Here is a 71,125-nt window from a genome sequence, read left to right as displayed (position 1 = left end):
CCCTCCAGGGATGGGGCAGCCACAGCTTCTCTGGGCAACCTGGGCCAGGGGCTCACCACCCTCACAGCAAACAATTTCTGCCTCACATCTCATCTCAGTCTCCCCTCTGTCAGTGTAAACCCCTTCCCCCTCGTCCCATGGCTCCCCTCCCTGATCCAGAGTCCCTCCCCAGCTTTCCTGGAGCCCCTTGAGGGACTGGAAGGGGCTCCAAGGTCTCCCCGGAGCCTTCTCTTCTTCAGGCTGAACCCCCCCAACTCTCTCAACCTGTCCCCACAGCAGAGGGGCTCCAGCCCTCCCAGCATCTCCGGGGCCTCCTCTGGCCCCACTCCAACAGCTCCGTGTCTCTCCTGTGCTGAGGCCCCAGCGCTGGAGGCAGCGCTGCACTGCATCCTGTGCCACATGAAATACCCTGTGGAATCCCTCCACACCTCCACCTGACATTGCAGAGGGCCATCTGTCATTGCCACCAGTCTCCCAGTGGTCCCAAGCCCCATCCATAAGCCACATCTAGAGCATCTCAGATGCTCCTTGGAAACAACCAAACATTTCCTAAGCATTTAAGAAACAAAATTCTGCCCTACAGTCCCTGCTTAGTTTGGTAAAATAATATCGCAGAAGAAAATTTTGCAGAAACCTGCTTTGCAGGCTTGGAGACCTGTCGAGTCATGACAGTAGCTCAGAAGAGGGTTGTTTTTGTTGTTTCTTTAGCAGAAGCAACAATGGTCCTTATTCTCGGGGAAGTTCAGCTTGTGGGACAGGCAGAAGCAGCTCTCCATTTGGGAAAAGTCTGGCCAGAGACATCACAAAAGGATTTTTCACCAGCTGTCAAAAGAACTTGCATTTCCTTTCATGTTTCTGCAGCAGCTGGACACTTGAAAGCCTGATGTTGTCCATGGGTGTGACCGCTGCAGAAACATGGCACAAAGGGCTGAGGACTTGGGATGAAGCCTCCCCTCCATCATCCCAGCAGGTAGGACCCTGGGATCTGCTGTCTCAGGAATCCCACACCAGCAAAATTGCTCCGGCACACCAGGGTTGCTCCTGCTTCATGTCACGCAACCGTCAAAGGCTCCTTCAAAATCCAGCCCACCCTGTTGTCTTTTATTCCGACCGAGCGCATGTTACGCCGTTTCTCGTAAGGCAAACAGAGGGGTGTCATGACAACTGTCTGCTAAGGCGCTCTCCAACGCTGGAGCACAAAGAGCACAGAAGGGAATTCAATTAAAAGATGCAGGAGGTGGCATTTCTAACGCAAGGAGAAAGAAGCATCATAATTTTTAAAAGGCCATTACATTGGTGGAGGGTAAACTGGATCGAGTGACCAGGAGAGTCCTACAGGGATGTATTTGACAGCAATGTCAATTTTGTAGCATATCAGTGGTTTCTACGCTTGCCGATAAAAGGCAGTGAAGCGCTTAGGCTCCAAATCAACCAAAGGAAAACAGACTGTCCTACAGATGCAAGTTATTAAAGAGAAAGGTTGGGAGAGCAGCAGAAACAGCAGATGGTATTTGCAAAGAAGGAGACAAACTTGCCCGACACAAGGCAGAAAAAGGATGGAGAACACAGAAACAGCAGGAATAGGACATGGCATGGGCTGGTTGGGCTTTGTTTCATCTTTTAACCAGTAAATATGCAGTATCCCACCACGTATCCGCAAAAAGCCCACAACAATTTAAAGCACAAAATGGTTCATACCCAATAAATGAGCAGTTGTCTACTCATCACCTCCCCTCCGAGCAAGGAAGGAGGCGGATGACCCAGCACCACCTCAGCCCCTACAAGTTACCTGAATCCCATCCCAGACTGCCACAACAGAGGAGATTTCAGCCCAATGACAGCTTGAATCCAAGCTCTCCTGTGTGCTTGGTGCACTCATTCTATATATTTATCTATAGACAGATGGGTTGGAAACAGATAGGCAGCTCCACACGTTGCCCTTGGTTCACAAAAAAACACAGAAAAGAAATTCAGCCCAAGTAAGAATTGCACCCTTTATTCTTGTCGTGGTTTTGGCCAAATTGGCCAATGGTCGGCAACAGATGCTCCCCCCCAGCCTCTCGTACATGGAGAGGAGGAAGAGAGATAAAGAGATTTATGAGTTTAGAAGAAACTAAACTACTTTAATGAAATATTAATAATAAAATAAAAAGGAAAATAACAAAATAGATACAGTATATACAAAACCGTATTAAGTTCCCAGGATGATGTCACTGGCAGGCACTGGGAAAGTCCCAGACTGGACTCAGCGATGGGTGGGAACTGGATTCCAGAGCTGGAGTCAGGAACACACGGATCAGATCAAAGGCAGATGAACAGACAGGGTCCTCCTTGGACGTCGGCCATTGAAGAAAGAGAGCCTGACCCTTTGATCCCTCAGCTTTTATACTGAGCATGGGGCAGATGGGATGGAATACCCCTGTTGGTCAGTTTTGGGTCACCAGTCCTGTCCGCTCCTCCCTGCAGGTGGGACCCCTCTACGCTTTTCCGCTTCCGACCTTCCAACAGGGCAAATAACAAAATCAGCTGACCTGGGTTGTTATAGCAATAAACATAAGCAAGAACCTCTCTGCGTACCGTTCCTTGGCAGAAACTGTAAGCGGTGGTCTTATCACTCTGAGAACGAACTGTTTTCAACACAACATGCTATTAATGTCAAAGGGTTAGAAGAGGCCTAGTTAAGATGTAAAATTACTGAACAGAAAGCTGGTTCTGTTTTACCTCAAACCAGGACAATTCCTCGTCGTATGAACACCAATAATAAGTGCTAAGGGTACCACCCAGCCAAATCCAAAAGGAGGAGGAGGAGGACTTCTCATACACTCACAAGAACAATTTCCCAGTGCATGGTCCTCACAGCAGCAGACACCTCTTCCACTTCAATTAGGACCACCCTAATGACATTCCCAGTGGATGCCACTGGAACCTGCTTCTCCTTCTCTGCTTTGTTCACATGCCACTTCCAGCTCCTTGGAAAGCTGGAAAGCAAAGCCATGCTATTAACCAGCTATTCACCAGGATAGAATAGCAGCCAAGCAAAACATGAACAGAAATAGGAAGGTTTAAAATGTTTTTTTTTTCAAATCCTTCTGCATTTTACTGGATTTCCATGCATATCTAAGCTGTTGGCAAAACCCCACTTTATATCTCAGCAGCTAAAATACACCCTCCTGAATCCAGTTCACTCCATCTCATTAATCATTTGACCAACGTTTCTTTCTGATCACATTGCAGTTGATTAGCAGATGATGACCTGGCCCATGAGACTGAGCTTCATGGTCTCCCAGGACCGTGAAGCCCATCTGACTACATGCAGGTGTGCCCAACACATCTCCAGATGGACTAATTACTTTTGGGCTCCTTTGAAAGTCAGTGGAGATCCAGTCAATCTAGTTCCTCCTTTGGTTCCAGCTCACACTAAAATAGATATTTCAAGCAAGCCAGAGGTCTCATGCCCTAAAAGTTCTTGTTTCTGTCCTTCAACACGTAGAGGGAGCCCAGGGTGATTTGCTGGACTGGGGACACCAAATCTGAAGATGTCCAACGTGAAGTAAGAGCCACTCCACACTACCCAACATGACAGTGGTATGCATCAAAATTCACGTAGCTTTTTAGAGGCTCTTGGTCAGACCAGTGGTTTTCACAGCCTCAACCTACAAAGGGGCAAGCGTTTCATCATCCATGGCAAACCAAGGTGCTTGTTCCCTGACCCAAAGCCAGGCTGCAACTCATAGCTGGTGTCCACACGCTTAAAACCGTTCCCCCACAAAACAAATGGGCAAATTAGGTCTGGTCCTTGGCCTGTGTCACACCCGAACTTTGCCAGAACATTGTTTGGGACTGTTCCTTCCCACAGCCCAAACCCACGGCAGGTGCATGCAAGCCATGAAGTTGTCTGGGCCATCATCTGACTGAGCTTGGGGCTGTTAAATATAGTATTGGCTGCCAGGTTCCTAAACTGGGGCCACCTCTGACTAGTCGTGAGAAAAGGATGAGCCAAGGCTTTATGGCCAGGCTGTGGATGAGACAGGAAGGTGGCCACAGAGAAGCCACTCAGTCTTCTCAGAGGACACGTTCCTGTGCAACCTGCGCTAGGTGACCCTGCTCTGGCAGGGGGCTGGACTAGATGATCTCCAGAGGTCCCTTCCAACCCTACAATTCTGTGATTCTGTGATGCTGTGATTCCCATTTGCGCCACGCCAGGTTCCAAAATTTCCATATGTCTGGCGCTTCCACCCACGCCCAACGAGCCAGGAGGGAAAACAGTGGCTTGTTCTAAATCTCTTTGGTAACCACTTGCATGGCCGCTCAGACCTTCGGGCTGTAGGCTTTCCTGGCGCCTCCAGCCTCAAAAGCACCCTTTCCTACTTGGTGCCACGCCAGCCACCAAAATGTCCATATGTTTGGAGATTACTCCCACACCCAACGAGCCAGGAGGGAAAAATGTGGCTTAATCTAAACCTCTTTGGGAACCGCTTGCATAGCCCCACAGACCTCGTGCTGTGGGCTTTCCTGGCGTCTCCAGCCTCAAAACCAACCTTTCTCACTTGGTGCCGCGACAGCCTCCAAAATTTCTATATGTCTGGAGATTTCTCCCATGCCCAAAGAGCCAGTAGGGAAAACTGTGGCTTCTTATAAAGCTCTTTGGGAACCACTTGCATGGACCCTCAGACCTTGGGGCTGTAGGCTTTCCTGCTGCCTTCAGCCTCAAAACCACCCTATCCCACTTCGTTCCGCGCCAGCCTCCAAGATTTCCGTATGTCTGTCCATTGTTCCCACGCCCAAAAAGCCAGGAGGGAAAAGAGTACCTTGCTCTAAAGCTATTTGGGAACAGTTTGCATGGCCCCACAGACCTTGGGGCTGCGGGGTTTCCTGCTGCTTTCAGCCTCGAAACCACATTTTCCCTCTTGGACCCGCGTCAACCTCCAAAAATTCCATGTCTTGCGATTGCTTCCACGCCCAAGGAGTCAGGAGGGAAAACTGTGGCTTGTTCTAAAGGTCTTTGTGAACCGCTTGCGGGGCCCCACAGACCTTTGGGCTGCGGGATTTCCTACTGCTTTCAGCCTGAAAACCACCCTTTCCCAACTGGCCCCTCGACAACCTCCAAAATTTCCATATGTCCGGAGATTGCTCCAACGCCCAATGAGCCAGGAGGGAAAACTGTGGCTTGTTCTAAAGCTCTTTGGGAACCGTTTCCATGGCCCCACAGACCTTGGGGCTGCGGACTTTCCTGATGCCTTCAAGCTCAAAACCACCCTTTCACACTTGGTGCCACGCCAGCCTCCAAAATTTCCATGTGTCTGGAGATTGCTCCCACGCCCAAACAGCCAGGAGGGAAAAATGTAGTGTTTTGTAATGCTCTTTGGGAACCTCTTGCATGGCCCCACAGCCCTTGGGGCTGCAGGTTTTCCTGCTGCCTTCAGCCTCAAAACCACCCTTTCCCACTTGGTGCTGCGCCAGCCTCCAAAATTTCCATGTCTAGAGATTCCTCCCACGCCCAAAGAGCCATAAGGGAAAAAAGATGCTTCTTCTAAATCTCTTTGGGAACTGCTTCCCTGGCCCCACAGACCTTGGGGCTGCAGGCTTTCCTGGCGCCTCCAGGCTAAAAACGACCTTTCCCACTTGGCACCGCCTCAGCCTACAAAATTTCCATATGTCTGGAGATTGCTCCCACGCCCAAAGATCCAGGAGGGAAAATCTGGCTTTTTCTAAAGCTCTCTGGGAACCGCTTGCATGGCCCCACAGACGTTGCGGCTGCGAGCTTTCCTGGCGCCTTCAGCCTCAAAAGCACCCTTTCACACTTCGTGACACGCCAGCCTCCAAAATTTACATATGTCTGGACATTGCTCCCACGCCCAAAGAGCCAGGAGGGAAAACTGCGGATTATTCTAAACCTCTTTGCAAACTGCTTGCATAGCCCCACAGACCTGGGGCTTTGGTCTTTCCTGGTGCCTCCAGCCTAAAAAATCAACCTTTCCCACATGGTGCAGCGCCAGCTTCCAATATTTCCATGTGTCTGATGATCTCTCCAACGCCCAAAAGAGCCAGGAGGGAAAACTGTGGTTTCTTCTCATGCTCTTTGGGAACCTCTTGCGTGGCCCTAGAGACATTGGGGCTGCAGGCTTTCCTACTGCCTTCAGCCTCAAAATCACCCTTGGCTACTTTGCGCAGCCACAGACTCCAAAGTTTCCGTATGTCTGGCGATTGCTCCCACCTCCAAGGATCCAGGAGGGAAAACTGTGGCTTGTTCTAAAGCTCTTTGGGAACCGCTTGCATGGCCCCACAGACCGTGGGGCTGCAGGTTTTCCTGGCACCGTCAGCCTTAAAAACACCCTTTCACACAAGGTTCCTCGCCAGCCTCCAAAATTTCCATATGTCTGGCGATTGATGCCACGCCCAAAGAGCCAGGAGGGAAAATTTTGCCTTGTTCTAAAGCTCTTTGGGAACTGCTTGAATGGCCCCACAGACCTTGGGGCTTTGGGCGTTCCTGGCACCTTCATCTCAAAACCACCCTTTCCCACTTGGTGCCGTGCCAGCCTCCAAAATTTCCATATGTCTGGACATTGCTCCCACGCCCAAAGAGCTAGAGGGGAAAAATGCAGCTTATTCTAAACCTCTTTGCGAACCGCTTCCATAGCCCCACAGACCTTGGGCTGTGGGATTTCCCGGTGCCTTCAGCCGCAAAACCACACTTTCCCACTTGGCGCCGCGGCAGTCTCCAAAATTTCCATATGTCTGGACATTGCTCCCACGCCCAAAGAGCCAGGAGGGAAAACTGCGGCTTATTCTAGAGCTCCTTGAGAACTTCTTGCATGGCCCCATAGACCTAGGTGCTGCAGGTTTTCCTGGTGCCGTCAGACTAAAAAACACCCTTTCACACTTGGTGCCACGTCAGCCTCCAAAATTTCCATATGTCTGTACATTGCTCCCACGCCCAAAGAGCGAGAAGGGAAAACTGTGGCTTCTTCAAAAGCTCTATGGGAACTAATTGCATGGCCCCACAGACCTTTGGGCTGTAGGCTTTCCGACTGCTTTCATCCTCAAAACCACCCTTTCCCACTTGGCACCGCGCCAGCCTCCAAAATTTCCATATGTCTGGAATGTGATCCCACGCTCAAAGAGCCAGGAGGGAAAACTGTGGCTTTTTCTAAAGATCTTTGGGAACTGCTTGCATGGCCCCAGAGCCCTTGGGACTGCGGAATTTCCTGGCACCTTCAGGATCAAAACCACCCTTTCCCACTTGCCACCGCGCCAGCCTCCAAAATTTCCATATGTCTGGAGATTGCTCCCACACCCAAAGAGCCAGCAGGGTAAATTGGGGCTTATTCTAAAGTGCTTTAGGAACCGTTTGCACGGCCCCACAGACCTTGGGGCTGTGGGTTTTCCTACTGCTTTCAGACTCAAAACCACCCTTTACCAACTGGCCCTGTGACAGCCTCCGAAATTTCCATGTGTCTGGAGATTGCTCCAATGCCCAAAGAGCCAGGAGGGAAAACTCTGGCTTGTTCTAAACCTCTTTGCGAACCGCTTGCATAGCCGCACAGACCTTGGGGCTGCGGGCTTACCTTGCGCCTTCAGCCTCAAAACCACCCTTTCCCACTTGGTGCTGCGCCAGTGTCCAAAAATTCCGTATGTCTGCAGATTGGTCCCACGCCCAATGAGCCAGGACGGGAAACTGTGGCTTCTTCTAAAGCTCTTTGGGAATCGCTTACATAGCCCCACACACCTGGCGCTGCAGGCTTTCCCGGTTCCTTCAGCGTCAAAACCACACTTTCCCACTTGGCGCCGCGCCAGCCTCCAAAATTTACATATTTCCGGACATGGCTCCCAAGCCCAAAGAGCCAGGAGGGAAAACTGCAGCTTATTCTAAAGCTCCTTGGGAACTGCTTGCATGGCACCACAGACCTAGGTGCTGCACGTTTTCCTGGCAACGTCAGACTTAAAAACACCCTTTCACACTTGGTGCCACCAGCCTCCAAAATTATCATATGTCTGGAGATTGCTGCCACGACCAACGAGCCAGGAGGGAAAACTGTGGCTTCTTCTAAAGCTCTATGGGAACTAATTGCATGGCCCTACAGACCTTGGGGCTGTAGGCTTTCCTGCTGCTTTCATCCTCAAAACCACCCTTTCCCACTTGGTGCCGCGCCAGCCTCCAAAATTTCCATATGTCTGGAACCTGATCCCACGCTCAAAGAGCCAGGAGGGAAAACTGTGGCTTTTTCTAAAGATCTTTCGGAACTGTTTGCATGGCTCCACAGACCTTGGGACTGCGGACTTTCCTGGCGCCTTCAGGCTCAAAACCACGCTTTCCCACTTGGTGCCGCGCCAGTCTCCAAAATTTCCAGATGTCGGGAGACTGATGCCACGCCCAAAGAGCCAGGAGGGAAAACTGTGTCTCCTTCTAAAGCTGTTTGGGAACCGCTTGCATGTCCCCACAGACCTTGGGGCTCCAGGCTTTCCTGCTGCTTTCAGCCTCAAAACCACCCTTTCCCACTTCGCGCCGCGCCATCCTCCAAAGTTTCCATGTCTCTGGAGATTACTCCCACGCCCAAAGAGCCAGGAGGGAAAACTGTGGCTTATTCAAAACCGCTTTCGGAACCGCTTGCATAGCCCCACAGACCGGGCGCTGCGGGCTTTCCCGATGCCTTCAGCATTAAAACAACCCTTTCCCACCTGGTGCCGTGGCAGCCTCCAAAATTACCATAGGTCTGGCGATTGCTGCCACGCCCAAACAGCCAGGATGGAAAACTGTGGCTTGTCCTAAAGCTGATTGCGAACCGCTTTCATAGGCCCACAGACCTTGGGGCTGCGGCCTTTTCTGCAGCCTTCTGCATCAAAAGCACCCTTTCCCACTTGGCACCGAACCAGACTCCAAAATTTCCATGTGTCTGCAGATTACTCCCACGCCCAAAGAGCCAGGAGGGAAAACTGTGGCTTGCTCTAATGCTCTTTGTGAACCGCTTGCGTGGCCCCACAGACCATGGGGCTGCGGGCTTTTCTGCTGCCTTCAGCCTCAGAACCACACGTTCCCCTTTGCGCCACACCAGCTTCCAAACTTTGCATATGTCTGGCGCTTTCTCCCACGCCCATCGAGCCAGGAGGGAAAACAGTGGCTTGTTCTAAAGCTCTTTGGGAACCACTTGCATGGCCGCTCACAGCTTGGAGCTGTAGGCTTTCCTGGCGCCTTCAGCCTCAAAACCACCCTTTCCCACTTGGTGCCGCGCCAGCTTCCAATATTTCCATATGTCGGGGGATCTCTCCCACGCCCAAAGAGCCAGGAGGGAAAACTGTGGCTTTTTCTAAAGATCTTTGGGAACAGCTTGCATGGCCCCACAGCCCTTGGGACTGCGGACTTTCCTGGTGCCTTCAGGCTGAAAACCACCCTTTCCCACTTGGTGTCGTGCCAGCCTCCAAAATTTCCATATATCTGGACATTGCTCCCACGCCCAAAGAGCCAGAGGGGAAAAATGCGGCTTATTCTAAACCTCTTTGCGAAATGCTTCCATAGCCCCACAGACCTTGGGCTGTGGGATTTCCCGGTGCCTTCAGCCTAAAAAACCACTCTTTCCCACTTGGCGCCGCGCCAGCCTCCAATATTTCCATATGTCTGGAGATTGCTGTCACGCTCAAGAATCCAGGAGGGAAAACTGCGGCTCCTTCTAAAGCTCTTTGGGAACTGCTTGCATGGCCTCACAAACCTTGGGGCTGCAGGTTTTCCTGGCACCGTCAGCCTCAAAACCACCCTTTCCCACTTGGCACTGCTTGAACCTCCAAAATTTCCATATGTCTGGCGCTTTCTCCCACGCCCAAGGAGCCAGGAGGGAAAACTATGCCTTGTTCTAAAGCTCTTTGGGAACCTCTTGCATAGTCCCATAGATCTGGCGCTGCGGGCTTTCCCGGTGCCTTCACCCTCAAAACTACCCTTTCCCACATGGCGCCATGCCAGCCTTCAAAATTTCCATATGTCTGGAAATTGCTCCCATGCCCAAAGATTCAGAGGGGAAAACTGCGGCGTATTCTAAACCTCTTTGGGAACCGCTTTCGTAGGCCCACAGACATGGGTCTGTGGGCTTTCCTGGTGCCTTCAGCCTCAAAACCACCCTTTCCCACTTGGTGCTGCGCCAGCCTCCAAAATTTCCATGTCTAGAGATTCCTCCCACGCCCAAAGAGCCATAAGGGAAAAAAGATGCTTCTTCTAAATCTCTTTGGGAACTGCTTCCCTGGCCCCACAGACCTTGGGGCTGCAGGCTTTCCTGGCGCCTCCAGGCTAAAAACGACCTTTCCCACTTGGCACCGCCTCAGCCTACAAAATTTCCATATGTCTGGAGATTGCTCCCACGCCCAAAGATCCAGGAGGGAAAATCTGGCTTTTTCTAAAGCTCTCTGGGAACCGCTTGCATGGCCCCACAGACGTTGCGGCTGCGAGCTTTCCTGGCGCCTTCAGCCTCAAAAGCACCCTTTCACACTTCGTGACACGCCAGCCTCCAAAATTTACATATGTCTGGACATTGCTCCCACGCCCAAAGAGCCAGGAGGGAAAACTGCGGATTATTCTAAACCTCTTTGCAAACTGCTTGCATAGCCCCACAGACCTGGGGCTTTGGTCTTTCCTGGTGCCTCCAGCCTAAAAAATCAACCTTTCCCACATGGTGCAGCACCAGCTTCCAATATTTCCATGTGTCTGATGATCTCTCCAACGCCCAAAAGAGCCAGGAGGGAAAACTGTGGTTTCTTCTCATGCTCTTTGGGAACCTCTTGCGTGGCCCTAGAGACATTGGGGCTGCAGGCTTTCCTACTGCCTTCAGCCTCAAAATCACCCTTGGCTACTTTGCGCAGCCACAGACTCCAAAGTTTCCGTATGTCTGGCAATTGCTCCCACCTCCAAGGATCCAGGAGGGAAAACTGTGGCTTGTTCTAAAGCTCTTTGGGAACCGCTTGCATGGCCCCACAGACCGTGGGGCTGCAGGTTTTCCTGGCACCGTCAGCCTTAAAAACACCCTTTCACACAAGGTTCCTCGCCAGCCTCCAAAATTTCCATATGTCTGGCGATTGATGCCACGCCCAAAGAGCCAGGAGGGAAAATTTTGCCTTGTTCTAAAGCTCTTTGGGAACTGCTTGAATGGCCCCACAGACCTTGGGGCTTTGGGCGTTCCTGGCACCTTCATCTCAAAACCACCCTTTCCCACTTGGTGCCGTGCCAGCCTCCAAAATTTCCATATGTCTGGACATTGCTCCCACGCCCAAAGAGCTAGAGGGGAAAAATGCAGCTTATTCTAAACCTCTTTGCGAACCGCTTCCATAGCCCCACAGACCTTGGGCTGTGGGATTTCCCGGTGCCTTCAGCCGCAAAACCACACTTTCCCACTTGGCGCCGCGGCAGTCTCCAAAATTTCCATATGTCTGGACATTGCTCCCACGCCCAAAGAGCCAGGAGGGAAAACTGCGGCTTATTCTAGAGCTCCTTGAGAACTTCTTGCATGGCCCCATAGACCTAGGTGCTGCAGGTTTTCCTGGTGCCGTCAGACTAAAAAACACCCTTTCACACTTGGTGCCACGTCAGCCTCCAAAATTTCCATATGTCTGTACATTGCTCCCACGCCCAAAGAGCGAGAAGGGAAAACTGTGGCTTCTTCAAAAGCTCTATGGGAACTAATTGCATGGCCCCACAGACCTTTGGGCTGTAGGCTTTCCGACTGCTTTCATCCTCAAAACCACCCTTTCCCACTTGGCACCGCGCCAGCCTCCAAAATTTCCATATGTCTGGAATGTGATCCCACGCTCAAAGAGCCAGGAGGGAAAACTGTGGCTTTTTCTAAAGATCTTTGGGAACTGCTTGCATGGCCCCAGAGCCCTTGGGACTGCGGAATTTCCTGGCACCTTCAGGATCAAAACCACCCTTTCCCACTTGCCACCGCGCCAGCCTCCAAAATTTCCATATGTCTGGAGATTGCTCCCACACCCAAAGAGCCAGCAGGGTAAATTGGGGCTTATTCTAAAGTGCTTTAGGAACCGTTTGCACGGCCCCACAGACCTTGGGGCTGTGGGTTTTCCTACTGCTTTCAGACTCAAAACCACCCTTTACCAACTGGCCCTGTGACAGCCTCCGAAATTTCCATGTGTCTGGAGATTGCTCCAATGCCCAAAGAGCCAGGAGGGAAAACTCTGGCTTGTTCTAAACCTCTTTGCGAACCGCTTGCATAGCCGCACAGACCTTGGGGCTGCGGGCTTACCTTGCGCCTTCAGCCTCAAAACCACCCTTTCCCACTTGGTGCTGCGCCAGTGTCCAAAAATTCCGTATGTCTGCAGATTGGTCCCACGCCCAATGAGCCAGGACGGGAAACTGTGGCTTCTTCTAAAGCTCTTTGGGAATCGCTTACATAGCCCCACACACCTGGCGCTGCAGGCTTTCCCGGTTCCTTCAGCGTCAAAACCACACTTTCCCACTTGGCGCCGCGCCAGCCTCCAAAATTTACATATTTCCGGACATGGCTCCCAAGCCCAAAGAGCCAGGAGGGAAAACTGCAGCTTATTCTAAAGCTCCTTGGGAACTGCTTGCATGGCACCACAGACCTAGGTGCTGCACGTTTTCCTGGCAACGTCAGACTTAAAAACACCCTTTCACACTTGGTGCCACCAGCCTCCAAAATTATCATATGTCTGGAGATTGCTGCCACGACCAACGAGCCAGGAGGGAAAACTGTGGCTTCTTCTAAAGCTCTATGGGAACTAATTGCATGGCCCTACAGACCTTGGGGCTGTAGGCTTTCCTGCTGCTTTCATCCTCAAAACCACCCTTTCCCACTTGGTGCCGCGCCAGCCTCCAAAATTTCCATATGTCTGGAACCTGATCCCACGCTCAAAGAGCCAGGAGGGAAAACTGTGGCTTTTTCTAAAGATCTTTCGGAACTGTTTGCATGGCTCCACAGACCTTGGGACTGCGGACTTTCCTGGCGCCTTCAGGCTCAAAACCACGCTTTCCCACTTGGTGCCGCGCCAGTCTCCAAAATTTCCAGATGTCGGGAGACTGATGCCACGCCCAAAGAGCCAGGAGGGAAAACTGTGTCTCCTTCTAAAGCTGTTTGGGAACCGCTTGCATGTCCCCACAGACCTTGGGGCTCCAGGCTTTCCTGCTGCTTTCAGCCTCAAAACCACCCTTTCCCACTTCGCGCCGCGCCATCCTCCAAAGTTTCCATGTCTCTGGAGATTACTCCCACGCCCAAAGAGCCAGGAGGGAAAACTGTGGCTTATTCAAAACCGCTTTCGGAACCGCTTGCATAGCCCCACAGACCGGGCGCTGCGGGCTTTCCCGATGCCTTCAGCATTAAAACAACCCTTTCCCACCTGGTGCCGTGGCAGCCTCCAAAATTACCATAGGTCTGGCGATTGCTGCCACGCCCAAACAGCCAGGATGGAAAACTGTGGCTTGTCCTAAAGCTGATTGCGAACCGCTTTCATAGGCCCACAGACCTTGGGGCTGCGGCCTTTTCTGCAGCCTTCTGCATCAAAAGCACCCTTTCCCACTTGGCACCGAACCAGACTCCAAAATTTCCATGTGTCTGCAGATTACTCCCACGCCCAAAGAGCCAGGAGGGAAAACTGTGGCTTGCTCTAATGCTCTTTGTGAACCGCTTGCGTGGCCCCACAGACCATGGGGCTGCGGGCTTTTCTGCTGCCTTCAGCCTCAGAACCACACGTTCCCCTTTGCGCCACACCAGCTTCCAAACTTTGCATATGTCTGGCGCTTTCTCCCACGCCCATCGAGCCAGGAGGGAAAACAGTGGCTTGTTCTAAAGCTCTTTGGGAACCACTTGCATGGCCGCTCACAGCTTGGAGCTGTAGGCTTTCCTGGCGCCTTCAGCCTCAAAACCACCCTTTCCCACTTGGTGCCGCGCCAGCTTCCAATATTTCCATATGTCGGGGGATCTCTCCCACGCCCAAAGAGCCAGGAGGGAAAACTGTGGCTTTTTCTAAAGATCTTTGGGAACAGCTTGCATGGCCCCACAGCCCTTGGGACTGCGGACTTTCCTGGTGCCTTCAGGCTGAAAACCACCCTTTCCCACTTGGTGTCGTGCCAGCCTCCAAAATTTCCATATATCTGGACATTGCTCCCACGCCCAAAGAGCCAGAGGGGAAAAATGCGGCTTATTCTAAACCTCTTTGCGAAATGCTTCCATAGCCCCACAGACCTTGGGCTGTGGGATTTCCCGGTGCCTTCAGCCTAAAAAACCACTCTTTCCCACTTGGCGCCGCGCCAGCCTCCAATATTTCCATATGTCTGGAGATTGCTGTCACGCTCAAGAATCCAGGAGGGAAAACTGCGGCTCCTTCTAAAGCTCTTTGGGAACTGCTTGCATGGCCTCACAAACCTTGGGGCTGCAGGTTTTCCTGGCACCGTCAGCCTCAAAACCACCCTTTCCCACTTGGCACTGCTTGAACCTCCAAAATTTCCATATGTCTGGCGCTTTCTCCCACGCCCAAGGAGCCAGGAGGGAAAACTATGCCTTGTTCTAAAGCTCTTTGGGAACCTCTTGCATAGTCCCATAGATCTGGCGCTGCGGGCTTTCCCAGTGCCTTCACCCTCAAAACTACCCTTTCCCACATGGCGCCATGCCAGCCTTCAAAATTTCCATATGTCTGGAAATTGCTCCCATGCCCAAAGATTCAGAGGGGAAAACTGCGGCGTATTCTAAACCTCTTTGGGAACCGCTTTCGTAGGCCCACAGACATGGGTCTGTGGGCTTTCCTGGTGCCTTGAGCCTCAAAACCACCCTTTCCCACTTGGCACCGTGCCAGCCTCCAAAATTTCCATATGTCTGGAGATTGCTCCCACGCCCAATGAGCCAGGAGGGAAAACTGTGGCTTCTTCTAAAGATCCTTGGGAACCGCTTGCATGGCCCCACAGACCTTGAGGCTGCGGGCTTTCCTGCTGCCTTCAGCCTCAAAAGCACCCATGCCTACTTGGCGCAGTCACTGACTCAAAAGTTTCCATGTGTCTCGCTAAAAACGACCTTTCCCACTTGGCACCGCCTCAGCCTACAAAATTTCCATATGTCTGGAGATTGCTCCCACCTCCAAGGATACAGGAGGGAAAACTGTGGCTTGTTCTAAAGCTCTTTGGGAACCACTTGCATGGCCCAATAGACCTTTGGGCTGCAGGCTTTCCTGGCACCGTCAGCCTTAAAACCACCCTTTCCCACTTGGTGCCTCCCCAGCCTCCAAAATTTCCATATGTCTGGAGATTGCTCCCACGCCCAATGAGCCAGGAGGGAAAACTGTGGCTTTTTCTAAAGCTCTTTGGGAACCGCTTGCATGGCCCCACAGACCTTGGGGCTGCGGGCTTTCCTGCTGCCTTCAGCCTCAAAACCACCCTTTCCCACTTGGTGCCGCGCCAGCCTCCAAAATTTCCATATGTCTGGAGATTGCAGCCACACCCAAAGAGCCAGGAGGGAAAACAGTGGCGTATTCAAAACCTCTTTGGGAACCGCATGCATGGACACACAGACCTGGCACTGCGGGCTTTCCCGGTGCCTTCAGCCTCAAAACCACCCTTTCCCACTTGGCGCCGCAACAGCCTCCAAAATTTCCATATGTCTGGAGATTGCTCCCACACCCAAAGAGCCAGCAGGGTAAATTGGGGCTTATTCTAAAGCGCTTTTGGAACCGTTTGCACGGCCCCACAGACCTCGGGGCTGCGGGCTTTCCTGCTGCTTTCAGCCTCAAAACCACCCTTTCCCAACTGGCGCCATGACAGCCTCCAAAATTTCCATATGCCGGGAGATTGCTCCAAAGCCTAAAGAGCCAGGATGGAAAATTGTGGCTTCTTCTAAAGCTCTTTGGGAACCTCTTGCATGGCCCCACAGCCCTTGGGGCTGCTGGCTTTCCCGCTGCCTTCAGCCTCAAAAGCACCCATGCCTACTTGGCGCCGCGCCAGCCTCCAAAATTTCCATATGTCTTGAGCCTGATCCCACGCTCAAAGAGCCGCGAGGGAAAACTGTGGCTTTTTCTAAAGGTCTTTCGGAACTGCTTGCATGGCCCCACAGACCTTGGGGCTGCGGGCTTTCCTGGCACCTTCAGCCTCAAAACCACCCTTTCCCACTTGGCGCCGCAACAGGCTCCATAATTTCCATATGTCTGGAGATTGCTCCCACGCCCAAAGTTCCAGGAGGGAAAACTGTGGCTTGGTCTAAATCTCTTTGGGAACCTCTTCCATGGCCCCACAGACCTTGGGGCTGCGGGCTTTCCTGCTGCCTTCAGCCTCAAAACCACCCTTTCCCACTTGGTGCCGCGCCAGCCTCCAAAATTTCCATATGTCTGGAGATTGCAGCCACACCCAAAGAGCCAGGAGGGAAAACAGTGGCGTATTCAAAACCTCTTTGGAAACCGCTTGCATAGCCCCACAGACCTGGCACTGCGGGCTTTCCCAGTGCCTTCAGCCTCAAAACCACCCTTTCCCACTTGGCGCCTCAACAGCCTCCAAAATTTCCATATGTCTGGAGATTGCTCCCACACCCAAAGAGCCAGCAGGGTAAATTGGGGCTTATTCTAAAGCGCTTTTGGAACCGTTTGCACGGCCCCACAGACCTTGGGGCTGCGGGCTTTCCTACTGCTTTCAGCCTCAAAACCACCCTTTCCCAACTGGCCCCGTGACAGCCTCCAAAATTTCCATATGTCTGGAGATTGCTCCCACGCCCAATGAGCCAGCAGGGAAAATTGGGGCTTCTTCTAAAGCTCTTTGGGAACCGCTTGCGTAGCCCCACAGACCCTGGGGCTGGGGACTTTCCTTGCGCCTTCAGCCTCAAAACCACCCTTTCCCACTTGGCGCTGCGCCAGCCGCCAAAATTTCCATATGTCTGGAGACTGCTCCCACACCCAAAGAGCCAGGAGGGAAAACTGAGGCTTTTTCTAAAGCTCTTTGGTTGTTGACGCGGAAGGCTCAGACAATAACACTACGACCAATATGATCATGTTAATGCCACTTTATTGCACAGATTGCTCTGTTATTATAGACGTTCTGATTCTGCATCACGCGCCGAGTATTTGCTGATTGGTTGCACGAGCTGTACATGCAGTAAGCAACATATTATAATTGGCTTAACACATCTGTCCACGCGAACAATCACCCCTCCTATTTCCTGGGAGAAGTTCGGCATTTCGCACGCTGAGTTCAGCACACTTTCTCATATCTTGTTTGTCTCAGCATTTCTAATGTTGCTACAATGTTTTCACAGAACCTTCAAACTCATAAGGCCTGCATAGTTTTTAGCAATTCTTTAGTACTTGGAGTGTTCACAGGATGACCCCTTTGTACTAAAAATCCTCCCACAGATCCCCCTTTTTGTTTTTGAACAATCCAAGCACCTGAAAACATTTTTTCTGTAGGCACTTCTAAAGATCTTCGTAGACAATAAAACAAACATGGTAAAATGATCAGCAGTATCATTACAACAATCAAAATTACAAGGCCCTGTTTCAACAAATCTTGTACCCTGCCAGCCAGTCCCCAAGAATTAAACAATTGCTCCAACCACGAATGACCCTGAGTGAGCTTATGCATATTGTGCTGTAACTGGGCTAAGTGGTCATGAATGGAGAGTGAGTGATCAGACAAATTCATACAACACATCCCTTCAAAATCCTCACAACCATGGCCTTGTGCTAACAACAAAAAATCAATGGCAGCACAATTCTGCAGCACAGCATGTCGTATACTATCAGCATCTGTTAATAAAGCAGAAATCATCTCAGAAGTCAGGTTAAACTGTTTTATACTCCAACAGGCTAACTTTTCTAGATCCGTTAAAGCCTTGTCTGCAGCCACACCTGGAGCTAAAAAGCCTGCAAAAATTTTTGACGGGCGATCCCAAAACTCGATGTGGTCACTGCACTCAGGGGTAAAATCAGTAATCGTTTGTCGCGATCGCCGTGACTGGTTCCTAAGACTAATAAAACTAATCCTGTCAGGAGCAAACAAGGTAAGTCTGCCTAAATAACACAGTCCTCCTACTGAACAACTAGGGATGCCTCCCCAGGCTCGGTCTCCACATATCAAAAAATATCCAGGTGGAAGTAGCTTAGAAAAAGATGCATTATTCCAAATCCCTCCAAACAACAGTCCTAGGTCAGCACCTCCATTTTGACAATAATTACTCTTAATAAATGAAGCAGTGGGAGTAACATTTTGCATACCATTGAAGGCACCTGTCATATTAAATCTATAATCTCTATATAATACTGGATTTTGCCCTCCCAATTCAATGTATCTTAAGCTAAAGTTGCCAATATGCCTGCCAGTATTATTTCCAGCATGATGTCCCACTGCTGGAAGTGACCCCAAAAGATCCAATTCCTGCAAAGGGAGAGGAAATGATCGGTTTAAATGATTAATGAGATTACCTTGAAATAGGGGTCCTACTCCTTCTGGACACCAAGAGTTGTCTGCAAATCCTCGCAACAGGTTACAAGTGACGTTAACCTGCTCTGATTCTAACAGCGAACTATTTGTTAAATTGACTTGGAATACATAGCCTTCAAAATCCTCCAATTGCAGGAATGGAAAACCAATCAAACATGTTCAGAAAGGATCTGATGGAGTGGCCATGGATAAGCAAAAGGCCGAGTTGCCTGTCTGATTTGCCCATGTTACCCATATGTTCTGCCTAGAGGATATGTTTGTAATACCTTCCACTCCCGGTCCCACTAAACCAATAATCATTATCCCAATTATCCAACCCATGTTGCCGTTATGGTTTTCCCTTTTGCTTCCAACCAAATCACCTTGCACACTTTTTCTTTGTTTTCTCCCACTCTTCCAGTTTTACCTTCCAAATGCGGGGTATTAAAACGTCTTTGCTATACTTGACTACTAAAGGATCATAGTTATCCTGATACTTCCAAATTGCTCTAATCCAACAACGTGTTTCCCAAGCTAACCGATGATTATGATTCTCGTCGACGTCATGCCCTGTTAAAATGGCTACACGAACAGCCTGTTGTATTTTTGCATACTGAACTTCCAGGCAAGCCGAACACCAAAACCCTGCTAATCCGGCACATTGATAAAGCTGTTTCTTGCACTCGTTACACTCGCAAAGAACCCACGGTTCACACTCTCTACAAGCTGGACATATGACAGTTGCCAAGCCTGCAAGAGCCAGAGTGGTGAGTTCACGTGGTCATATAACCGTCTCGCGTTCCACTCTCTTGCATTTTAGGTTCCCTCCATGGCTTAATCCAACGTGCTGGTACCCATCTTGGACCTTGATCTGTCAAAACACAAGCATATCCGCGACCAATCATTTTTATCTCCACTGGACCCTTCCATTGCCCTGATTGCAAATCCTTATACTGTACCCATACTGGTGTGGTTGCTTGCAAACCAGACCGTAATGACATGTGATGAATCACTATCGGAGGTGAGTCACGTTCTCCAGTTAACCGCAAATAGTTCAATACATATAAAGTTTTTGCAAGGCGTTCTGCAGGAGAAGAGGTAATTTCTCCCCCTTTTTGTTTTTGCAAAAGCACCTTCAGCATAGTGTGTGCACGCTTGACTATGGCCTGTCCCATGGGAGAATGAGGAATTCCAGTATGTTTACGTATACCCCATAGAGTACAGAATTTAGCAAATCGTTGAGAAACATAGGCAGGTCCGTTACTGGTTTTAATTTCCTGGGGTACCCCCAAAAGTGCTATAGCTGCACACATATGCTTAATAACATGTTTGGCTGTTTCTCCAGTTTGTGCTGTGGCCCAGATGGCGTGCGAATAGATGTCAATGCTTACATGGACATATTTGAGCCGTCCAAATTCAGGAACATGGGTAACATCCATTTGCCATAATTGCAAGGAATGGAACCCACATGGGTTCACGCCTAGGCCAAGCCCAAAACCATTTCCTTGGCAATCCGGACAGGTTTGCACAATGCCACGTGTCTCAGAAATAAGTAAATTAAACTGCCTCGCTAATACTCTAGCCGATTGATGAAAAAATTCATGAGACACTCGAGCTTGTTCAAATAAGTTGGTTTGACGGTTCTCCCAGGTTGCTGCAACCAAATGGTCAGCACAGTTATTACCAATGGCCAGGCCATAATCAGGCTGATGGCTACGTATGTGCACTATAAAATAAGGATACGTTCTCTGATTTAACAAATGTAACAATTGTAACAATAACTAATATAAGACAGAATTTCGAAGAGATCAAAGCATCAATCGTTCCAGTCTCATAACAGTACCGAGAACATACATAGCATCTGAAACAACATTAATCGGTTCATTCTGCCAGTTTTGAAAAGCCCACACCACTGCCCGTAGTTCTAAAGTCTGTAAAGAATCTTGTAAAACACCATTTAGTACTTTGGAGTGCCATTGTCCGTTAAGGCACCAGGTAACCGCCGCCCTTTTTGATTTCTTTCCGGCATCTGTAAATACCGTGAGTCCAGACACCGGAGAATTAGAACGTCGTGGATTCTCTTCAAAAGTTTGATTTCGAATTAATGGCAAAAGTTTCATTGGTGGGTAGGCATTAGTTATCTGTCCGGAAAAATCCGCTAATGCATATTGTAAAACCTCTGAGGAAGAGAGAAGCCAATCCAGATAATTCTGGGTAATTGGAACATATATAACCTCCAGCTCATGTCCAGTTAAGTCAACGATACGAAGTCTGCCTTTTATAATAAGGTTTGCAAACATTTCTATACGAGTGCAGACAGTATTCTTAGGTTGGTAAGATAGAAAAACCCATTCTATTATAGACACCGTACAGTCGACCTGTTGCACTAACAAGCCTACCAAATGTTCTCTGCCAGACCCACAATTTATCACAATCAATTGTAGGGGAACTCCTGTTGTCAAGCGTTGCATGCACCCAGTCATGATTTTTTGAACTATGAAATCTAAAGCCTTTTCTTGAGTTGGTGAGAGTTGCCGACAAACTTCAGCCTGTGTAGAGGTGCCTAGCAATGACATCAGAGGAGCCAGGTCATCATTGGTGATACTGGATACGGATCGCACCCATTGAATATCTCCTATTAATTTCTGTACATCCATTAAAGTTTTAATTTTGGTCGTTAGCTGAATCTTTTGAGGCTTAACAGTACTTTGAGTAATAATCCAACCTAAATAGTGCCATGGTGCGTTCTTTTGTACCTTTTCAGGAGCAATTTTCGGACCCTTTTGCTCTACTGTTTCAGTTAACTCCTTCAAGGTTGCTTCAACATCCAAATTTGGGCCTGCCACTAAAATATAATCCATATAATGACATACAAGCAAAAACGGATTATTTTCCCTAAACGGACGTAAGGCCCAGGCCACAAACATTCACACAAGGTGGGAGAATTCTTCATTCCTTGTGGCAGAACAACCCAATGATACCGCTTAGCTGGTTCTTTCTTATTTGTTGATGGCACGGAAAAGGCAAATTTTTCTGCATCTTCCGGATGCAACGGTAAAGAAACAATCTTTTAAATCTACAATAAACAAATTCCATTCTTTTGGTATCATCGCAGGTGATGGTAAACCTGGCTGTAATGCCCCCATATCCTGCATTACTGCATTAATGGCTCGGAGATCATGTAATAGGCGCCATTTTCCTGATTTTTTTTTGGAATAGTAAAAATAGGGGTATTCCAAGGGCTTGTTGAGGGTACAATATGACCTGCCTCCAACTGTTCCTGTACTAACATTTGAACAATATGCAGCCGATCCTCTTTTAGCGGCCACTGGTCCACCCACACAGGAGTTGTAGTGGTTCAGGTGAGCTTCAATGTTGGCTGCTCAACCATGACCACTCCTGAAAAGGCGATGTCACAAGTCGAGCCCCAAGCTGAGAAAGCACATCTCTACCTATCAAGGCGACAGGTAGCTGCATCACGTATGGCTTGACTGAGACTACGGTTCTACCCATAAATGTAAAAGAAACTAAAGTTTGGCTGATCGTTGTCCTTTGTGGACTCCCTACCCCAACTACACTCATCGCAGCAGGAACAAGGGGCCACGCTGATGGCCAGCTAGAAATAGTCACAATGGTAACATCAGCACCTGTGTCTATCAACCTGTGTCTATCAGGGTAATAGACGATCCTGAAGGATGCATCACAACCACCTTTTCTTCAGGCTTGCCTCGTGCAATATCAATAGCTAACAAGACATCAGGAGACCCTCTTGAGCCAAAACCTCCGGCACCGCTCTGTTTTGGCAGCAACCTGGGGACCATTAATCGAAATAGTGTCAATTGTGCAATTTTTGACCCCTGAGGAATGGTAATCGGGGGGGTCAGCGTATATACCATAATCTTTATAATCCCTGTATAATCAGCATCAATAAGGCTCGGTACAATAAAAATGCCCTGACGGGACACAGAGGAGCGCCCAATTAACAGAGCACTCAGTCCATGGTCCAGCAGTCCTAGTTGATCTGAATCAATTAGAGCGACCGCCGTTGTGACTAAAGTGGTATCTACTGCTGTTGCCAGGTCCATTCCCGCGCTTCCTGCAGTGGCGCAACAGTCCAGACACCCTGTACCGCCTCCTGTACTTGTGTCATAGCGTGAGGAGGACGCATCGTGCTCGGTACCCGGTTTCCCGATCGCGTACACTCCGCAGAGTTATGGGTGGCGCTTCGACAATTCACACACTATCTACCTCCACTCTGACGTGGGGAGCTTACTTGCCCGCTCGCTTGTCCCTTACTTGCGTTTCTGCACTCTTTATGAAAATGACCTGATTTTCCACAATTATAACATTTCTTATCATTATTATTACATTTTCCTTTTGATTGCTGTTGCACCAACGGACGTACTGCCACTCCAACAGCAGCAGCCATAACCGTAGCCTGTTCTTGGGAAAGCACCCGTTCTGCTGTTTCCAGCAGGCAGCTGAGCAGTGGTACTGCCTCGAGGTAGGGTACTAAGAGCTTTCTTGGTTTTATCGTTCGCATTATCAAAAGCAAGTCTAAAAACTTCGCCTTCATGGTCTCATCAAGGTCAGGGTGAGCAGAAATGGCCACATGCAATCTATCAACAAACCCAGAATAAGGCTACGTAGGTCCTTGGCGAACATTTGTAAAAGCAGGAGGGTTTTTTTCCCCTCTAATCCCAACAAAGCCCTGTGAGCTAGCTGTTGACTGAGTTGCAAAACCTTCACAGCAAAATTAGCTTGCCAATCAGTTCAAACGTAAGGTCCTGTCCCCATTAACATCTGTGTCTGTACCCCATACAAAGGATCACCTTGAGGATGTGGGGTGGCACCAGCCTGATCACATAGGTTCTGCCACACACTGAAAAACTGCAACTGCTGAGAAGGGGTGAGCAACATTTGAGAAATCTGCTTTGAATCATGTGGTGTGAGTAAATTTGCAGTAAATAAATGCTCCACCATAGCCCTAGTATAGGGAGAGCCTAGTCCATATTGACTAACAGCCTGTTTCGCCTCCTTTAACAATTTCCAATCAAACGGTTCCCAATCCTTTCCACCCTCCGCACTAGCAAACACCGGAAACGCCATAGGCTCAAGAAACGCGACCTCAATTGCCTCGTCTCTAATTACTCCCCTCCATCGGTTTTTCAATTCTTCCTCCCCTCCTACCGCTCCCCCACCCCCCTCTAATCCCGACGATGGCAGCCACAACAAGGCATGATGAGGCAGTGGCAAAGGAGCAGGGTAAGCTGGAGGAGCTCGTAAACTGGATTGATCGTCTAGATGAGCTTCCAACGCTTCCAACTTTTTTAACAACTCCCAGAATTGATGGTCTGTCAGTCCACCAGGTGGTACTCTAGTGCTGCTGCCGGGTGATGGCAGAGTAGAGGGCGGCAGAGGAGGGTACGGCATTGGCTGATCCCTGGAATCCTCAGGGGGGTCTCCTTCGGTACTTTCGACAACAGTGTCTTTGGGAGGGGGAGGAGGAAATGTAGTTTCTTCCTCTTTTACACTTTCATAAGCAGCTGTCTCAAGAGGGTCTGTAACGGGAGAAGGCTGGCTCGGGGCAGTAACGGCACGACTTGCTACATTCCCCTGTGTTATTCTGCAGCCCCGGGGTTGAGGGATGACAGCTTCTGGCGATCCCCTAAAAGAAAGGCTTGTGGGGGAAACATCCTTAACTCCGGGTGTTAATGCTGCAAAGGCAGAAGCGGCTGCAGCACGTTCTGCCTGCATTCTTTTCAAAGTCTCTGATACTAACCTCCATACAGTGGAGAGTTTCTCCGCCTCCTTGGATCCTTTACTTACTTCATCCCACAACACCGCTCCTATTTTAGCCCACATATCTTGAGCAAAAGCGTCAGCAACAGTGGGAATAAGTCCTTTATCCCGTGCCCATGATAAGAGCACCTTCAAGGTAGGCGTATCATACTTCAATCCTCTCGTAGAGAGTATATGTTGGAGGAGCTTAACTACCGCCTCTTCTTCTTTGGAAAGCGTAGACCCCAACTCCTCCCTGGCCGCTCACTTGGCCAGAGCGAGATTCCCTAACTTGATGCGCTAGCGTCTTCCCGAGTGCCGAGGCAGCACTCACTTATTGACCGGCTTCTTCCACCCCCTCCGTCCGTCGGTTGCTCATCGGCTATTCGCTGATCCCAACACCGATGTGAGGGTCCCTGTTCAGGCGCAAGTTGTCAACACGGAAGGCTCAGACAATAACACTATGACCAACATGATCAGATAAACGCCACTTTATTGCACAGATAGCTCTGTTATTATAGACGTTCTGATTCTGCATCATGCGCCGACAATTTGCTGATTGGTCGCACGAGCTGTACATGCAGTAAGCAACATATTATAATTTCCTTAAAACATCTCTCCACGCGAACAATCACCCCTCCTATATCCTGGGACAAGTTCGGCATTTCGCACGCTGAGTTTAGCACACTTTCTCATATCTTGTTTGTCTCAGCATCTCTAATATCGCAACAATGTCTTCACATAACCTTCAAACTCATAAGGCCTACATAGTTGTTAGCAATTCTTTGGTGCTTGGAGTGTTCACAGGATGACCCCTATGTACTAGAAATCCTCCAATGTTTCAAAACTGCTTGCCTGGACCACAGACCTTGGGGCTGCAGGCTTTGCAGGTGCCTTCAACCTCAAAACCACCCTTGCCCACTTGGCTCTCCGCCAGACTCAAAAATTTCATATGTCTGGAGACTGCTCCCACGCCCAAAGAGACAACAGGGAAAACTGAGGCTTGTCCTAAAGCTCTTGGGGAATCGCTTCCATGGCCAAACAGACCTTGGGGCTGCGGGCTTTCCTGCCGCCTTCAGGCTCAGAACCACCCAATGCCACTTGGTGCCGTGCCAGCCTCCAAAACTTCTATAACTCAGGAGATTTCTCCCACTGCCAACGAGCCAGGAGAGAAAACTGTGGCTTTTTCTAAAGCTCTTTGGGAACCGCTTGCATGGCCCCTCAGACCTTGCGGCTCCAGGCTTTCCTGGCGCCTTCAGGATCAAAACCACCCCTGCCCACTGGCGCCGAGAACTCTTCCAAAATTTCCATATGTCTGGAGGTTGCTCCCACGCCCAAAGAGCCAAGAGGAAAAACTGAGGCTTGTTCTGAATCTCTTTGGGAACCGCTTGCAAGGCCCCACAGACCTTGGGACTGTGTGCTTTCCTTGCGCCTTCAGCATCAAAATCATCATTTCTCATGCCAACCAGGGCCAACCTCCAAATTTCCGTATGTCTGGACATTGCTCCCACGCCCAAAGAGCCAATAGGGAAAACTGTGGCTTGTTCTAAAGCTCTTTGGGAACCGCTTGTACGGGCACACAGACCTTGGGGCTGTGGGCTTTCCTGGTGCCTTCAGCCTCAAAACCACCCTTTCCCGCCTGGCGCAGTGCCAGCCTCCAAAATTTCCAGCTGTCTGGAGATTGCTGCCACAACCAAAGTGCCAGGAGGAAAAACCACGCCTAGTTCTAAACCTCTTTGGGAACTGCTTGCCTGGCCCCTATACATTGGGGCTGCAGGCTATCCTGGGGCCTTCACCCTCAAAGCTACCTTTGCCCACTTGGTGCTGAGTCAGCCTCAAACAATTTCATATGTCTGGATAATAATCCCACAACCACGTAACTGGGAGGGAAAACTCCACCTTGCTCTAAAGCTCTTCGGTAAAAGCCTGTATGGCCCCACAGGCCTTGGGACTGCGCGCTTTACTGGCGCCTTCAGCCGCAAAATCATCCTTTCTCATGTTCGCCAGGGCCGGCCTCCAAATTTCCATATTCCCAGAGATTGCTCCCACGCCCAAAGAGCCAGAAGGGAAAACTGTGGCTTCTTCTCAATCTCTTTGGGAACCACTTGCATGGCCCCACAGACCTTCGGGCTGCGCGCTTTCCTTGCGCCTTCAGCATCAAAACCACCCGTGCCCACTTGGGGCAGCATCAGCCTCCAAAATTTCCATATGTCTGGAGATTGCTCCCACGCCCAAAGAGCCAATAGGGAAAACTGTGGCTTGTTTTAAAGCTCTTTGGGAACCGCTTGCATGGCCCCACAGACCTTGGGGCTGCGCGCTTTCCTGGAGCCGTCAGCCTCAAAACCACCCGTGCCCACTTGGCGCAGCACCAGCCTCCAAGATTTCCATATGTCTGGAGATTGCAGCCACACCCAAAGAGCCAGGAGGGAAAACTGAGGCTTGTTCTAAAGCTCTTTCTGAACTGCTTGCCTGGTCCCCATACCTTGGGTTTGCAGGCTTTCCAGGTGCCTTCAGCCTCAAAACCACCCTTGCCCACCTGTCACCACACACCCTACAAAATTTCCATATGTCTGGCGATTGCTCCCACGCCCAAGGAGCCAGGAGGGAAAACCATGCCTTGTTCTAAACCTCTTTGGGAACTGCTTGCATGGCCCCACAGACCTTAGGGCTTTGGGCTTTCCTGGCACCTTCAGCTCAAAACCACCTTTTCCCACCTGTCACCATACACACTCCAAAATTTCCATATGTCTGGTGATTGGTCGCACACCCAAGGAGCTAGGAGGGAAAACTGTGCCTTGTTCTAAAGCTCTTTGGAAACCGCTTGCATCGCCCCACAGTCCTTGGACTGCAGGCTTTCCTGGCACCTTCAGACTCAAAACCACCATTTCCCACTTGGCACCACACCAGCCTCCATAATCTGTCATATGACTTGAGATTGCTCCAACGCCCAAAAGGTCCAAAAGGGAAAACTGAGGATTGTGCTAAACCTCTTTGAGAACCGATTGGCCGGCCACCATACCTTGGGCTTGCAGGCTTTCCTGGCACCTTCAGACTAAAAACCACCATTTCCCACTTGGCGCTGCGTGACACTCAAAAAATTTCTTATGTCTGCAGATTACTCCCACGCCCAAGGAGCCAGGAGGGGAAACTGTGCCTTGTTCTAAAGCTCTTTGGGAACCGCTTCCATGGCCCCACAGACCATGGGGCTGTGCGCTTTCCTGGCGCCTTCAGCATCAAAATCCTCTTTTCTCATGCCCACCAGGACTGACCTCCAAAATTTCCATATGTCTGGAGATTCCTCCCACGCCCAAAGAGCCAATAGGGAAAACTCCACCTTGCTCTAAAGCTCTTTGGGAACCGCTTGCATGGCCCCACAGACCTTGGGGCTGCGCGCTTTCCTGGCACCTTCAGACTCAAAACCACCCTTGCCCACTTGGCGCAGCATCACACTCCACAATTTCCATATGTCTGGAGATTGCTCCCACACGCAAGGAGCCAGGAGGGGAAACTGTGCCTTGTTCTAAAGCTCTTTGGGAACCGCTTGCACGGGCACACAGACCTTGGGGCTGCGGGCTTTCCTGGCACCTTCAGCCTCAAAACCACCCTTGCCCACTCGGCGCTGCGCCAGCCTCAAAAAATTTCATATGTCTGGATATTAATCCCACAACCAAGTAACTGGGAGGGAAAACTCCACCTTGCTCTAAAGCTCTTTGGTAACAGCTTGTATGGCCCCACAGGCCTTGGGGCTGCTCGCTTTCCTGGTGCCTTCAGCCGCAAAATCATCCTTTCTCATGTTTCCCAGGGCCGGCCTCCAAATTTCCATATTTCCAGAGATTGCTCCCACGCCCAAAGAGCCAGCAGGGAAAACTGTGGCTTGTTCGAAAGCTCTTTGGGAACCGCTTGCACGGGCACACAGACCTTGGGGCTGCGGGCTTTCCTGGCACCTTCAGCCTCAAAACCACCCTTGCCCACTTGGCGCAGCGCCAGACTGCAAAATTTCCATATGTCTGGCGATTGGTAGCACACCCAAGGAGCTAGGAGGGAAGACTGTGCCTTGTTCTAAAGCTCTTTGGAAACCACTTGCATGGCCCCACAGATGTTGGGGCTGCAGGCTTTTCTGGCGCCTTCAACCACAAAAGCACCCTTGCCCACCTGGCACAGCGCCAGCGTCCAAAATTTCCATATGTCTGCAGATTGTTCCCACGCCGAAAAGGGCAAGGAGGGAAAACTCAGGCTTGTTCTAAAGCTCTTTGGGAACTGCTTGCCTGGCCCCCAAACCTTTGGGTGTCAGGCTTTCAGGTGCCTTCAGGCTCAAAACCACCCTTGCCCACTTGGCACCACACCAGCCTCCAAAATCTTTCCTCTGTCTGGAGATTACTCCCACGCCCAAAAGGGCCACAAACGAAAACTGTGGCTTCTTCTACAGCTCTTTGGGAACCGCTTGCATGGGCACACAGACCTTGGGGTTGCAGGCTTTCCTCGCGCCTTCAGCCTCAAAACCACCCTTTCCCACTTGGCACCGCGCCAGCCTCCAAAATTTCCATATGTCTGGCGATTGCAGCCACACCCAAGGAGCCGGGAGGTAAAACTGTGGCTTGTTCTAAAGCTCTTTGGGAACCGCTTGCGTTGCGCAATAGAGCTTAGGGCTCCAGGCTTTCCTGGCACCTTCAGCCTCAAATCCACCATTTCCCACTTGGCGCCGCGCTAGGCACAAAAATTTCTACATGTCTGGACATTGCTCCCACGCCCAAAGAGCCAGGAGGGAAAACTATGCCTTGTTCTAAAGCGCTCGGGGAACCGCTTGCATGGCCCCACAGACCTTGGGGCTGTAGGCGTTCCTGCTGCCTTCAACCTCAAAACCACCATTTATCATTTCGCCAGGGCCACCCTCCAACTTTTGATATGCCTGGAGATTTCTTGACGCCCAAAGAGACAGGAGGGAAAACTGTGGCTTGTTCTAAACCTCTTTGGGAACCGCTTACATGGCCCCACAGACCTTAGGGCTGCGGGCTTTCCTGGCTTCTTCAGCCTCCAAACCACCTTTTCCCACTGGGCGCCACGGAAGATTCCAAAATGTCCATATGTCTGGCAATTGCTGCCACGCCCAAAGATCCAGGAGGGAAAACTGTGGCTTGTTCTAAAGCTATTTGGGAACAGCTTGTATGGCCCCGCAGACCTTGGGGCTGTAGGCTTTCCTGGCGCCTTCAGCCTCAAAACCACGATTTATCATTTCGCCAGGGCCACCCTCCAAATTTCCATATGCCTGTAAATTTCTTGACGCCCAAAGAGACAGGAGGGAAAACTGTGGCTTGTTCTAAAGCACCTTAGGAACCGCTTGCGTGGCCCCACACACCGTGGGGCTGCACGCTTTCCTGGCGCCTTCAGCCTCAAAACCACCCTTTCCCACTGGGCGCAGCGCCAGCCTCCAAAACTTCCAGATGTCTGGAGATTGCTGCCACAACCAAAGAGCCAGGAGGAAAAACCATGCCTTGTTCTAAACCTCTTTGGGAACAGCTTGCCTGGCCCCTATACATTGGGGTTGCAGGCTATCCTGGGGCCTTCACCCTCAGAACTACCTTTGCCCACTTGGCGCTGCACCAGACCGCAAAATTTCCGTATGTCTGGCGATTGGTAGCACACCCAAGGAGCTAGGAGGGAAAACTGTGCCTTGTTCTAAAGCTCTTTGGGAACCGCTTGCATCGCCCCACAGACCTTGGGGCTGCGGGCTTTCCTGTCGCCTTCAGCCTGAAAACCACCCTTTCCCACTGGACACCACACCAGCCTCCATAATCTGTCATATGACTTGAGATAGCTCCAACGCCCAAAAGGTCCAAAAGGGAAAACTGAGGATTGTGCTAAACCTCTTTGAGAACCGATTGGCCGGCCACCATACCTTGGGCTTGCAGGCTTTCCTGGCACCTTCAGACTCAAAACCACCATTTCCCACTTGGCGCTGCGTGACACTCAAAAAATTTCTTATGTCTGCAGATTACTCCCACACCCAAGGAGCCAGGAGGGGAAACTGTGCCTTGTTCTAAAGCTCTTTGGGAACCGCTTGCACGGGCACACAGACCTTGGGGCTGCGGGCTTTCCTGGCACCTTCAGCCTCAAAACCACCCTTGCCCACTCGGCGCTGCGCCAGCCTCAAAAAATTTCATATGTCTGGATATTAATCCCACAAACAAGTAACTGGGAGGGAAAACTCCACCTTGCTCTAAAGCTCTTTGGTAACAGCTTGTATGGCCCCACAGGCCTTGGGGCTGCTTGCTTTCCTGGTGCCTTCAGCCGCAAAATCATCCTTTCTCATGTTTCCCAGGGCCGGCCTCCAAATTTCCATATTTCCAGAGATTCCTCCCACGCCCAAAGAGCCAATAGGGAAAACTGAGGCTTGTTTTAAAGCTCTTTGGGAACCGCTTGCATGGCCCCACAGACCTTGGGGCTGCGCGCTTTCCTGGCACCTTCAGACTCAAAACCACCCTTGCCCACTTGGCGCAGCACCACACTCCAAAATTTCCATATGTCTGGAGATTGCTCCCACACCCAAAGAGCCAGGAGGGAAAACTGAGGCATGTTCTAAAGCTCTCTGGGAACTGCTTGCCTGGCCCCCATACCTTGGGGTTGTAGGCTTTCCTGCTGCCTTCAGCCTCAAAACCACCCTTTCCCACTTGGCGCAGAACCAGACTCCTGAATTTCCATATCTCTGGCGATTGCTCCAACGCCCAAAGAGCCAGGAGGGAAAATTGTGCCTTGTTCTAAAGCTCTCTGGGAACCTCTTGCATGGCCCCACAGTCCTTGGACTGTAGGCTTTCCTGGCACCTTCAGCCTCAAAACCACCATTTCCCACTTGGCACCACACCAGTCTCCATAATCTGTCATATGACTTGAGATAGCTCCAACGCCCAAAAGGTCCAAAAGGGAAAACTGAGGATTGTGCTAAACCTCTTTGAGAACCGATTGGCCGGCCACCATACCTTGGGCTTGCAGGCTTTCCTGGCACCTTCAGACTCAAAACCACCATTTCCCACTTGGCGCTGCGTGACACTCAAAAAATTTCTTATGTCTGCAGATTACTCCCACGCCCAAGGAGCCAGGAGGGGAAACTGTGCCTTGTTCTAAAGCTCTTTGGGAATCGCTTGCACAGGCACACAGACCTTGGGGCTGTGCGCTTTCCTGGCACCTTCAGCCTCAAAACCACCCTTTCCCACTGGGTCCACGCCAGATTCCAAAATGTCCATATGTCTGGTGATTACTGCCACGCCCAAAGAGCCAGGAGGGAAAACTGAGGCTTGTTCTAAAGCTCTTTGGGAACCGCTTGCATGGCCCCACAGACCTTGGGGCTGCGCGCTTTCCTGGCGCATTCAGCCTCAAAACCACCCTTGCCCAGTTGGCACCAGAGCAGACTCAAAAACTTTCGTATGTCTGGTGGTTGGTCGCACACCCAAGGAGCTAGGAGGAAAAACTGAGGCTTGTTCTAATGCTCTTTGGGAACCGCTTGCGTGGCCCCACAGACCTTGGGTCTGCGGGCTTTCCTGGCACCTTCAGCCTCAAAACCACCCTTGCCCACTTGGCACCACACCAGCCTCCAAAATCTTTCCTCTGTCTGGAGATTGCTCCCACGCCGAAAAGGGCCACGAGCGAAAACTGTGGCTTCTTCTACAGCTCTTTGGGAACCGCTTGCATGGGCCCCATACCTTGGGGTTGCAGGCTTTCCTGGCACCTTCAGCCTCCAAAACACCCTTGCCCACTTGGCACCACACCAGCCTCCAAAATTTCCATATGTCTGGTGATTGGTCCCACACCCAAGGACCTAGAAGGGAAAACTGTGCCTTGTTCTAAAGCTCTCTGGGAACCGCTTGCGTGGCCCCACAGACCTTGGGGCTGCGGGCATTCCTGGTGCCTTCAGCCTCAAAAACACCTTTTTCCACTTGGCACCACACCATTGTCTAAAATTTCCATATGTCTGGTGATTGCTCCTCACCCACAGAGCCAGGAGTGAAAACTGAGGGTTGTTCTAAAGCTCTTCGGGAACCGCTTGCATGGCCCCACAGATCTTGAGGCTCTTGGCTTTCCAGGCACCTTCAGCCTCAAAACACACTTTCTCAGTTTCCCTAGGAGCCGCCTCAGAAATCATGGAATCATAGAATTGTTAGGTTTTTGAAGGAACCTTAGAGGTCGTCTAGTTCCAACACCCCTGCCATGGGCAAGGACATCTCCCACTATATCTCGTTGCTCAGAGCCCCATCCTGCCTGGTCTTAAAAAGTTCCAGGGATGGGACTTCCACCACCTCTCTGGTTGATCCTTTCCAGTGTCTCACCACTCTTATGGTGAAGAACTTCTTCCTAACATCCAGTCTGAATCATCCCATCTCTAGTTTTAATCCCTTCCCTCTAGTCCTACCGTTACCCAACATCCAAAGAAGTCCCTCACCAGCTTTCTTGTAGGCCCCCTTAAGATACTCGTAGGCCACTATAAGGTCTCCTCGGAGCTGCCTTTTCTCCAGACTGAACAACCCCAACCCTCTCACTCGGTGTTCATAGGAGACCATGTCCTGTGATAGGAGATCAGCCCTCTGATCATCCTCGTGGCCCTTCTCTGGATATGTTCCAGCACGTCCATATCTCTCTTGTAGTAGGGGCTCCAGAATTGGAGGCAGTACTCCAGGTGGGGTCTCACAAGAGTGGAGTAGAGGGGGAGAATCACCTCCCTCGACCTGCTGGCCACGCTTCTCCTGATGCAGCCCAGGATACGATTCGCTTTCTGGGCTGCTAGTGCGCACTGATGGCTCATGTGGAACCTCTCATCCACCAGCACCCCCAAGTCCTTTTCTTCGGGGCTGCTCTCAAGCCAGTTGCTGCCCAGCCTATATTGGTGCTTGGGATTGCCCTGACCCAGAAGGAGGGCCTTGTACTTGGTCTTGTTGAACTTCATGAGGTTGGCATGGGCCCACTCCTCCAGCCTGTCAAGGTCCCTCTGGATGGCATTCCTTCCCTCCAGCATGTCAGCCGACCCACACATAGAATAGAATCATAGAATTGCTGAGGTTGGAAGGGACCTTTAAGATCATCAAGTCCAACCATTAACCTACCCTGACAAGAGCCACTTCTAAACCATGTCCCTAAGTGCCCCATCTACCCTTTTTTTAAACACCTCCAGGGATGGTGAATCCACCACCTCCCTGGGCAGCCTAGTCCAATGTTTAATAACCCTTTCAGTGAAAAAATGTTTCCTAATATCCGATCCAAACCTCCCCTGACGTAACTTGAACCCGTTTCCCCTCGTCCTATCACTTGTCACCAGGGAGAAGAGGTCAGCCCCCATCTCTCCACAACCTCCTTTCAGGTAGTTGTAGAGGGTGATAAGGTCTCCCCTCAGCCTCCTCTTCTCCAGGCTAAACAACCCCAGCTCCCTCAGTCGTTCCTCATAAGGTTTGTCCTCCAGACCCCTCACCAGCTTTGTAGCCCTTCTCTGGACACGCTCCAACACCTCAATGTCCCTCTTGTAGCGAGGGGCCCAGAGCTGAACGCAGTACTCGAGGTGGGGCCTCACCAGTGCCGAGTACAGGGGGATGATCACTTCCCTAGTCCGGCTCACCACGCTATTCCTGATACAGGCCAGGATGCCGTTGGCCTTCTTGGCCACCTGGGCACACTGCTGGCACATATTCAGCCGGCTGTCAACCAACACCCCAGGTCCTTTTCTGCCAGGCTGCTTTCGAGCCACTCTGCCCCAATCCTGTAGCGCTGCATGGGGTTGTTGTGTCCCAAGTGCAGGACCCGGCACTTGGCCTTGTTGAACATCATACCATTGGTCTCAGCCCATCGGTCCAGCCTGTCCAGATCCCTCTGCAGAGCCAACCTACCCTCAAGCAGATCAACACGCCCGCCCAGTTTAGTGTCATCTGCGAACTCACTGAGGGTGCATTCGATCCCTTCATCCAGATCATTGATAAAGATATTAAAGAGAACCGGCCCCAGCACCGAGCCCTGGGGGACACCACTTGTGACTGGACACCAACTGGATTTAACTCCATTTACCACCACTCTCTGGGCACGGCCATCCAGCCAGTTTTTTACCCAGCGAAGAGTACACCTGTCCAGGCCATGAGCAGCCAGTTTCTCCAGGAGAATGCTGTGGGAAACAGTGTCAAAAGCTTTGCAAAAATCCAAGTAGATAACATCCACAGCTTTTCCCTCATCCACTAAGTGGGTCACCTTATCATAGAAGGATATTAGGTTTGATAGGCATGACCTGCCCTTCACAAACCCATGCTGACTGGGCCTGATCACCCTGTTCTCATGCATGTGCCGTGTAATGGCACTGAGGAGGATCTGTTCCATGACCTTCCCAGGCACCGAGGTCAGACTGACTGGCCTGTAGTTCCCCGGATCCTCCTTCCGGCCCTTCTTGTGGATGGGTGTCACATTTGCTAACCTCCAGTCAGCTGGGACCTCCCCGGTTGTCCAGGACTGCTCATAAATGATGCAAAGTGGCCTGGCGAGCACTTCCGCCAGCTCTTTCAATACCCTTGGGTGGATCCCATCCGGCCCCATAGATTTGTGCACCTCCAGGTGCTGAAGCAGGTCCCTCACCATTTCCCTTTGGATTACAGGAGCTTCATTCTGCTCCCCATCCCTGTCTTCTAGCTCAGGGGTCTGGGTACTCAGGGAACAACTGGTCCTACTGCTGAAGACTGAGGCAAAGACTTCATTAAGTACCTCAGCCTTTTCCTCATCCTTGGTCACTATGTTGCCAGACCCATCTACTAGAGGACAGAGATAATCCTTAGTCCTCTTCTTATTGCTGATATATTTATAGAAACTTTTTTTGTTGTCCTTGACAACAGAAGCCAGGTTTAGTTCTAGCTGGGCTTTGGCCCTCCTGATTTTTTCCCTACATAGCTTCACTACCTCTTTGTACTCCTCTTGAGTGGTCTGCCCTTCCTTCCAGAGGCCATAGATCCTCTTTTTTTCCCTAAGTTGCAACACTAGCTCCCTGTTTAGCCAGGCCGGTCTTTTTCCCCGGCAGCTTGTCTTCTGGCACATGGGGACAGCCTGCTCCTGCGCCTTTAAGACTTCCTTCTTGAAAATCATCCAGGCTTCCTGGGCTCCTTTGCCCTGGAGGACTGCCTCCCAGGGGACTTTGTCAACCAGGCTCCTGAAAAGCCCAAAGTCCACCCTCCGGAAGTCCAAGGTAGCAGTTCTGCTGACCCCTCTCCTTGCTTCTCGCAGAATCGAAAACTCTATCATTTCATGGTCACTGTTCCCAAGACAGCCTCCAACCTTCACATCCCCCACAAGACCTTCCCTGTTTACAAACAACAGATCCAGCAGGGCACCTTCCCTAGCTGGCTCTCTCACTAGCTGTGTCAGGAAGTTATCCCCAGTACATTCCAGGAACCTTCTAGACTGTTCCCTCCCTGCTGTATTGTATTCCCAGCAGATGTCCAGCAAATTGAAGTCCCCCACGAGGACAAGAGCTCACGATCTTGAGACTTCTCCCAGCCGTTTATAGAATATTTCATCTGCCTCCTCATCCTGATTGGGCTGTCTATAACAGACTCCTACTACGATATCCGCCTTGTTAGCCCTGCCCCTGATCCTTACCCATAAACATTCAGTCTCATTATCACCATCATTTAGTTCAAAGCATTCATAACACTCCTTAACATACAGGGCCACACCCCCGCCTCTCCTTGCTTGCCTATCCTTCCTGAAGAGCCTATAGGCATCCATGGCAGCACTATAGCTATGTGAGTCATCCCACCACGTTTCTGTGATGGCGACTACATCATAATTATCCTGCTGCACAATGGCTTCCAGCTCCTCCTGTTTGTTGCCCATGCTACGTGCATTAGTGTCTAAGCACTTCAGCTGGGCTATAGGTCCTTTCTCCTTTTTACTGGTGGGAGCCGAAGTTCTGCCACCCCCAGACTTATTCCTAAGGAGCCTGGTTACGCCCCCTGTCTTTTCCAAGTCTAGTGCCAGCATGCCACCTTCAGGCTTTTTGCTAGCAAGCTTGGATCCATCCCCATCCCCCTTCGAATCTAGTTTAAAGCCCTGTCAATGAGCCCTGCCAACTCCTGCCCTAAAACCCTTTTCCCCCTCTGAGACAGGCTTTTGCCGTCTGTTGCGAGTAGGCCTGGCGTCCTGAAAAGCAGCCCATAACCAAAGAACCCAAAGTCCTGCCGATGACACCAGTCTCTGAGCCAGGCATTGAACAGCTGGCATTTCCTATTAATCTTCTCATCAATCCTCGCAACTGTTGGGATAGAAGCAAACACTACTTGTGCTCCTGATCCCCTAACCATCCGTCCCAGGGCCCTGAAGTCTTTCTTCATTGCCTTCAGGCTTCTTCCTGAAATTTCATCACTGCCTAACTGAAAAATCAATAAAGGGTAGTAGTCAGTAGGCCTAACTAGGGTAGGGAGTTTCTTCTGGACATCCTTAACTTTGGCCCCAGGGAGACAGCAGACTTCCCTACAGATTGGGTCTGGTCTACATATGGGACCTTCCACTCCCTTCAGAATCGAGTCCCCTACTACAAGGGCCTATCTTTCTTTCATAACTGAGGATGTTGTTATACAAGGCATAATCCGTCTTGGCCTCGGTGACAACTCCAAGTTCAGCAAGCTGTTGTCCTTCTCATCCTCCGGTTCCCTTTGCAGAACATCATATCCATTCTGCAAGGGCACCTGGGATGGTGTGGGGGTCACCTGGGTGGCACGCCTGCCACGCCGGACAGGGACTTGTTGCCACTGGCCCCTGTCCTCTGAATCTCTACATTCAGCTATGCTGCTAGAGGGTGGGGAGTGCTCTGTATGTGGAGCTCTGTCTGCCTGAGATGCTTCTTTCAGGGAAGGCAGGATGCGACTCCAGTTATCTATCTCCTGTTCACAATCCCTTATACTTCTCAAACGACTTACCTCCTCACGAAGCTCCATCACTAGGTGAAGGAGTTCCTCTACCTGGGCACACCTCCCACAGGTCTGCTCACCACTACCATTCAACACCAGCGCAAGAGCAGGGCACACCCTGCAGCCTGACACCTGGGTGGCAGCATGTTCCCATGCAAGCTCTGTCTGAGTGGCCACATCGGAGCTGCTCAGTGCAGAGCTCAGGGATAGCATGGCCTTCTGCCGAGTTCTTACCATGACGTCCTGGTCAGGTTGAGAGGTTTCCAGTAACTTACTGTTCAAGGAGCTGCGTCCGGTATGCCCGCTCTCACCGCGGTGACACCCACCAGCTGCCTGCGTGCTGGGTGCGCAGCAGCCGGCCGCTGCGCTCCGGGACAGTCCGTTTAGAACTGCCGCGTGTGTCATTGTCTCCGCCCCTGCCGCATCAGCAGCCCACCCCCGAGCTGCCAGTTCCAGCACGAGGCAGCCGCTTTTCCCAGCCACGAAAGCCCTCAAAAGAGCCTTTTTGCCAGCCTTACCCTCTGCGATCCCCTTCCCCATTGAGGCCTTACCTGCACTGGAGTTTGTCTCCTCGGCACAGCTTGATGTCGTCGGCAAACTTGCTGAGGGTGCACTCTATGCCACTGTGCATATAGCTGACGAAGGTGTTAAACAAGACCGGTCCCAATACTGATCCTTGAGGGACTCCACTTGTCACTGGCCTCCACTTGGACATGGACCCATTGACAGCCACTCTTTGTGTGCGGCCATCAAGCCAGTTCTTTATCCACTGAATTGTCAGTCCATCAAAGCCATATTTTATCAGCTTGGAGACCAGGATGTCATGCGGGACAGTGTCAAAGGCTTTGTTCAGGTCCAGGTAAATGACATCAGTTGCTCTCCCCTTGTCTATTGATGTTGTGACCTCCTCATAGAAGGCCACCAGGTTTGTCAGGCACAATTTGTCCTTGGTGAAGCCATGTTGATTGTACCCGATCACCTCTTCGTTATTCTTCTGCCTCGGCAGTGCCTCCAGGAGGATCTGCTCCATAATCTTACCAGGCACGGAGGTGAGACTGACTGGCCTATAGTTCCCTGGTTCATCCTTCTTTCCCTTTTTGAAAATGGGGATTATGTTTCCCCTTTTCCAGTCAGCGGGGACTTCACCAGATTGCCATGACTTTTGGAAGAGCGGTTTAGCAACCTCATCCACCAGCTCCTTCAGTACCCGTGGGTGTATCCCATCCGGTCCCATGGACTTGTTCACTTTCAGGTTCATCAGATGGTCACGACCCTGATCTTCATTTGCAATGGGCAGTTCTGTCCAACCCCTGCCATTGTCTTCTGTGACTCTGGGAGTGTGGCTGGAGCCCTTGCCAGTGAAGACTGAGGAAAAGAAGTCATTGAGAACCTCGGCCTTCTCCATATCACTTCTCACCAGTTCCCCCATTTCCTTTCTGAGGGGGCCTGCACTCTCCCTAGCCCCCTTCTTACCATTAATGTACCTATAGAAATTTTTGCTGTTTCCCTTGATCTCCTTGGCTAGATTTAATTCCAACTGAGCTTTAGCTTTTCTCACCAGGTCTCTTGCTGTTCGGACAGCTTCCTTATATGCTCCCCATTCTAGCTGTCCTTTCTTCCACTCCTTATAAAGTTTCTTTTTGCGTGACAGTGTGTCCAGGAGCTCCCTGTTCATCCAGGCAGGTCTCCTAGCACTCTTTCCTGCCTTCCTCTTTGTCGGTATAGTTTGCTCCTGGACATGGAGAAGGTGATCCTTGAATACTGACCAGCTGTCCTGGGCCCCCCTTCACTCTAGAGCTTTGTCCCACAACACTTTGGCCAGCAGATCCCTGAAGCGATCCAAGTCTGCATGCCTAAAGTCCAGGGTCATAAGCTTGGAATATATCCTCCTAGTTGCCCTGAGGATCTTAAATTCTATCGCTTCGTGGTCACTGCAGCCAAGGTTATCTCTGAGCCTCACATTGGTCACCAGCCCTTCCCTGTTGGTGACAACGAGGTCCAGCATAGCACCGTTTCTTGTTGGTTCCTCTACCATTTGGAGGAGGAAGCTGTCATCTATGCATTCCAGAAACATCCTGGATTCCTGGGGCCTGGCTGTGTTGTCCCTCCAGCAGATGTCAGGGTGGTTGCAACCAGTTCCTCCTGCAGAGCCCCATACTTGTTCTGCAAGGGCACTATAGGTGGTGCGCTTCTTAAAGGAACCTGCTTGCTCTGTTTCTTTCTTTTGTTCCATCAGACAGAGACCTGCTCCCATTGACCCAGCTCATGAGGGTTACTACAGGAGGGCTGGGGGGCTTGCTGGTGAAAGGATACAGAATCCTCTGGTCCACTAAGAGTTACCTCCCATTCTGTTTTTGCAGAGAGCAGTTTGTGGAAATGGTCAATTTCCCTCTCACTCTCTCTGATGTTCCTCAATCTACTCACCTCTTCTTTGAGCTCCATCACTTCACCTTGGAGCTGTGCCACCCAGCTGAGAAGGCCATCAACCTGCTCACACCACACGCAGCCGTGGTCAACATTGTCACCCGCTGCCAGTGAAAGGCTGTGGCATTGCTCACAGCCTCTGGCCTGGATACCAATATCCATTTGGGTGGGTGCTGGGAAAACACTCTTCCTCCTCCAAGTGGCAACAATCACTCCTTGAGTGAAGTGCAGCACCTCGTGTTCTGCCCAACAAGCTGCAGACAGCAGCTGAAACAGCCCAACAAGCTGCAAACAGCCACAGCACCCCACCTGGGGCACCCACAGTAGGTTGGCTTGCCCTGTGGGCAGCAAGATACTGCCCTCACAGAGGCTTCTTATAGTCTGATAAACGGTGGGTGGTGATGGATCTGCCCATGCTAGCTCAGCAGGCCCCCCCCACAAGCTATCAGCTGTCAGCCCCCAGCACAGGCACACGGCTTTTCCTGGCTTCCAAGAAGCCCCAAACAGAGCTCTTTGCCAGCCCTTTTGGCCTCAGATCACTTTAGATCTGGGTGATGACGGGCACGATAGTTCTCCTACCTTGGAGGCGTCAGCGAGGTCTAGTCAGACCTCCCCCTGCATCAAAACCTCTGCAGTAAAGAAGAAAAGACCTTGTCATAGGTGACTCCCTCCTGAAGGGAGTGGAAGGCCCAATATGCAGGCCGGACCCGATACATAGGGAGGTCTGCTGCCTCCCTGGGGCCCGGGTCAAGGACGTGAAGAGGATGCGTCTTTCCCTGGTACGGCCCTCAGACTACTACCCAGTTTTGCTCTTTCAGGTAGGCAGCGACGAGGTAACAAGGAGAAGTCCAAGGGCAATGAAGAAAGATTTCAAGACCCTGGGACGCTTGGTCAAGGGATCAGGAGCGCAAGTTGTGTTCTCGTCTATCCTCCCAGTTGCGGGGAATGACGAGGGGCTAAATAGGAGGAGCCAGCAGATCAATACCTGGCTTCGAACCTCGTGCTGCCAGCAGGACTTTGGGTTCTTTGATCATGGCCTGACCTACAAAACACCTGGCCTGCTGGTAACAGGTGGGAATACCTTGACTTCCAGGGGAAAAAGGGTTCTAGGACAAGAGTTCTCAGGGCTCATTGAGAGGGCTTTAAACTAGGTTTGAAGGGGGGTTGGGGATGGTACTGGGCTTGCTAGTGAGGTGCCAGGGCGTAGTTGCTCAGTGCTTGTGGGCCAGTGTGCCAGTATTTCTGAAAGCCAGAAGGCATACCACATCTCAAGGTACACTCACACATCTCAAAACTACACACACGACTCCCTCTCTGAAATGCACCAATGCATTTGGTGCATTATACACCAATGCACGCAGCATGGGGAATAAGCGGGAAGAGATGGAGATCTGTGTGCGGTCGCAGGGCCACAATCTCATTGCAGTTACTGAGACATGGTGGGACAGCTCACATGACTGGAATGCTGTCATGGATGGCTATGTCCTCTTCAGGAAAGACAGGCCAGTGAAGCGAGGTGGTGGAGTTGCATTTGGAGTTGCATGTGAGAGAGCATTTGGAATGCATCAAGCTCTCACTAGGGGTGGATGAAGAAAGGGTCGAGAGCTTATGGGTAAGGATTAAGGGACAGGCAAATATGAGGGACACTGTTGTGGGTGTTTATTACAGGCCACCTGATCAGGATGGGGAAGCTGATGAGGCTTTCTACAGGCAGCTGAAGGTAGCCTCACAATCGCAGGCCTTGTTTCTCATGGGGGACTTCAATCACCCCAATATCTGCTGGGAAGACCACACAGCCAGGCACGCACAGTCCAGGAGGCTCCTCCAGTGCATTGATGATAACTTTTTGACACAGGTGGTACAGGAGCCAACAAGGAGAGGAGCACTCCTGGACCTGGTACTGACAAACACAGATGGACTGCTGGAGGACATTAAGGTTGGGGGCACCCTAGGTTGTAGTGATCATGAAATGATAGAGTTCAGGATCATGAGTACTACGCACAAAACAAAAAGAAGTAAAATTACAACCTTGGATTTCAGAAGGGCTATCTTTGACCTCTTCAAGAAACTGCTTGGAGAGATCCCGTGGGCTCGGGCTCTGGAAGGCAAAGGGGCTCAAGAAAGCCAGTTGGTATTCAAAGACCACTTCCTCCAAGCTCAGGATCGGTGCATCCCTTAGAGAAATAAATCGGCTAAGGGATGCAGGAGACCTGCATGGTTGAGCAGGGAGCTTCTGAAAAAGCTCAAGTGGAAGAAGAAAATTTACAATAAGTGGAAGAAGGGACTGACCCCTTGGGAGAGTTACAAGAATGCTGCCAGAGCGTGCAGGGATGAAACAAGGAAAGCCAAGGCCACCTTGGAATTAAACCTGGCTAGGGATGTCAAGCTCAACAGGAAGGGCTTCTACAAGTATATTGGAAGCAAAAGGAAGACCAGAGAAGTTGTGGGCCCACTGTTGAATGAGACAGGAGCCATGATGACGGAGAATGCAGAGAAGGCGGAGTCACTGAATGACTTCTTTGCTTTGGTCTTTACTGCTCAGACCAGCCTTCAGGAGTCCCAGGCATTGGGGGAAGTAACAGGGAAAGAAGACGACTTCCCTTGGGTAGAGGAGGATCGAGTGAGGGATCAATTAGATATTCACAAGTGCATGGGCCCCAATGGGATGCACCCGAGAGTGCTGAGGGAGCTGGCGGAAGTCATTGCTGGGCTGCTCTCCATCATCTTTGAAAGGTCCTGGAGAACAGGAGAGGTGCCTGAGGACTGGAGGAAAACCAATGTCACTCCAGTCTTCAAAAAAGGCAAGAAGGAGGAGCCAGGGAACTACAGGACGGTCAGCCTCACCTCCATCCCTGGAAAGATGATGGAACAGCTCGTTCTGGACGTCATCTCAAGGCATGTGGAGGAAAAGAAAGCTATCAGAAGTACTCAACATGGATTCACCAAGGGGAAATCATGTCTGACTAATCTGATAGCCTTCTATGATGGCATGACTGGATGGATAGATGAGGGGAGGGCTGTAGATGTGGCCTACCTTGACTTAAGCAAGGCTTTCGGCACAGTCTCCCACAGCATCCTCATAGGGAAGCTTAGGAAGAGTGGGCTTGATGAATGGACAGTAAGGTGGATAGATAACTGGTTGAAAGACAGAGCTCAGAAGGGGGGATCCCCCTGTGTGATTAGGGACACAGAGTCTAGCTTGAGGTCAGTGATGAGTCGTGTTCCCCAGGGGTCAGTACTGGGTCCAGTCCTCTTCAATATATTCATCAATGACCTGGATGAGGGGATAGAGTGCACCCTCAGCAAGTTTGCTGACACAAAGCTGGGAGGGGTGGCTGACACAGCAGAAGGCTGTGCCACCATACAGAGAGACCTGGACAGGTTGGAGATTTGGTCAGAGAGGAACCTTATGAAATTCAAGAAGGGCAATGTAGGGTGCTGCACCTGGGGAGGAATAACCCCCTGCACCAGGACAGGTTGGGGGTGACCTGCTGGAGAGCAGCTCTGTGGAAAGAGACCTGGGAGTCCTGGGGGACAACAGGATGACTGTGAGCCAGTGATGGGGCCTGGTGGCCAAGAAGGCCAGTGGCATCCTGGGGGGCATCAAGAAGAGCGTGGCCAGCAGGTGGAGGGAGGTCATCCTCCCCCTCTGCTCTGCCTTGGTGAGGCCGCACCTGGAGTACTGTGTCCAGTTCTGGGCTCCCCGGTTCAAGAGGGATAGGGAACTGCTGGAGAGGGTGCAGCAGAGAGCTACCAAGATGCTGAGGGGACTGGAACACCTCTCTTATGAAGAAAGGCTGAGGGATTTGGGTCTCTTCAGTCTGGAAAAAAGACGACTGAGGGGGGACCTTATCAACACTTATAAATACTGAAAGGGTGGGTGTCAGGAGGATGGGGCCAGGCTCTTTTCAGTGGTGCCCAGGGACAGGACAAGAGGTAACGGGCACAAAGTTGAGCATAGGAAGTTCCACCTAAACATGAGGAGGAACTTCCTTCCTGTGAGGGTGGCAAAGCACTGGAACAGGCTTCCCAGAGAGGTGGTGGAGTCTCCGTCTCTGGAGACATTCAAAACCCGCCTGGATGCATTCCTGTCTAACCTGCTCTAGGTGACCCTGCTCTGGCAGGGGGGTTGGACTGGGTGATCTCCAGAGGTCCCTTCCAACCCTATGATCATATGATTCTATGATCGCTTCCCCAGAGCAGACTTACCTGCCATGAAGCTTGTCTCCGCACCAAAAATAGCAAACATCTGGAGATTGCTCCCACACAGAAGGAGACAGGAGGAAAAACTTGCACTTTCTAAAGCTCTCTGGGAACCACTTGCATCGCTCCACAGACCTTGGGGCTCCAGGCTTTCCTGGCACCTTCAGCCTCAAAACCACTCTTTCTCACTTCCCCCGGGGTCGGCCTCAAAAATTTCCGTATGTCTGGAGATTGCTCCCACGCCCAAGGAGCCAGGAGGGAAAACCGTTGCTTGTTCTAAAGCTCTCTGGGAACCACTTGCATGGCCCCACAGACCTCATGGCTGCCACATGGCAAGTGCCAGAAGGAAAGAATTGTGTTTCTTATCATGGTCTGTGGGAACTGCTTTCACTGTCCCAGTTACCTAAGTGCTAACACTGTCCCCAGAGCTGGGCTTAAAACCAGCAGACATCTAAAGATTGCTCGCACATGGAAAGTGGCAGGAGGGAAAAATGGGGTTTGGTCTCACTGTCCCTGGGAACAGCTTTCACTGCCGCAGTCACCTCAGTGCTCACGCTTTTCCCAGAGCGGGGCTCAAAACCAGCAACCATCTAAAAATTGCCCTAATATAGAAAGTGCCAGAAGGGAAAAGTTATCCTTGTTTTCACTGGCTCTGGGAACTGCTTTCACTGCCCCACTTACCTAAATGCTAACACTCTCCAAAGCGCTAAGCTCAAAACCTGCAAACATCTAGAGTTTGGTCGCATATGGAAAGTAACAGTGAGGAAAAGTGGGGCTTGTTTTCACTGTATCTGGGATCTGCTTTCAGTGCCCCAGTTACCAGAGCTGGGCTCAGCAACTGCAAACATATAGAGATTGACCCCACATGACAAGTGACAAGAGGGAAAAGTGGTGCATGTTTTCACAGTCTCTGTGAGCTAATTTCACCTTCCCTGTACTGTAAGTGCTAACATTCTCCCCACAGCTGGGTTCAAAGAGAGCAAACATCTAGCCATTGCTCCCTCATGGCAAGTGCCAGGAGGAAAAAATTTGCTTATTCTCACTGTCTCTGGGAACTTCATTTACTGCCCAGTAACTTAAGTGCTAACACTCACCAAAGCACGAAGCTCAAAACCTGCAAACATCTAGAGATTGCTCCCACATTCAAAGTGCCAGGAGAAAAAAAGTGGGGCTTGTTCTCACTGTCTCTGGAAACTGTTTTCACTGCCACAGTAACCTAAGCGCTACCACTCTCCCGAGAGATGGGCTCAACATCAGGAAACATCGAGAGATTACTCCAACATGAAAATTGCCATGCGGGAAAAGAGGAACTTGTTTTCACTGTCCCTGGGAACTGCTTTCACTGCCCCTGTAATCTAAGTGCTAACACTCTCCCCGGAGCTGGACTCAAAAACAGCAACCTTCTCAGGATTTCTCCCACAATGAAGGAGCCACGGGGAAACGTTGTGCTTATGCTCTCTGTCTCTGGGAACTGCTATGACTGCTTTTATATTCTAACTGATACTACTCTCCCCAGCGCTAAGCTCAAAACCAGAAAACATCTGGAGATTGCTACCAGAAGGCAAGTGCCAGGAGGGAAAAGTAGTGCTTCTTTTCACTTTCTCTGGGAACAGCTTTCACAGCACCAGTAACCTAAAGCTTAAAACTCTATCCAGAGCGGAGCTCAATGAAAGCAAACCTATAGAGATTGACCTAAAATGGCAAGTGCCAGGAAGAAAACTGCAGTTTGTTCTCATGGTCTCTGGGAACCGCTTGCATGGCCACACAGACCTTGGGGCTGCGGGCTTTCCTGGTGCCTTCAGCCTCAAAACCACCCTTTCCCACTTGCCCCAGGGCTGGCCTCAAAAATAGCAAATGTCTGGAGATTGGTCCCACACCCAAGGTTCCAGGAGGGAAAACTGTGTCTTGTTCTCATGCTCTCTAGGAACCACTTCCATTGCCCCACCAGCCACAGGGTGCCAGGCTTTCCTAGTGACCTCAGCCTCAAACCCGTCTCCTCCCCTGGCCCTTGCACCTGGAGCCAAAAATCCCGAATGTCCAGGGATGGCTGCCACAGAGAAGGCGCCGGGAGGGAAAACCCTTCTCATTGCTGGGGGGTTATTAGCCCAGTGAGTGTTTATCACTGGGCCCCAGAGCCCTTGTTTTCCAGTAAACTGACATGGTCTGGCAGGTGATGGTTTGACGAGTAATTTTTTACCTTCAGTCATCTGTACATAACTACACATGTACAGCATTTCTCCTTCCACCTTCTTTGCATTTCACATACAATTCTCTGATCTTGCAAAGGTTTGCCGCAGCACTATTTGTAACCACTGGGCTAGGATATAATTGGAAGAGAAAACCCTTCTGCAATTGTGCCTGGGTGAATCTGCAAACCTGGGTCTTTGAGTTCAGTGGCCAGGGCAGTCGCTCACCATGTATCCCTCCCCTGCCTGGAGCTCTTTCCTCTGCCACTTTATATGTTCCCTCCTGCCAAGTCAACTGAAGAATGGTGCATGCATTTGTCTCTAAGGTGGGAGGCTGCATTGAAGAGCTGAGTAACTCAGAGGACTCAATTTAAGAAGAATGATTCACAGTGCGCTGCCTGCATTTCAAAACCCGTGTATCTGAAATTTGAATGGGGAGGGGAAAGGGGGGACTTCAGCGCTTTAATTTTCAAGCTGACAAACTTTGCAGGAAGGATGGTTGAAAGGGCTCAGGAGGGTGGGGTGTGGAGGTGGGCAGCAACCACAGTGAAGGGAGGAGGATTTTGAACAAGCAATTTGTGTAAAATGGATAAACAGCAGCTGGAGTCCCAGTCTGCCCATCCTGCGTTTTATCCTGGCCAGTCCTCTGCTGCTGGGCGACAGGCTGAAGTCCTCTGGATGAAATCTGGGGAAGGCACGCATGTGTTGCAGTGATGTCTCCAGGCTGCACTCACTAATGATCCAAACAGCTGTACAATGTCAAAATCAAAGCAGGATACCAGGAATAACTTTAGCATTTGGAATGAATGTAAACTGAAGGAACACGCCAAAGCAGTAAGACAGAGTAGGTGAAGGAAGGACTAAAAGTGAACGTGGATTCCTGGACCTTTAATGAGAAACAGTGAAACACCGTGAAAATAGCGAAACCACCATTGTGTACAGGAAAGAAGGGATCCAAATTATGTCCACATCAGAATTTATTCCCCACAGCAAAGGTGGTGCTTTGTGTTGCTATACCACTGCTGTGCCTTCTTTGACTGGCCTGCATCCTGTGGTGTCATTTTAGACTACACAAATCACCATCATTCCTTCCTTTATAGGTTGTGTGGTGATAAAAGGAATGCCCCAAAATAAGTGAGCATCATTTAGTACTTTTCTTCTGAGTCATAAAAAAAAAGAACCGTGTGAATATTTCCTCCCCTGCAAGCCTAATGTGGATGTTAACTTTGAAACATCATTAAATGCTAAATGTGTTATCTACATAATGCTGGTCCTTTGGCAAGGCAGGGGAAAGAAGATAGAAAGGAAGACTCCGAGAAAGGAATTTGGAAGTAATAAAGAAAAAAACAAGAAAAGGATCAAGTGGAAGAAAGAAAAGAGGGGAAAGGGGACAGAAACGGCAGGGAGAACCGAGCTGTTTGTTACAGCAAGCTCATGCTAGATAGAGACTTGTGATCCGTAATACCGGGATTTGTGAAGCAGTTGCATCGTGTTGTGTGGTTGTGCTGCACACACAACTGTCTTAACTCCGGTCTCCTGGAGACTTAGAGCAGCGTGCAATCCCGGTGATGTATCCCAAAGCACAGGCTGGAATCAGGATTGTGTTCTGGCTTCCTTGGAAGAGCGAGAAGCTTGGTTTTAAAGAATGGAAACGAGAGATTGGGTTGTCTTTTAGATGTCTTGATCTGGAAAGGCTGCCTTAATTCTATTAACCTTTAGGAGAGCAGTTAACATCTAATATTCTTTAATGATAATATGTTGACACCATCTCTGGTTGCACAATCTTAACTTTACATGGAATGTTTTGCATGGACTTTGTACACTGTATATGGCAAAAGCAAAAGCAGACATTCCCATGGTGTTTCTGCAGGGTGCTGAAGTTTTGGCCTTTGTCTTTCCTATGGAGCAAACTCTTGACTTGTGAGCAGCTGAGACACCACCTGCAGCACCTCCAGGTCATCAGCAGCAACAACAATGCTCAAAACCAGACTCACCCAATGAGGTATGGAGTACACATAAAGTCATGCATGTCTTTGCTCTAGCCCTGTCTCGTCTCGGGAGCCCAAACCATGGACCCTGTGCCAGCCCAGCACTATGGGGTCCTCACTGCACCATGCCATGTTGCCTTCCTTGCTCTACTCCCTGCTAGTCCGCAGATCTTTGCACTCTGCTTTAATTAATTTTGTCTTTTGCCTGATATATGCCTTTTTTCCCTAGCCTGGGAAAGGCAACCAGCTATTGCCCACAGAAAGCTTGTACCGCACCCATGTGTGTAGTACTTTGCTGTCACTACTCCCACAAGCTTATTGCTTCCACATATGCTGCTTTTAACCAAAAGCTGCAATCAGTATTCAGCGGCACTTTCCATAAGAGCAGAATGCTTTAAATGCTCTCCTCTTTCACCCACTCTTTTGGGGAATCTTTGTTGCGGTAAGTGCAGACCAGAGACTCCAACAGCAGCAACAACGTCAGTGTAATAGAGAAAGCAAACACGCAGCCCAGCGAGTGGAACAGGGAGAGGCAGAGATCTGAGATGGATATTGAATGCCCTGTGGCCATTACACAGCGAGTCTTGTTCTGTGTGGTTCTCTGATCCTGCAGTAATAGACTCCCAGGGAACACTTAAAATAGATTAGCAGATTTGGAGGCCAAAAGTAACCATGACTGTTTAATCTGATTTCCCCAATAACTCACATCATGATATTCCATTCAGAAACTCTAGCGGTGAGGGGGCAGTTCAGCAGCCCTTCTGGAAATGTCTGTGTACCCAGAAACACGATTTATTACATTGACTACTGGTTCAACTAAAGTATACCTCTCGGAAAGCCATCTGATCTCAACGTGGATATTCCAAGGCTGGCGCCCTTAGTATTGGTATTTCCCCCCTGAATGTGTGTGTGTGTGCGCATATATATGTACACACACACACTTTGTTTAGCATTCCTCTTTGTAGCTTCAATCCCACTCTTCTCTCCCCTCGCTAAGAAAGGTTTTGCGGTGTGGCAGGCTCCGAATGGCTCCGTGTTTGGCCACAGAAGCAGCAGCACAGCAGTGAAAGTCAAAAGACCTCCACACTGTGCCTCTAATTTTCCTGCTGTCCCCGGGACATTAAAGATTCTATGTAAGTGAAGTCGACAATTGTCATTGAAACATTAAACACCGTCCTTCCTTTTTCTCTAACGCTGTTTCTCTTTATCCTGCATGCAGGAAAGCCAACATCTTCATCTCTCTGCTGATTGATGTGGCTCTGGGGATGCTGCTGATGTCCTGGCTGTACCAAAAGAACCGAATTGGTCACCTTGACGATACCGTCATCCCCGTGGCCGATGTAAGTCTGGCCAAAGCCATTTCTCTTTCACCTGCTGTGGGTACTGACCACCTCTTGGTGTCTTATTGTAAGAAGGCAATGACTTATGCGCAAGGATTTCAGAGAGAGTCCTGTCTGAAGTAACACAAATTAGGTCTCCTCAAGAACAGTGAAATCTTCAAATCAAGCCTGCTTGGGCTGCTCCAAAGGAACACAGCTCTGCTCTGCATGTGCAGTGAATAGTAATTAGATGTTTACTGGAGGCCTGCTCCAGCTCCTAAAGTAACAATTGTGGCTTGGCCAGAGCTCCGTAGCTGCAGGTTGAGTGGTTATCGAGCCAGAATACTTTTATTCTGAAGTCAACAGGAAGAGTCCTCAAGTTGTTGCCATATGGGGCATTTGGGGGAAAAAAAAAAGGCTGTAACCTGGGTTGAATCTGATAAACTGCTGAAAAGTCAAACTTGATAAGCAGTGCAGCTGTGCTTCTGAAGAGAAATTTCATGGGGAGATCCAAAGACGCTGGCGAGTCAGGACACAAACACCTGAAATTCTAAGAGCTCTGCTGTACAGATGGTCAACTAGGAAAACTTGCTGTGTCCTGTCATTTTCTCAAACATAACTCCTCTTGTCCACTAAGATCCCCCAGCATCAGCATAAATAAATGAAGATTCTAAGTATGACTCATACAGTCCTACTTTTCTGGTGGCTCATTTTAGGAGCAGTACTCCAGTGTATCTGTTTAGAGGCAGTAAGGAACATATAATGTACTTCAGGGGCTGGAGACCAGACCACTAATCTGAAATGAGCTCCATTTTAAGAGTTCTGTGTCTTGGGAACACATGTGCAGCCGATGTTGAGCTCTGGCATGCAGCTGCACAGCCTAATCCTTTCTCTGCCCACTTTCCTTTCATATCTGGGAGAGAAGGTAGATCTTTCCATTGTTTTTTTTCTAGCAGCTGGAGAATGTCCTCTCTTTGCTCTTTCTTGAGCTTCTTAGTTGGGAGGAATTTTATTCTGATTAGAAAATCCCAGCAGCAATTTCATTTTCCTATTTATCCTACCTTTCTTGAGAAAAGCTCATGTCTCCCTTGATGATCTTCTTGGTCCACTTCTAACCTTTTAATTGTTACAAGCCATAGGTCTCCGATCATTCTTGTACATGCTGTGCCTTCACAAAGTGTGTATGGAGTGCCCAGCATAGCTGTGGATCATGATTATTGCTATTTTTGTTATCTTTCATAGACAAATTTTTAAGGAGGGTATGTTTTAAGGGTTGCTGCAGACACTATTCAGCAGCAGTGGTGGGGTAGAAAGGACCACAATTCTTGCAATGCTCTTGTATTTGAGCTATACATGAAAAATATTTTTCTAAGTCTTATTACTAAGTCTTTTGCCTTACAGATATTTTAGCTGGAGAAGTTTAAATTCTCTATAGCTCTCCCTATGGGATTACTGCAAGCGCCCAGCTCTCAGAAATCTGATTTCTTAACAAGTCTGCAAGGAAGTGGCTTTTGGCTGCACTCCTGTTTGCGCAGGTGGCTCCAGGAGGGCTTCCATCTGCCCAGTGTCTTTGGCAGATGGATGCTCTCCATGCTCAAGGTGTACCCAATTCCAGCACCTGCCCTGCACAGGCTCTTTGTGAGATTGCTCGTTCGTTCCTCTTTCAGTAATTTAGCTCACCTGTCACTCAACTTAGGCATCATAGTGTCAGCTGTTTTCACCATATCTCCTACATGTGCAGACTTCATTGCCTCGCTATCACCGAGAGCTGTTTACTTGCTTTCCTGGAAGCGCTAACTCCTCCTTGCATGGGTGGCCTGGTGATCAGTTGCTGCCTTTCTTCTCTGCTTCTCCAAGCTTAACAGTTCAGGCCACTTACAACTCTTCTTACATTCCAGCCTTACTTTCTTCTTTCAAGCATATTAGATTGTGGACATAAAATAATTTGGAGTCCTTTTGCTGTCTTTGGTGGACATAGATTTATATGCATTATGTGCAGGCCTTAAAAAATTGCAGATCTGAGTGATCCCAAAATATCCCAATGACTTCAGCACGTGGTGTGCAAGCCAGCACCACTTCTTTTCCAGTATGACAGCAAAATCTCCCCTTAGCCATTCAGCAGTGGGTTTCCTCTTTGCAGCTGAGCGTCCATCTGGTACACATTATTCCCACCACTTGGGCTCTCTCAAGTGCTTATGTGTTGCCAAGTTCAGTAACACAAACTCTCTCATGTGCGGAATGAGTTACTTTTCTTTCCGCAGCACTCCTTGCTGGTCTGCGTTTGGTGTATGCCCCAGGTCTGATGATAGTGTCGACCTTACATCTCTGTAGCTCTTAGTAAATAGACATTCTATACATTATAATAAGATTGTTATGTATTATAAGGTTATATACATAACCTTATTTTAACCTCATTGATTTGATTGATTTTAATATTGACAAACCTTATAGTGACAGAATGGTAGCTGTGTGGGGACTGGATACAGTGCTCTTTTTTTTTTTTCCTAGCAAACATCTCTCTGGAAGAAAGCAAATGCAGGTAGGTTATTTTGGCTCTCAACAACTGACAGGGTCACAAGCTCAGCCTGCTGACGTGAGGGTCAGGCCGTGTTCCCTAGCCATCATTCGTCATCCCTGATATTATGGTTCTCACATCAGCACTCAGCCAGCAATTTTTGGTGATGCACAAGCCATCGTGGACTGCGGCTCCCACTTTCACAGCTTGATGAGCTGCGCTGGGCCGACTGTAACAACAAGTTGCTTTTGTCAGTAAATGAGGCAGATGTGATTCAGAGACACCTAGGGAGTAGCTGGCAAGTAGCTGTGTGCAATACCAAGGACTGATTTTTTGGAGCAGGCTTTCAAATCCAGGAACGGAAAATGTGAATAATCTTCTCCATGTAGGTGCCCTCAGAACTCCCACCCTCCTCCTTCTTCTCAATCCCACCAGGCTTCCCAATGGTTGTCCTTGTTTTTGGCTTCCACAAGATAGCCTTCTTTCAAAAATACCTGATTCAAAGCACTACATTTGTCTGTTTTTAAAAGAACTGCTTATAAACCATTTTCTTTTTTTTTTCCTCCTTCACCTCTTTCATCCTTGCTGATGTCTCTTTTTCTTAATCTGTAATCTCTTTGAAACAGTTAAATATTTATCAGAGATCGTGCCTCCAAAATTATTGCTGGGGCTTAGAGATAATTGGATGTGAGTTCCTATTCAGTCATGTCCTGCTAATCCATAAAGAAAGCAAGCAGAGGGGACACTTCCTGGGAAATATTCTTGAATGTTAATTTGTAGAAAAGTATAATTTAGAGCCCAAATGTCTGTAACAGATACAGGGTGCCTGCCAGGTGTCTGGTAGGGGGTGCTTTGGCTCTGCTTGCTCTGACTTGCACTGGATGCTGCACTCGGGCAGTTTGCAGCACGCTTCCTGGTGCCCACCCGTGGTGCGCTGTGTGTCCTCTGTCCCTGTCACGTTCCCACAGACCCTCTGTGTGTGGACACTAGAAAGAAGAGCATGACAGGAAAGAAAATATTTCGACAGCGATCTCATCTAAACCATGTTAGCTTTAGTCTCCAATCTGGTAACATCCCTACACCCCTTTATGAAACACTTCCAATTCTGTATTGGATTCCAGTTCCAATAACTGTATCTTACTTATTAATCCTGGCCACATTCAATATTCATGACTGCAACAGGAGTATTGGACTCCCAGTCACCTTTTCTGATTCTGCTTGCTATTGATCAGTCCTAAAATATCTGTCTGGAAAACAAGGTTATGCCTTTGGACTAGGTTTTGCAATGCCTTGTGCAGCTGAATAACAGCAAGTGGAGGTGAATAACAGCAAGTGGAGGTGAAAAACGCCTTCCCGCAGCCACGTGCCCCTGACAGAATTCAGTAGCACCTCTGGGACTGGCAGCCTCCACAAGCCTTGCGGAAGGACTGCTTTCCAGCATTTAAATATTTCATTAAAATCCCTAAATGCTTTTTCTAAGTTAACAATCCAACACTTTAAATATTAAAAACAGCCTATTTATAAAGCAGCTAACACTTCTGAGCCACAGAGTTAAGATCCATGGGTTAAAATCAGTTCTGACTTGCAGTGAGACACAGGGAAAATGAACAAAATAAAAAGGCAATCCTTTTGTTTAAGTTGAAGATGGAGCCCTTAATTTTTCCCCTACACTAAAAGTAAATGTTTACAAACTCATTTTGCAAGGATTCTGTTGGCTAAGAAATAAAATGGACTCATTCTCTGGAAATAATTTCCCCTTAGGGAAATTATCCATATGAATGATGGGGAAAGTAGGCTACAGTGCATCAGCTTTAGGTAGCATGTCTTGATTCTTCTATACATGCACGATTTTCAGTGCAACTCTCTTGCATGGACTTGACTGTAACTGGGATTTTTGGAGGTAGAGGGCTTTACTCACAATCTCTGGTCCATGCAGGACAGCGTGAGAGGTCAGTTCTTACAGATATATTCCCTGCCTGTTTGCTGGAGGCTACCACTCTCAGCTACCTCAATTCACAGCCTGGTAAATGAACTTCACCGCTGGTTTCAGCTTAGTGAGTAGGTCAGGTACAAACTAGCCAGCAGCAGAGTCACCCCATCTTCTGCCCTGTCAACTGCAAGCGGGACCTCCAGCAGAGTCGTGGGGTGGAGAGAGAAAAAGAGTAAATAACATCAGCCTGGGATTAAATCACCAGAAACTGTGAACCAAAGCCCTCGGTGATTGGGGACAAGCTCCATTAGGCTTTTTTTCTTAATGATTCAGAGGGCTTCTTTTTCACTGGGATGCCACAGGTATCTTTCCACGAAGCCTACAGGGAGACATGACAGTGCAAGGCAAGATCAGTGCTATCATGGTTAATCTTGCCAAGTACACCACAGAGCATCAAGAAAGTTTGTTTATGTATGAAATACATTTATATAATTGTGTTTTCTACCCTGCAGTAAACACATAGGGGTTATTTGTTGGTAAAAATTCACTTTTTTTGCCCATGAGTGCATTGCCATCTTCCCTTTTTGAAATCCTGACAGCCTTCCCCATAGTTAATTACTTGCTCAGTTCTGACTTTTCAGTTGACTGTCTGAAGAAGTCTATTTGTGCGCCAGCGTTTGCCATCTATTTCAAGAACTCTCATTACACCAAGAATTCATACTGTGCAAGTCTGCCAGAGGTGTCCGTAAACAAGCACTAGACTCGTGTTCACAGCACTGAGACCGTCTAAGCAGTTCGGCTTCCTCTTTGCTGTTACGTTTGGATTCAGTCAAGAGTCAATAACGGTGCATTTTTGATTTAACTAGCTGTCTGTAAAGTAGTTGTTTGGATTTTTTTTTCCATTGGTTTGAAGAGTGTGGTAAGAATACTTTGCGGGGGGCAGCACGTAGAGAGCACTGGACCTGCTCAGCGTGGTAGCAGTATTTTATCTCAAGTGCCCTTGCTTCCATGTCTTTGTAGCACGTAGCTGAAGAGCTCCAGGACCTGCTCCAGTGGCTAATGGGAGCACCAGCTGGACTGAAAATGAACCCAGCTTTGGATCAGGTTTTGGGCCGCTTCTTCCTTTACCACATCCATCTTTGGATTAGTAAGTGCCATTGTTTTAACTTTTCAGCCTCCGTTTTCATCTCTTGCCTCCCGACTGTTTAACGTTTGCCTAGAGGTGAATAATGAATCAAAATGCACTACTGCAAGTACAAACTTGTCTGTGAGTCTTCCTGCTGTGGGAACTCAAGCCAAAGTTAGATTCCCACACAAGGAAGTCATGCATATTAAATAAAGTGCTTATACCGATGCTTTGCAAGGAGTGCAAATCATGACGGAGCTTGCTTTCTTGGTGCCGTTAGTGGTGAGTGACCAAGGGAAGGCGTTAGGTCTTATGAAGGTTTTCGTGGTCTTTGCCATGTAAGAGGCAGCTCATAGGACAGGGATGAGAAGTGTGCTCTCAGGATGCAAATGCCAACCCCTGCCATCCTTGATAAGGAGGACAATCATGATGGACATGAACTTCTTAGTTATTATACTGACTTCCTTTGCTCACCAATCAAGTATTGTCTTGTTTCTGTGACTTTGCTCCACTTTGGTGATGAAAAAGACTGTGTGCCTCCACACTGTTTTATTTTACAAATACCATATGGCTTTTGTGGGAATAGCAAGAAAAGGGGAATGGTTGCAGTAAAGGTTGATGTTTGCAGTTACAAATGGGAACCTGGACACAAATCTAGAAAAACAAATCACACGTGGAACAAGGTGACTGCTCTGTTCAAGCTAAGCATGTCCTCCCTTCCTCACAGAGCTGCCACACCTGGTCAGAAACCTGGGGGAAAAGAGAGTTTTTGTGGGCCCTCCTAAAGAGAAGATGGCATCTAAAGGAGTCTTCCAGTTTTAATTCCATGTGTTCATGGCTATGATTTCTGGAGCAATGTTCGGGGGGGAGGGGGGGGGATTCAGTCTTTTAAGGCTGTAAACAGGAAAACATCTCATTCAAATACTGACACTCTGCAATGTCCACTAGGCTACATTCACCTGATGTCCCCGTTCATTGAGATGATCCTCTGGTACGTCGGGCTGTCAGCTTGTCTGGGCCTGACCTTGGCTCTCTGCATCCTCTCTGACATCATTGCACTTCTCACCTTCCACATCTACTGCTTCTATGCCTACAGAGCCAGGTGAGTTGCTCTCTTTTGGCTGCGTCTTGGCTATGTTTGGAGAGAAGGGCCAGTGAATACTCAGGCCACGTCTTTGATTTGTGGAGCATCCAATCCTGGTGTAGGTCTCTTGATTTCACAGTTTAGACAGCAATTAAATTATAGCCTTCTTTTATGCATGTACAAATGATGGCCGCAGTAGTACAAGCAACCTGTCTTTCAGTTCTCCTATGTTTAAATATTTATTTGTTGTTGTAGTGACCTGGAAAAATAAAACTAGATGACAGGCAGAGGACAAGAAAGCAGTTCACATGACTCCTTTGAGGACAAGAAAGCAGTTCACCCCATCCCTTTGATTCAACCTTAGAGTAATCTTTTCAGTTGCACCCTGACCAGTAGCTTTGAGGGGAACTGGAGGAGAGGAGGAGGAAAGGTGAACCCTTGTACCTCTGGAGAAGCCCCAAAATCCCTGCCTCTGCCCTGCTTCAGAGGTTTTTGTCTGCATTGTGGAGCACAGATGGCAGGTTTGGGGTTACAGCACCTGGTGTCATTGTCTGGACGTACTAGAGGACCTCATGGGCTTTGGGGCAGGTCCAGGGTATGTTGGAGTTACTGAGCAAACAGTGCCCACCAGAGTGCTCTGTTGCTGCCCTCCATTAACACGTGCTGCAGCAAGGAGCCACACAGGCCACTGGAGAATAGCTGCTGCTGACAAGGAGATGAGAGACAAGGTAATAAATAAAGGAACTTTTGGCTTATAAGGGACAGAATGGTCATCATTCCTCCTCAGGCTATGAGCAGTGGGTGTTACATTGCAAACAGGAGAAACAGTACAACTTCAGGTATGGGTAGTTTAGGGAATGGTTGGAAATACTGAGATATGAATCGGGTCTGTTGCGAGCGGAGGGCTTGCACCCAAAATCAGTAACGTCGGTTATGGGGAGTCTCTTGAAACACCTCTAATTACTGGAATTTCTGTTTTGGTCTGTGAGGAGTGGCTTTGCTCCTCCTAATTGTGCAGAGAGTGGAAATAGGGAAAGCATTTTCTCAACTGATTGCTTGTCCCTCATGAGCTGCAGGGAGCCAGCCTGCTCACCTCAGTGGTTTGTTAGAAGTATAGAGCAGCTATATCTTATCTTGCTGCTGGCACCCAACTGCCCCTGCTGTGCCAGGTATCCCCCGTGGAGAGTCGGGAAGGGATAGCGGTCACACACATCAACACAGCCACCACAACACCTTGCGTTCCTGCAGCTGGCAGAAGAATTTTCTGGTTCAGGTGCTGGTGAAACCTGAGATCCCCTTCTGAAACAAAGCGCTCGGTGAAACGAGAGCGGGCAAGTGCGTGCAGGCAGCCGGGGAAGGTGGGGCAGGTGCTGCAGCAGGAACAGCCACCCTGTGCCGTGCCAGGGTGCGCAGGGGAGTGTGTGGCCCTAGAGCAACAGGGCAGGTGGGTATCAGCAACCTGGAGTCATCCTGGGCACCCTCCTGCCTGGGGATCTGGGGATTAGCGCACCGAGCTGCGCCTGCCAGTCTGGGGCACGCTGCCAATTCCTTGAAGCAGTTGGTGTTCCTCAAAACAGGCTCTTCTCTTGGATAAGACCCCTTGCCTCTGCTTTCACAACGCTGCCTTGAAATCGGAGCAGCCTCCTCGCCTTAACTGGGCTGGTTAACCGCCCTGGCTTCTGTAGCTCAGGCTTTCTCAGGCTCTGTCCTGCCCCACAGATGGCCTGTGTCCCCTGTTTTACATCCCTGTGTGTTGGACACTGCTACCCAGGGCTCTTTGTGCCTCTTCTCCATCCCAGGGGCTCTTTCTTTCTCTGTGTTATTCCATAGATGGCTTGATTTCCCACCCCTAACCACACCAAGCTTCTCTCACTGTTGCCATTTTGTCTGGGAGGGAAGTAGCTTGAAGTGTTGTAGCACCAGGTTATAAAAGCCCAAGGAAAGGATGCGCTAGGGGTGCCACCAGCCATTTAGTTGATCTCTTCCCACTCTTACGGATGTCTGAAGCAGAGATTTACTAAAGAAGGTGCAGGGGCTCCAGTCCCCTGCCTTGTCTCTCTGTGCTGCGGAGGCAAAAGTGAAGTGTATTGACTCCAGTGTGAGGAGTAAGACCTTGGCTGCTGCTGCTGTGGAAGGGGGGTGAAGTGAGGGGACCAGGGCAGATCTAAACTGCAGAGACAGAGGTGAGCTCAGGGGAACAAGCTTGCTGCTCCCTTTGCTGCAAGGGAGGCGGTGGCGTGGGGCTGGCGATTGCTGCGGCTGATAGGGGCCACCCTCCGGCGGCATTTGCCACATCCCATATGCCAGACCCTTCATCCACAGGAGCAGAAATCGAGAGCATGGCACGGCATGGCCGTTGCCCTCCAGTGGTCCAGAGCTGTCTGCAGTAGCCTGCTTTGCCCATGCCAGAGGCCAACCCAAATACGCCTAACTGAGCAATCAGTATTTTATCTGCGTCATTCTTGGGCTGATTTCTTTTGCCGCCCCGAGTTCTGCGGCATGGGTAAGCGAGTGGGCACAGGGGTGTGATGATGACAGCTGTTTTGTGTTGAAGCTCAGGAACTCACAGTTCTGATGCACAGCATCTTCGCTTTGCCCAGGCTCTACTGCTTCAAGATTTACGGCCTGTCATCTCTCTGGTGCTTGTTCTGTGGGAAGAAGTGGAACGTCCTCCAGCGGCAGGTGGATTCCTGCTTCTATGACTTGGACCAGGTAGTGCTGCAGTGCCTGGGGCTCACTGCAGGACGCTGCCTGTGCACAATACGATCCTATCCCCCTTCATAGAATCATCTAGAATCATAGAATCGTCTAGGTTGGATGGGACCACTAAGATCATCAAGTCCAAGCATAAGATTCAGTTAATATTGAGACAGAAGACACAGGAGGCTTTGTGGTGTCCAGAACAAGTGCATGCCCCAGCTGTCTGCATCCGTGGCTCTTCAAACAAATTCTTGGAGGCTGTTTTACAATTAGGCCCCCTTTGCTTCTCTGCGTGAGGGGGCCTAATTCTCGCAAGTGCTGAGCCTTTGCAAGGTACCCTGGGGAGCTACTTTGGTGGGCGCTGCAGGTGCTCGCAGCTCCAGGAGCATGGGAGAGGGGATGGAGGAGGGAGGCGATTTAAAAAGTGGTGCCCAACAGCGTTGCCACAGTAACAGCTGTGCCAGCATTTCTATTAAAAGGCCCTGTTTCATTCACGTTGTGCTGGAGCCTGGCCCACACGCTCTCACTCAAGCAGAAGAGGCAGGGTTTTTTTGTCAAACGCCGCAAGCTCTTTTTAATTTCTGAAATGCCACCCAAAAGTTCAGCACAGCCTGAGTTGCTCCACGCCCGCAGTTGCAAACATCGCTAAAATAATACAATAATATTTGGTAACTTCCAGGGCCAGTGCTTCTCTCTCCATCACAACAGATAACCTTGAGCTTCTCACACTGCAGTGGAGGAGCTATTTTTCGGTTTCTTTGGTGATGGAAAAGTAAGCGCCTCCGTGCCAGGAAGATGATTTGCGTCAGGGCTCGGTCCCTGGGTACTTTGAGGAGAGCTGGTTTGGCACGTCAGGCTTCGTCCTGCTGCTCCGGAGACCAGTAGGAATTATGTCGTTGGCCTGGGTGGGAAAAGACAGTTCAAAGCAGACCTTTAAAAGACTTTTGGAGACATTAAGCAACTGCAGTGGAGTGACAGAGGAGGGCAGAAACAACTGCTGTAAAGAGAATGAGTTGGGTTATGATCTATTTTTGGTTATGTGCATAAAGCTGGGATGTTGACCCACCTCTGTCACAGGACTGTCTGGGTTATTTTCTTTTATAATATACCACGGCCATGATCTCTTTTGGCAGAAATGGCAGTGCCCTGTCTTCGTGTGGCCTCTGTGTTCTGCAAGTGGTGACTGAAAATTGAAGAGTCAGATCCCTCTTTGTCATAAATCTGCATTTCTCCCAGTTGGAATTATTTAGGCTTACGCCAACTGGGCTGGCCCAGAATAAAAATAAGTTTTTCTGTGGGCAGTGGAGTTAATGACACCTGCTTTCCTATGGATTTTTCTCCTTCATCCTCTGAATATTGCTTCCTCCACCCCAGTAACTCCAGCTTCTTTCTCTCTGCTGGTTTCCCAGCAAGCAAGAGGCAGAAGTCCAGTGGCTGGGCTGACCAGTCAGCTGCTGCTGGGAATGTTTATCAACCAGATTTTGTCAGCTTTTCCCCAGCTGCTTGTTCTGCTAAAACAAGGAGGAACAAAAATACTTCTCAATTCTCCACAAAATTCCCTACCAAATTTCTACTCCTTTGTACCCTTCCACCTTTGCCTGATAAAAACTGAACAATGGCTTTAAAATTGACAGGGATGGGATTGTCTCTAAAGGCATAAATGCTATCAGGATCCAGCTTCTTTATCTTTCCAAAGATACTCCTATAATAAGGAGCCTTCCAAAAAGGCCCAGTGAGAGAAGTAGTACTGAAAATATTCAAGGTAACAGCATTATTCACATAGGGAGTAAAACATGTTAAGGAGTATTTCAAACTTTTACTGTCTCACAGTTTCCTATTCTTTTTTTCTTTTTTTTATTTTGCCATCACTCTGCTAATGATTGTGTTTCTTTTTTCCCTAGTTATTTATTGGCACTTTGCTGTTTGCAATCCTGCTGTTCCTTCTGCCTACAACTGCACTGCATTGTTTGGTGTTCACTCTGGTAAGATTTAACCCTTGAAGCTAATCATATACTGTCTCCTGAGATATTAAAAGAAGGTTTCCTAGTCATTTACTGTCATCCACAAAGAAAATATAAATCTGTCTCACACAGCCCCTGTAGGCCAAGCAAGTGGAATTCAGGATGCGTGTTTGTGTTTCTCCAAAGGGAATTCCCAGCAAATCCCAGTCAGCGGCACAAGCTGTTCCCCTCTCTTTCACTCAGGAGTCATTTTTTTTTTATCTTTCCATCCCACATCTGGGGTGACGGCCCCTCTAGTTTCATCCAGAACTTTTTTTTTTTTTTTTATTAACTTGCTGTGTTAAATGCTTTCAGCCGGGCTTTGCTCCAGAGGGTTGGACTTCTTTATTTTTATTCTCTTCCCCCAGTATGACCAGTCCTCTCTGAGGCCTGCCTGGAGCACAACTTTCTGCAGACTGTGGCCATCACATGGTTTCAACATCTTTTTTGAGCCCTCTCTTTTCAGATGAGTTTGGCGGCAAAAATAAATGCAGCCGGACAAAAGGAGGTGCTTTAATCAGGGGACAGAAAACACTGAGCACGAAGCTTGTTCCTGACTGCTTTGCTCTTGCTTAGGTGCTCCACACGGGGTTCCTTCAGGCAGAAATAAGCTACTTCAGTTCACTGTTGGAGAAAGAAAAATTTACGTTCGCTGATACACAGTGATGGTGTTTGCTAGAAATGTAAGCCCGAATTCTGCCTTTTAGACTACGGCTGTTGAAAGTGGAATTGCTTTCATGTCCTGGCAGGTCACAGCCTCTGCACCTGCAGGAGCTTCATCTCAGTTACACCCTTGAGCTGAGATTGTCAAGGAACCTCATGCAGGATCTGGATGCCCAGCACTTCTAAACATCAAACCCACTTTGGGAGGCTTTAGCTTAGCACACAGCCACGTCAGATTGCAGATCGGCTCATGAATTTTCTAAGTGTTGCATCTCCTGTTTCTCTGAGATGTTCTTATTTTCTCTTTCTCGGTAGCTCCGCTTGCTGGTGGTGATCGTGCAAGGCCTGATACACTTGCTGGTTGACCTGATTGACTCCCTGCCTCTTTATTCAGTCATCCTTCGGCTCTGCAGATCCTACAGACTGGCGGGTAAGTCCTTCAGCGCTGCACATGCAGAAGGTCAAGGAGTTTGCATTATGCATTTCATTTTTGGTGCAATGGGGAGCTGATGAATAGAAAGATGTGGGAGGCAGGGCAGGAAAAAACCCAAGGCTCAAGTCGCGCGGTTGTCCATACTGGTAACCAATTACTGCAAGGAGCAGGACAAGGATGTCAATGAAAAGAAATGCGATGCTGAAGCAGAATCAGGAGCACCTTTACGAAGCCTGTGGCAACTAAAAGTGACATCCAGACAAGCACCGTATAAATGAGTTCGTCTGTTGATTCCAGTTGTAGTGTGCCAGGTCAGGTGAAACCTCTGAGAGTTAAACAAGCTGTTAGTCTTGGGGGTTTGGGCTCTGAAATAAGCGAGATTACAAAAATACTTGGAAAATCTGCTGTTTCAGAGGGCTGGATCTGCAATGGCTGTGAATCAATGGAGCTGCTTCAGTTCTGACTTGACTAACTGAAGTCCTGAGCTGAGGTGTTTGCATTAATTTCAGAGCTCTGGGCAGATCTCTGATAATCATTCTCTTTTTGTGACTAATCTGTCACCATTTTGAAGCTAGACATTGTTTTTCCACTTTTGGTAACTGTGAACCATGGTTGGCATCAGAGTAAAGGGGCGTTTGGAAATGGGTTTAACTGTCAACAGCTCTGGATAACGTAGTTAAAATCAAGCAGGTCTAAATTTTTCTCTCCCCTCCATTCGAAGAGCATGCAGCAGGGATTTTAGATATGAGGAAGAGCTCGATCATCACTAAACCGAGGCTGGTCATCAAATGCGAAGGAAGCTTGAGGCAACCGCTGACAGCTTTGTGTGTTGGAGCAGTGCCAGGCTCGATTTTGGGAAAGTAGAGCTGAGCCATGTTACCAACTCAGTTGCTTTTCCATGGGTCCCTTCAGCAGGTTCCTATGAATTTTCTGGCAGAAACCTCTTAACCTTTCAGGGCTGTCTTTGGAGAACCGGAGATGCTGCTGGAGAAAACTGACCCAGTGAACAGCAGGTCACAGGGCAGAAGGAAATCTTATTGCCACCGAGAGATGAGGCCATCTATTCCCACCAGTCTTAGGTTACTTCTCAGTTTTGTTCAGCCTTCTGCAGGGTAATAGGCCACCACTCAGGCAGAAGGTTGGCTGCTCAGTTGAGTTTGTTACCTGACTGACTTTCTTTGTTGGCTATTTGTTTGCTCCTCTTAAACGTTTTAAGAAAGAGCCATGCCATGGCAATCTTTCTTAAATGCCATGCTGCCTGAGAGATGAAGAGGCATCTCTCAGAATTTCTGCAGCCTGTGCTCCTGCCCCAGCACAAAAACATGTCACTGGAGTGGTAACAGATGGAGCAGTTGAATTGAATTCAAAGGACTTTAGAGAGTACATGTCACTTGGTGTCCTGACTGCTTAGGTTTTGCCTCCCTTTTCAGTCTCAGAACTTGGATAAGACACTCTCTGGCAGACGTTACGGCAGCTGATTTTACAGGCACCATCAAGATGGTTCTACCAACGTGAATGGGTAGCTTTTCCTGACAGCAAGGGGTTAGTGCAGTGTTTAATTTCAACCCGGTTCAGTTGTGGCATCTGGCCTCCAAGTTCTTTGGCTCGGTTTCTGAATTGATAAAATACGATATTGATGAAGCCTGGGCCAGGACAGATGAACAGCCCATCCCCACACCAGAAACAAAACACGTATTTTCTTTCCACATGTCAGAATTGAAACACTTTGGACTTTAAAAAGCCTTTTGCAAATATGTCAAAGCTGATGTCCTCTCTGCAAAAGCTCTGTCTGCCCAGCGTCAGCTCAAGGGATGCCACCTTGGGTGGGATGGGTACATTGTCACATCACTTTGGAGTGCGAAGTAAGGCGTAGCAGTGAGGTTCAGGGGTCTCAAACTCAGCCCGCACACAGGTTACCAACATGTTGTTTGATCATGCACAGGTCGGTTCATTTTCTCTGTACTTCTCTTTCCATCTTGCCCAACACATAGATATTCACATGACAAACTTTGGGGCAAGTTTTGCCGTGGTGCTGTAGGACCTGTCACGGTGGTGTCTCCATGATTACCGGAACACAAAGAAGCAGCGAGCTTGCTTTAGTGCGCTGTCATGTGAAACAAATGGGTTCATGTCCCCACCTCTCTTGTGCCATCGATGATGCCGGTGTACAGAAGAAGCAGAACACTGAGCTCTGGGGTTGGCTGGCAATCACGGGAGAGTTTAGGGTTCTTCTCTGCTAGAGTCATCTGCAGTAGACAGAGCCTTCCTGCTTTTAGTGTGAATTCCTGAGAGTCCTGAGCATTGTAGTCATCTATAGGTCATTCCAAAATACATTTGTAGCCTTTTTGTGCATGTGTTTTCCTAGAAGTTTAAACAATTGAATGATCTCATGAGGAGCTTGCTGCCCTGCAGCTGTACAAGGGAAGTGTGTGGCCATGCCCTACAGAAGCAGCATTTTCGGTTCTAACGGGCTGCTCCTAGGGTAAGAGCGCTCAACCACGTACCTGAAATGTCAGTGCCTGCTGGTTTCTGTCTCTCTCTGACAAATTGCCTGCCTGGAAAGTAGTTCCTGGCATGGCTTAGACACTTCCTCTAGCCAAAGCACATTTGGTTATTGAGGTACTCAAACACCTTTTGGAAGGCATTGGGGAAGCCCGTGTTTCAGTATAACCCTTCCTGTCTTAAACGAAAAAGGCTGTATGGTTTGGGGAGACACTTTAAACCAGAGCTATCTGCTAGACGAGTGTTGTCTCCCAGAAGGAGGAAACTCTGTAACTTTAATTAATTTGAATTATTTCAAAGATAAAATATTTTGGTTTTTTAAATGTGTAAGAGTCACACAGATGCTACAGTGATGGAGCTTACACAGATGAAGAGGTTTATTTCTGTTTGTGCTCCTGAGTCACTGGTTGATCCATGGCAGATCACTTCATTACTCGTGCCTCATCTTCTTACCTCTAGAAAGGAATAATAGGGGCAGACTTGGCTGGTGCAGGTTTGCAGAAGAGGGATTAGTTTTATTTATGTGAAGTGATTCAAGATCTTTCAAAGAAAAATGCCTTGCTAGTCTTACTTGTTACCTTTGTTTGAAACATTGCATTAAATGTTCATGTGCAATACGTCACCATTGCAATCCAAAACCTTTCCTATTTGTCTTTAAAGTATTGGGAACATAGCAAGGCCAAGAGGAAATCCCAAAGTGGCAGGTTTGATGGGGTTAGCGGTGTGTTAAAGACATGAACGCTGGGATTAGTAGGCAGTGATTGCTTTAAAATGTCTTCAATGCCTCCAGGCCAGCCACTTTCCTCCCTTAGTGTGAAAATGGAAGAGATTCGCACATGTGCTGTATCCACATGAGCACGAATTAAAGGGGAGTTCTCTGCCTGCTGTTAGCATGGAGTTCCCATTCTGATGGAAGCTTGGGAAAAGAGATTTTTCCAGTCCCTTTGTCATCATCAGGTCTGACTGGCTGATTTCTAGGCTTTGTGCTTGCTTTAGCACAGCGTTTCCAAGCTGGGAGACAGAGGGGCACTTTTAATGGAGCTGAGAGAAACACATCATTTGTCATTATGCTTAAAACCACAATAGAGAGAATCTGTGCTTCCTATCAAAAATGTGTAAGGGTTCACAAATCAAGAAAGGCTGAACACTCCATTTCAAGGAAATCGATGCTCAGCCAACAGAGCTGAGCCGCAAACGGCATGGGCTTTTCTCCAAGGGTGGATTTGGTATCTTTGTTTTGTTTCTTTTCAGCCAGTGTGAAGTTCAGAGTGCTTGAGCAGCAGGATGGAAAACCTCTTCAGCTCCTTATGCAGGAGAGCCCCTTATGCCCTCCGTGACGTTTTCTGCTGCGGGCTGTGCTTCAGACTGACCCCAAAGCCCTTCTCTCTTCTGTAGCAGTTCTGAAACTGGTCACAATGAAAGGCCCCACTTAAAATATTCCAGCTGTGAAATGCTGAAACAAGGGAAATACATTTCACATTGTAATAATTGGCTGCTGCTTTCTCTTCTTTTTAATACCCTGCTTGAATCCTCTGTTTAGAGAAAATGCAGCATCCTGTATAGTGTGAAGTGAAACATGAAAGACAGGAGAAACACGGAGCTCTGTTTACTTCTGGAATTAAGACTTGGCGTCATTATCACCTCGCGTCCTGGCTCTCTGCAGCCTCACCTTAGTAACTGCTGGATGCTGAGAGAAGCAAAAGGCAGCAGCTAAACCATCCAAAATGAAGCACCAGTAAACGGTCTTCCCCTCCAGGTGTGTTGAAAAGCCTCAGCTGATCCGTGATGCTGGCAGGATGAGTGTGTGGGCAAGACAAGAGAGTTATTCTCCTGAGTGGCTCTGGCAAGGTGCATAGGAAAAGCTCACCTGTGCTGTTGTAACCTCACACTTCCATGCTCTGTCGTCAGAGATACTAAAGGAAATTTTTTTTCCGAAGGCAAATGATGTGATGGTGGTAGCAGTGAATTTCTCGTTACACTTTCAGGAGTGATTGTGAAATATCCATTTCATGACATTGCCGGAGTACTGCCGTATCGCAGGGCTGCTTTTCTTGCTCTTTGCATCCTAGGAGGAGAGCTTGCAAGTAGTGTACAGAATTTATAAAACACACTTGGGCGCTGGGGGAATGTGTGTGAGAAGGAATGAACTGCAGCTTCCCAGTTTTTTTGCTTTTTCCATCATGGGTCCAGCCCCAGCCCTGTTTGAGCAGAGGTCAGATTAGCACGGAACCAGCACACCAGCAAGAGCAATTCAACAGGGAATCCCTTCAACAGATGTCTTCCAGGGCAAAACTAGTGTTTCTGAAGCACGCTGTCTTCCCAGTTCCTCTCTTTCAGTAGGATATTGGTGTAAGAACCAAAATATGTCATTCTCCGTGGCCAGAAGACTCCATAAAAAAGAAACCAGACACCAAAGACAAGGCACAGGAGCCGCTGAGCAGAGAATTTGGCATCAGTGTGTTTGTGAGATGAGGTGGATAGCTCCTCCAGAGGAAAAAGATCATGACTTAGAGAGCAGAGGCAGTGAGTCATAAGAATATGATGAATTTTCCTTGGAGCACTGCAGAAAGATCCTTTTGCTATCTAGAATACAGTATAAGTCATATCAAGAGGTGGAAGTGCTTTAGTGGATGTCTCTCTTGGCCTTCTGTTCAAATAATAATGAGCAGAGAGTCAGTAAAGGCACTTTTTTGTTCTCCATGTGCTGGTAGAAATGAAAAACGGGCTTGTGTCAGAAATCCTGCTGAATATACCACTTTCTGCAAGGTCTTTTGCAAGGACAATCTACAAAGCCTTTTTTTAAGTGACACGCTAAAATTCTTAGTTATGGTACATGTTAGTGTTCCTTTCCAGAAATTTCATGGTGGTTTTGTCCCCTCCCCACATGGCAGCCCTTGGGAGCCATCCCTGATGGAAGTCAGGCCGTATGCATGTAGCTATGCCCAAAATAATTTAAGATATTGGTGACTGATACATTCACAGCTGTCCTTTGGGGCGCTGATAATGGGTTAGAAATCAATAATGCTGGGTTTGAGCATTCACACTCAGCTTGTGGTTCAGCAGAGTGATTATTTTTTATGTTTAAGATGGTGTCACCAGAATGCAAAGTCCAGACAGAGGCAGGCGGAGGGCGGGGGATGATATTTCCATCCCAAATGCTACTTAATTTTCTCCAGGAAGTCTCACATAGTTCAGGAGTTTCATTAGTGTTTAAAATCTTTTATTTTGGTGCACAAGAACTATTTCTGGCAGTGTGGCTCAACTGAACTGCTAGCCCAGTGAGAAGAGACGATGAGTTTGATTCATCTGTATGCCTTCTGCTAGAAGTGCCATTTTTCACAGCAATTGCTGTGAAAGAGGAAGGGAGAAGGGAACACCTCCATTATGAAACAAAGGATGTATATTATATCAGGATATATTATAGCTTTGGACTACAGAAATTGCATAAAAGGAACTCATATTGCCACTTCCCTAATAAATAGTTGCTTTTGTTTTGCTTGTTTGTTTCCATTTATAATAGGAGGCAGACACCATGTAATTGCGCTGGGTGTAAAACCATCTCTTGTTATTTCTCTGTAGGCAAGCATTACCACTCGCTATCACCACTCTGCCAAGGGATGGTTTTCAACGAGAGATGTTGTGGCCAAACCTTCCAGCCCCCGTAGCTGATAGTCAAAGGAACATACACTGCGTATCTCCCATGTATAGCAGCAGTTCCTATCCTCCCCCGGCATGTTTTCATTTAAAACATACTGGTTGCCTACAGCTGAGGAAATAGGCAGAAATAGTTACTCAGGTTTTACTGTTGTTTGTTTTGGGAGCAGGTTTCTTTAGTGTTTTTTTTTAATTTATTTTTTCTTTTTTTTTTTTTAGCTAACTGTCTATGACTGCAATGCAATGCGGTTGGTTCTAGTGGTGCAGAACGTCCCATAAATGCTGTGGTCAATCCGTGGCCTTTTGGCTGTAGAATGGGTTTGAAATAGGAGCTGGGTGAGTTTGGGTTAGACACACCTCAGGCGGCATGAGCTACGCTCTCCCATTGCTGCTACAAATGTTCGTTTTGATCACATTTAGAACTAGCTTCCCAGGAATCTGTCTGGGACCCACTTAATATCTGCTAATGAGTGGGTGTCCAACAGCTGGACCGCGCTGGGTCTGGCTCTCCTTTGGGTTCCCTCAGCCTGTGTGATCTGCTGCCCCAGCCTTTTTTCTAAACTTCATAAGGATGCTTCTGTCTACAGGCATTTTCTCCTTCTACTGCAGCAGTGGTGTACTTTGAAACAGATTTGACAAAGGTCTCCAGGATGAATTCTAGTGCACTCTTTGCTGAGTCCCCCTTTACCAGAGCTCTGTCTCCGCAGGCACTCTGAGTTCATCCTCCCTCTCTCCCTGAGCACCAGGCAGCTGGACCAAACTGGGGGTACAGGCAAACTCCCAGAAAAGTGGTTGCTTTTCAGTGGGCAAAAGAAATACTGAGCTTTTTGACAAAGTAGTGGCTGGCTGCTTGGTTTTTGTTGTTTCTCCTTTTTGTGGCTGGATTTTCTGCTGTGAACTATAGTCTCCTTTCACACAGCTGCTCAGCTGGTTCCAGCACATTGGACCCTTTCACTAGAGGAGGATGTCCTTCCATTTCTCCCCACTGTCCAAGCTTCCTCTAGCTCTGTAAGTCTCCTCCCTTGGCATCTCTCATGGTCTGTTTTCTGAGACCCACCATTTCTGTGTAATCTGTTCACTCTTTTGGAGACAATCTGTTGCTGTGCATCCTTTTCATGCATCAGATCTTGGCCAGACTGGATCAATCCTCTGGACTTCACCTGTCTCTCTGCTCTGAAATGCTTCATTGCAATGAGATTTTCCAAGATGTAATGTGCTTCTGTCACCCTTCGTCCAGCTAACGTGTGTGTCTGCCTCCTCCATCTTCCAAAAGACCAAGACAGGAACCTTGTGACCATAATTGGAGGCCACGAACTTTCATAGGCAGAGAATCCAGAGGCGGTCATTCTTGGGATGGTGATTGAAATCAAATTAGAAAGGATTAACTCAGCCCAGGAGCCTTAATTTCAAATGGTAATGAGCAGCCCTGCGTGGCACTGTGTGGTGTGTGTCCTGTTCTGCTTGGACTCCATTCCTCTGGGGGGGTATCGGGTGATACCAGGTCCAGCTTAAAGCATGGTCGTGGGCTGAGGGCTTAGCACATTAAAGCGGTGGCTTCATAAAAGATATGGCTTAATTGGCGCATTGTAGAGGAGTTCCCAGGAGTCGCAGTGCACTCCCAAAGGAGTATTGCTGGCTGCATTGGGAGGCCCCCACCTCTCCAGCCACTGCAACTTCCTAACGCAGACAGGTGCTGGTTCCACACCCTCCTGTAATGAGCATCACGCTCAAATCCTGCTGCTGCTTGCATCTGCTTCTCTGCTTGACAACGATCCTGGTAATACTCCTCGCCAAGCTCGATTTGTTGATGTCTCAGGGTGTTGTAGGAGGCCAAAGAGCTTTAGCTAGCCAGAGAGGGATTCTGACACTGTATGAGTAGCAGCGTTGACGTTTTAACAGAGGCCAGCGCTGTGTAAAAGTTGTGCTCGCCCTCCTCAGCTGCCTTGTGTTTTTTGCTACAATACATTTTCATCGCTGCTCTCCCTCTTTCGTCTCCTCACAAATCAACCCTCTATCGTATGGCAGTGTGGTACAGACATACAGGCTGCTAACCTACAGCTGCTACCCCAAGGATTCCTGGACATCCCTCTGCAAGAAGCTGTTCCTTGGAGAGCTCATCTACCCTTGGAAACACAAAGGAGAGAAGCAGGACTAAACACAGCAAAAGAGCTTGAAAGACTTGGTCGGGAAAACATATTGAATCCTAATTCTTTTGGACCAAAGGCATCTCAGAGCCAGCATCTGCTGGATCCCTTTAGTTAGATTTTGGTAACATGGGAGGGGCTGAATTTTTAAAGGCAAATATTTTTAAACATTATTTTTCAACTCTCCTCTTCCCCTCGGCTGTGTTTGTGTCATATGCTAATGACTATTTTTGAAGCAAAAGGTTAAACCCATCAGTGCCTCATAGAACCAGCATTTATGTCACGGAGGAATTACGTCCGAACTGGTTTGATGATGTATGTATCCTTCCATGTAAGCTCACAGGCTGTATTAAAACAGACCTTTGGTCTTCGAAGCCACATTGCTGAGGTGCGTTCTTCCAAATATTTTGGACCTTTTACGCTTCAGCCTTCAAGCCAGCTGCTCAAAACCAAGATAAAGGGTCAGCTTGTCAAGTTATACACTGAAAACTGTACAGCAGGGTCTTCTGTGTTCATGGGATATTTATTCTTTTCCTTTTGGGTGGGCTTGGATTCAGCCCCACTGCAGCACCAGGGAAAGTGTTAAGCGTAGAAAAAACAGGGCTGGAGGCCCAGAAGCACAGACTGCTGCACCTTTGTGCCTGTATAGTCTCATCTACATTGTTTCAACAGCAAGTAGTGTTTTGGGGAGAGCTGAGCCCAGAGCCGAGCCCAGAGCCGAAGTGCGGAGTGCACAGTCCCAGAGCCCAGGCTGCTGGGGTGCACATGGCAGAGAGCCATGGTAGCCCAGAGCTCCAGCCTCTGCCAAGGCTCAGGGCTGATTTGCTCAGTCACAGCGTTAAGGCAAACACGGCTTTGCTGCTATGCCTGCCAGAGGGCTGCGGCAGCCCCACTTCTTAGGCAGCCCCTCCAGCTCAGGACAGTGAGTGCTGTGCTCCCTCACAGGCTTAGAACATGCTCCTCTTCCTCAGGGCCCCAGAGAGAGCCTTGTTGTGCGCTGCCTCAGTCTTTGTATTTTCTGATAATCAAGGAGCTTTTAAAGTGATCTCAGATATGAGGTATTTAAAGTCACTTCTTTCCCTGAAGCTGTAGACATGTTTCTTTTAGGGGAGTTTTCCTCGGTGTCCTGGTCTGATTGTGTGCTCATTTTGATGTGAGTCTTCTA

The 71,125-nt window shown here is 49.1% G+C and overlaps 1 protein-coding gene across 1 annotated transcript; it reads left to right on the top strand.

The window, feature by feature from the left end:
* Nucleotides 1-39,465: 39,465 nt before the first annotated feature.
* On the top strand, nucleotides 39,466-69,998 carry LOC128913720 (phosphatidylinositol N-acetylglucosaminyltransferase subunit Q-like). The gene is made up of 10 exons (XM_054211788.1): nucleotides 39,466-39,623; nucleotides 47,773-47,904; nucleotides 49,110-49,230; nucleotides 54,675-54,801; nucleotides 55,729-55,882; nucleotides 58,465-58,576; nucleotides 60,466-60,546; nucleotides 61,543-61,657; nucleotides 65,414-65,495; nucleotides 69,842-69,998. The coding sequence occupies exons 1-10, from the start codon at nucleotides 39,466-39,468 to the stop codon at nucleotides 69,969-69,971; spliced, it is 1,212 nt and encodes a 403-aa protein (XP_054067763.1). The 3' UTR covers nucleotides 69,972-69,998.
* Nucleotides 69,999-71,125: the final 1,127 nt, after the last annotated feature.

The sequence above is a fragment of the Rissa tridactyla genome, chromosome 8 (assembly GCF_028500815.1).
Source record: "Rissa tridactyla isolate bRisTri1 chromosome 8, bRisTri1.patW.cur.20221130, whole genome shotgun sequence".
Lineage (NCBI taxonomy): Eukaryota > Metazoa > Chordata > Aves > Charadriiformes > Laridae > Rissa > Rissa tridactyla.
The sequence above is the reverse complement of the archived record's forward strand: the minus strand, read 5'-3'. Positions and strand labels throughout refer to the sequence as shown.

Coding starts and splice junctions, on each gene's coding strand:
- LOC128913720 (XM_054211788.1), top strand. CDS start 39,466: ATGGTCAATTTCCCTCTCACTCTCTCTGATGTTCCTCAATCTACTCAC. Junction 54,802..55,728: donor CCACATCCATCTTTGGATTA/GTAAGTGCCATT, acceptor AATGTCCACTAG/GCTACATTCACCTGATGTCC. Junction 55,883..58,464: donor TTCTATGCCTACAGAGCCAG/GTGAGTTGCTCT, acceptor CGCTTTGCCCAG/GCTCTACTGCTTCAAGATTT.